The sequence below is a fragment of the Cnephaeus nilssonii genome (genome assembly GCF_951640355.1).
Source record: "Cnephaeus nilssonii genome assembly, chromosome: 18".
Lineage (NCBI taxonomy): Eukaryota > Metazoa > Chordata > Mammalia > Chiroptera > Vespertilionidae > Cnephaeus > Cnephaeus nilssonii.
The window spans coordinates 41,316,752-41,388,285 of NC_137089.1; the positions used below are offsets into that span (position 1 = coordinate 41,316,752).

The window sequence follows — 71,534 nt, forward strand, 5'->3', positions numbered from 1 at the left end:
GTTTCTACCTTTATCTCCCTTCCTCTCTGAAATAAATATATCTATTTTTTTAAAAGGGAGAAATGTGAAAGAAAAACAGAAAAATGGGAGTTGGTATTGTCAAGGGAGCAATCTAAAATGGAGCCGGAGGCCTCTAGGAAGCTGAGCTAAAATACCCCCCATCCTTAAATAATCAAGGTACTCTCCAATGAAAACCTATTCCTAAAGAGCTGAGGCCACAAAGTTACCTTAACAGGTGGAAATTTAAAAAAAATTCTAACCGTGGATCTGAGCCCGTTGTTATGCACAGGCGGAATTAATCACAAGCCTTATTTCCTGATGTAAAAGGTGGCTCTGATGAAAAGATTTTAAAGAATTCTGGTTGAGTCCTGACCCGTTTGGCTCAGTGGATAGAGCGTCGGCCTGCGGACTGAAGGGTCCCAGGTTTGATTCTGCTCGGGGGCATGTACCTTGGTTGCGGGCACATCCCCAGTGGGAGGTGTGCAGGAGGCGGCTGATCGATGTTTCTCTCTCATCAATGTTTCTGACTCTCTGTCCCTCTCCTTTCCTCTCTGAAAAATCAATAAAATATATTTAAAAAAAATTCTGGTTGAACAAAAAGTCATGAAATTAAATATTTTCTTATCCTAAGCTGTCATCTTATACATGCTTCTCTAAAGAATGAAGCAATGGATCCTATTGCAGATAAAGGTCAGCACATATATGTATCTAGGTAAATGTAATAAAACATTTTCTATTACAAATTACTGAAAGCATCTAGTACTATAAAGAGGGGGAAATCTGCCCTGACCAGTTTGGCTCAGTGGACAGAGTGTCAGCCTGCAGAGTGAAGGGTCCTAGGTTTGATTCCGGCCAAGGGCACATGCCCAGGTTAAGGCCTCAATCCCCAGTTGGGGGCGTGCAGGAGGCAGCCAATCAATGATTCTCTCATCATTGATGTTTCTCTCTCTCCCTCTCCATTCCTCTCTGAAATCAATAAAAATATATTTTTAAAAAAGGGAAAATCTGATTCTGATGCACTTATGTCCTATGGAAGAAATAACAAACACAAGATTTATAGAACAACTTTGTAAGTTCCATGCCAAAGCAACTTACAATTTTCAAATTAAAAATAACTTGGATTGGGGGTACCAACCAAGGAATGTGGAGGAGGGAAATGGAATATTCCACAGGGCATTACAAAAAAAAGTCTTCTGTTTTCAGCTAGATACATGAATTAAAGAAATTACATTGTACCTAATTCAGGGTAAGTTAACTAAATTAGAGTATGAATGAAAAATGAGTTTCGGGTTGACCTGGCATTGCATATACTGGTATGAAAACAGCACAATTTCCTTTTATATCAACAATTATCGATAACCAGAGCTAAAGCTGGATTTTCTTTATATGGCAGGCAATAGAAAACTACAAGAATCCTAAATTAATCTAACTAATAATATATTTAGTACTGATGGGTAATAGCTAATGCCTAATCAAAAGCACCAAAGTTAAGTTTATACTTAAGAGATGCAGCAAGAAAGCCATTTTCTCTTATTTATTCCAATCTAATCATCTGTAATTGTTGCAATCTTGTTTGCTTATAAAAAGAAGTGGTATCTGGCCAGCGTGGCTCAGTGGTTGAGCATTGACCTATGAACCAGGAGGTCATGGTTTCATTCCTGGTCAGGGTATATGCCCGGGTTGCAGGCTCGATCCCCAGTGTGGGGTGTGCAGGAGGCAGCCAATCAATGATTCTTTCTCATCATTGATGTTTCTCTCTCCCTCTTCCTTCCTCTCTGAAATCAATAATAGATATATTTTTAAAAAGTGGTAAACATTACCCTAGAGACGTGCAGCTTCCTAATTTTCTAGATGTGAAATTAAGGCCCAGTGACTTGTTCAAGATTACATGGCTAATTAGCACAAGATTTCAGACTTTCTAACTCTCAGTTGGTGCTCCAATATACCAAAATACTTCAGGGCAAAAAATATTTTTTTAAACCAACAAACCATTAGGTACAATATTTAAGAGTTTTGCCTAACAGGAATATAAAACTTGAGCACAAACATGACTGACTTACAAATCAATGGCATGTATTAATTTCCAGATCATGCTTTATCAAACTTAGGCATAACCAATCAAAAGCTCAACTTAGCACCAATAAGTCTGTATGAAATTTCCTCTATATAGATAATTACTAGGGATTAATTTAATCACTCTTCAATCTTTAACAGCAATTTCATAATATTTCTCAGAATATTTATACTCTTTTGAAAGAATAATTGATAACCTTAGCAAAATGACTCACTAAGATGACAGGTCCATGAATAGCAAGATATCTCTGTTTCTCTCTTGTAACATGAGCTGAATTTGCTGCTTATAGTAAATTGTATTTCTCAATATCAACAAGATTCTTCAAAAGAAAACTGTTATCTGTCAATAATAATTACATAAAAGACAAGCAATCTAGAAAGCATAATCTAGATAGTACAAAAAATTAAATGTTAACTGAATAAAACAGGATTTTGTGGGAATATTTGTGCAGAAAAAAGTTTTAAAGGAAACTTGCACATAATTTTAAAAGTAAACTAATTACCAAGTGTCAGAAAGCTGATAAAGTTTCCATGCTATATCAAATTAATTTCTTAAATTTAACCAAATAAAAATCCCTGCTGTTCAATAAGATATCCTGAAGCAAACAGTTACATGAATCCTCAGGAAGACAAAATTAAGGCTAAAAAGATCAAACACCAAGTGTTCATCAAACCTTTCAGTCAACAGAGCCTTTATTAACATGCAAGTACCATTTGCCACAAGATATACATGTTGTCCTAATCTTTCAATTCTTTTTCAGTATTTTAATTTAAGGTTACTTGTGGATCTAACATAAAAAGTAACCTATTAAAATTGGTCAAAGTAAAACTTGATTCTAGCTATTACCTTAACCTTTTATTATTTAGGTTTATAATTGACATTATTTGTCTGAAGTAGCAGAACATAATTCTTGTACTTGATAATCTTCTATACTAAAATATGTACCAGAATATCTTAAGAAGTTACTAAGTATATGGAATTAACATATATATTTAACTGCTTTCCATAAGCTGGAAAGTACAATGCTAAGTTTTCTAAGAGGAAAATCGTTTATAGATCTTTATTATTTATGGTTTTTGCAGTTTCCATAAAAACTGGTCCATATTAAACCAGTCTTGAAGAACTAAGATGAAAACTTAAAAACCCTAATGACAGCCTTGATTTACTAAGATAGAAATAATAAACCAAACTACAGTTCTCTTTTCCCAGGCCTCAGCAGAGATGCTGTCATAGCTTTTGAAATTTTTTTGTCTGCTTAGTATAAAAGTTGAATGACCTCTTTATAAGTTAGATATCAGTAGAAGACCCACAAATGATGGGCATATTTATTGGGACACATTTTAATTAATAGAAGATAATTCATATACCGTATCAAAGTGCATTATAAGATTTGCACTGTATCTGTCCACATGTTTGTCATATTTTATAACATTTCAGTTGGATGCAGGAAGACTGGAATTGTTCAGAAAAGTCTAGCTTTTAAGATGTGGGTAAAGTTCATAGTGAGTCTTTTAAAACATTTAAATAACCAGAAGTATAATCACAACAAGGGACTATGTAAGAAGAATGAATATTGCAAAGGAAGCTTTATAGTCAATGAAAATACAGTACTTTGGATTGGCCAAAATGCACAGTACACATGAAATCAAGGTCATGTACTTTACTTATTGACCATGTGGCTACAGTTCAAAAGGTCACTGTTCCAACAGCCGTACCAAGTAATCTTCCAAATTGCTTTTAAATAAAGTTCTTAAATTGTAGCAATGAACAAAAAGACAAGATACACTTAAACAATACTGCAGTTTATCAAAAGACACATAAGAAATTTCAACTCATGTCTTTGAGTTATAAAAATCAACATTTGGCTAAGTTATAAACATGTTTATAATGCAATTATTTGCATAATTCTAATAATGGTAATGATGGCTATAAGATCAGAATAGGTTAAAAAAAAAACCACTAAAAACATAAAAATACATAGCCCAATATTTACCTGTAGAATATGTTCATTTATGACTAAATTTCAGCATTTACTATATTGCCACCACTCTAATTTTAAAAATCACACCCAAAGGGTAAGGCAAAACTAGCTAGCAACTGGCATATTTGTGAAAATGTCCTTAATCTGTTGATGTAGCAAACAAATTTCAACTGTGCTATGCAAAAGAAGAGACGATAGTCTGCTTTGCAATGAACTTTAAAGTTCAATCGCACACAGGCAACATGCTATATATGAAAAAATTACTAACTGAACTACAGGTATTAAATACTGAAAAAAGTTAACAGTTTATTATAATTTACTTTATTTAACAATCTAGGAAGTTCGCAGCCATCAGCAGTTCCAGTGCAATTTCAGGTGCAATTGGGAATTCAGGAATCTCCGTGGAGCTGTTAGTGTAGCGAACCTTGTAAGTAAAATACATGCACACTTTTGATAGCACATGTGAAGGGATCTCTCTAAAATTGACTTCATTAGTTTCGTTCTCAGCAAACTGACCTATAAAAGAAAAAAAAAGGCATGTTATGTGCTGACGTGTGTTCCTCCAAAATTCTTATGTGGAAGTCCTTACCCCCCAGCACTTCAAATGTAACTGTATTTGGAGACGGGTGTTTTTTCCCCCCTCCTGTTCAGGAAGCATTTTAAATATGGAATGCTTCACAAATTAGCATTTCATCCTTGCACAGGAGCCATGCTATCGTTCCAATTTTAGTATACGTACTGCCAAAGTGAGCATGGAGACAGGGTCTTTAAAGAGGTAATTAAAGCAAAACAGGAGTTATTAGGATGGGCTCTAATCATGTGACTGGTAGCCTTAGAAGAGGGGATTAGGGCCCGGCCAGAGTGGCTCAGTGGTTGAGCGTTGACCTATGAACCAGGAGATCACAATTCGATTCCTGGTCAGGACACATGCCCGGGTTTCGGGCTCGATCCCCAGTGTGGGGCATGCAGGAGGCAGCCAATCAATGATTCTTTCTCATCACTAACATTTCTATCTCTTTCTCCCTCTCCCCTCCTCTCTGAAATCAATAAAAATATATTAAAAAAAAAGAAAATAAAAAGAGGGGATTAGGTCACAGACACGGAGGGAAGACAATGTGAACACAGAGGGAGAAGGCCATCTCAGAAGAAATCAATGCTGCTGACACCATGATCTTGAATTTCTACCCTCTAGGACAGTGGTCGGCAAACTGCGGCTTGCGAGCCACATGCGGCTCGCGAGCCGTGGTTTGCTGCTCTGTTGACTAATGAGTTTGCCGACCACTGCTCTAGGACCATGCAAAATAAATTTCTGTTGTTTACATCACCCAGTCTATGGTACCTTTTAAAATTTTTATTTATTGATTTTAGAGAGAGAAAGGGAGAGGGAGAAAAACATCAATGTGAGAATGCAACATGGATCAGCTGCCTCCTGCATGGTCCCCTATCAAGGATGAAGCCTAAAACACTAGCATGTGCCCTGACTGGGAATCAAACTGGCAATCTCTCAGTGCAGCCACACCAGCTGAGCCACACAGGCCAGGGTGGGTCTATGGCAGCCCTAGCAAAGTATTATGACATTAAATAAATCCAACTAGCATCAAGCAAGTATCTAACTCTGACTTTTGAGTATAAACATAAAAAGATCTTTATTAAGATAGCATTTGAGATTCATCAAGACTGAATTTTAAAATTGTGATTCTCTTCTGGAAGTCTGGACACCTTGGAGCTTTTCCAAAGAATCTTGATGTTGGGATTACTGAAGGGTAAGTAGGAATCAAGTCTTCATGGACCATTAGGAGCCCTGTGCTATATTGAATTGCCATGTAAAAATAAATAGGTGACATACTATTTTAAAAACCTTTTCAGGAAAGAAAATGTACTGTTTTCCCCTTTAGTTTTAAAAAATAAAATCACATTAATGAGATCTTATTTAATAACTCTTAAGAAACAATTTGTAGTGATCTCTCAAAATTTCTTTAGTCATATAAAGAAATTTATCATTTAGCTTTTATTATAGGGATAAAATATATTCTTAGCCCAGGCCAGTGTGGCTCAGTTGACTGAGTGTCGCCTGTGCACTAAAAGGTCATCGGTTTGATTCCCGGTCAGGGCACACACCTAGGTTTTGGGTTCGATCCTGTTGGAGTGCGTACGGGAGGCAATAGGTCCATGTTTCTCTTTCACTTCGACAATTCTCTCTCTCTCCCCCCCATCCTCTCTAAAATCAATAAATACATATTAAAAAAAATAACAACAACCAAAAATATTTTCTTAGCAGTCAAGCACTAGCACTAGCACTATGACCTAAATACAAAAGGCAGAAAAAATATACTTTCTGAGAATGTAGTATTTTTAAAGGATTTCTAATTGCATGTTAGTTGGGAGGTGGGAAGAAAGAAGAGCAGGATTCAGCAAAATAATTCATAGCTATAGGTAACTTGGTTTGCCAATAATAAAAACGTTTCTTTCTTGAATATATGTATGAAACATTACCAATAGGCCCTTATTTGAGACTAGACAAACATTTAGTGTGTTTTTTTGAGGTGAAATTCACATCACAAACTTAACCATTTAAAGAAAGTGTACAATTCAGTTTACATTCACAATTTTGTGTAAGCACCCTATCTTGTTTCAAAACATTTTTTATCAACCCCAAATATAATCCTGTAACCTTTAAGCAATTACTCCCCATTTCCCTACCCCAACCTCTATTTTCTATCACACCAATCTACTTTCTATCTTTATGGATTTATCTACTCTAGATATTTCATACAAATGGAATTAAAAAATATGCGACTTTGTCCCGGGTCCGGGTGAGGCCGCGGGCCCCTGGATCCGGGTGAGCCTGGGTCCCGGGTCCGGGTGAGGCCGCGGGCCCCTGGATCCGGGTGAGCCTGGGTCCCGGGTCCGGGTGAGGCCGCGGGCCCCTGGATCCGGGTGAGCCTGGGTCCCGGGTCCGGGTGAGGCCGCGGGCCCCTGGATCCGGGTGAGCCTGGGTCCCGGGTCCGGGTGAGGCCGCGGGCCCCTGGATCCGGGTGAGCCTGGGTCCCGGGTCCGGGTGAGGCCGCGGGCCCCTGGATCCGGGTGAGCCTGGCCCCGGGTCCGGGTGAGGCCGCGGGCCCCTGGATCCGGGTGAGCCTGGCCCCGGGTCCGGGTGAGGCCGTGGGCCCCTGGATCCGGGTGAGCCTGGCCCCGGGTCCGGGTGAGGCCGTGGGCCCCTGGATCCGGGTGAAGCCGTGCCCCTGGGTCCGGCCGAGAACAAACCAGAGGGAGTCGGACCTGCATTACCACCATTTGTCCACCATCCAGAGCTGAGGGGTCAGTGCCAACATGTACTCATAAGGAACTGGTGGACATTGATATTGGGTCTCAAAAGAACGGTTGGTCCAGAAAGAAACTCACTAGAGACTGATTCATTTGCCTGTCAGCATAACTATTATTGCTCGTCGCACATTCAATTCTTATAAATATATCTCTAGAGACACATGATTTCACTCATCTAGGGGAAATGATGAACAACATGGACTGATGAACAAGAACAGAACCAGAAACAAGGAGGCATCGATTGGACTGTCGGGCCTCAGAGGGAGGATAGGGGAGGGTGGGGGGAGAAGGGAGAGATCAACCAAAGGTCTTGTGTGCATGCATAAGAGCCTAACCAATGGTTAAGTTCAACAGGGGGTTGGGGCATCCATGGGGAGGGGTGTGGGATGGGAATGGGGGGATGAGGACAAATATGTGACACCTTAATCAATAAAGAAATTTAAAAAAACAAACAAAACAAAACAAAACAAAAACAAAATATGCGACCTTTTGTGACTGGCTTCTTTCACTTATCATAATGTTTAGAAGGTGCATCCATGTTATGGCATGTATCAGCACTCCATTCCTCTTTATGCAAACATTAGTTTTGGGCTGAAAGTTTGATCTTCAAGATAAAGCTCTTCTTATTAAAGTAAAGGAGTCAAGCTTACAACAAGCAAAATTCCTCTAATTTTAATTTTTAAAATTTTCTTGACATTTGTGATCTCCCCCCCAAAGTACATCCTAGCTCTGTCCAACAGAAGTCTAAAGCAATTCAAGCCAGGAGCAACGATTCCTGCTAGTGCACAGACTGGGGTCCCTAACTATCATTTCTCATTAGAAGAAATAGGGGCTCTTGGAAAAATGGCCATTCTCAGGATTAACGGAATAACATGCAAAATGAGCCTGAGAAATCTCAGTATTACAGAAAGTAGTAGCTATCCAAGACCAATGGAGCCATATCAAAAGGACACAGAAACCAATATGACGTGGGTCCTTCTGTCATAAAAATGGAGTGCTTGAGCACCAATAAGAATGACTGCCAGATGTAAAAGTACTATATATATAAAGTCAGGAGCTGATAATGATATGCAAAAACAAAAAACAAAGCCCCCAACACTCTTTGCTATTGGAGGATGCTGGAGAAGCAATTCATTACACTGCAAAATTATAAAGGGGAAAAAAATTAGGCATTTAACCTTTTCTTTCCTGTACAGACTGTATTTCAGAATAACCAGTTCTTTAAAAGAGAATTCTAACTAATAAATGCAGAAGAAACTACACAATTAGGAAATCACTGTTTTGTAATTTCAAATGAAGTATATATCTCAGCAATAATCACAATAAATGCTAAAACCATTATATGAAAGTCTGACTGGGGGGGCCTGTTCATGGATGAATTAGATTGATAACCCTAGAACCACTAATCAATCTTGACATTGCTAAAAGATGTGTTACAATAGGATACAATAGTGCTACCTATGAAGTATTCTTGCCCAGTAAAATGAACCAGATTCTAAGCAAGCCTCTGATGTTCTAATTATGAGTTTACAAGCTGAAACAGTAAGTCTAATCAGGATGTGGACATTATATAAATAACCTTGTTTCTTTGTAAAACTGATGGTCTGGAACAAAGGGGGACTATAAAGATTTTATGAGGGAAATGACAATGTCAGGGATTTGCTTGAAATACTCTTTAAAAAGTGAGAATAAGAGTTGAAACAAGATTGGCAAAATGTTGGTAAACTACTGACGCTGTGTACATGGAAGTGTATTAGTCTCTACTTCCATGTAGTTTTTAAGTTTCCATAGTAAAAAAATATAGAAAGGGAATTCCAAGGGACCCCAAATAGCCAAAACAATCTTGAAAAAAAGTTAGAGGCCTCACCTTTCTCAATTTCAAAACTTACTACAGTAAATCAAAACAGTCTGGTACTAGCCCTGAGCATGGTTAGAGCATTGGCCCCTGCACCGAAGGGTCAAGGGCGCGTACCTGAGTTGTAGGTTTGCTCCCTGCCCTCGGTTGGGCGCATGTGGGAGGCAATCAATCAATGTGTCTCTCTCACATCGATGTTTTCCTTTCTCCCCCCTCCCTCCCTTCCACTCTCTTTGAAAAGCAATGGAAAAAATATCCTCAGGTAAGGATTAGCAACAACCCCCCGAACCCCCCAAAAAACAGTTTGGTACTGAGATAAGGACAGATATATAGCACAATGGAAGAGAATTAAGAGTCCAGAAATTAAGAGTCCCGCACATCTGTGATCAACTGATTCTCAACAAGGGTGCCAAGACCATTCAATAGGGTAAAGAATAGTCTCTCTTGCCCTAGTCGGTTTGGATCAATGGATAGAGGCAGCCGATCAATTATTCTCTCATCACTGATTTTTTTCTCTCTCTCTCTCCCTCTTTCTTCCTCTCTAAAATTAATAAAAACATATTAAAAAAAAAGAATAGTCTCTTCAACAAATGGTCCTGGTACATCCACATGCAAAAGATAAAATTAAATTATTACCTCATGTCATGCACAAAAATTAACTTAAAATAAAAAAACCTAATTACAAGAGCTAAAACCACAGAACTCTTGTAAGAAAACATAGGGGTAAATCTTCATGACACTGGATTTGGCAATGGGTTTTTAGACAGGCCTCCAAAAACAGCAATGGGATAAGAGATAAATTGGGCTTCATCAACATAAAAAACTTTTGTTCATCAAAAGATACAACTAAGGACCGGCTAGCGTGGTTCAGTGGTTGAGCGTCAATCTACGAACCAGGAGGTCACGGTTTGATTCCCAGTCAGGGCACGGGCCTGGGTTGTGGGCTAGATCCCCAGTGTGGGGCGTGCAGGAGGCAGCTGATCAATGATTCTCTATCATCATTGAGGATTCTATATCTCTCTCCCTCTCTGAAATCAACAAAAATATATTTAAAGCCCTAGCTGGTTTGGCTCCATGGATAGAGCATTGGCCTGTGGACTGAAGGGTCCTGGGTTGGATTCCGGTCAGGGGCACATGCCTGGGTTGCAGGCTTGTTCCCTGGTGGTGGTGGTGGTGGGGCGTGTGCAGGAGGCAGCCAATCAATGATTCTCATCATTGATGTCTTTCTCTCTCCCTTCCTCTCTGAAATCAATAAAAAAAATACATTAAAAAAAAGTATTTCTAAGAAAACATGTATTTTTTTTTAAAGAAAAGAATAAAAGATACTACTAAGAAAAAGACAACCTACAGAATGGGAGAAAATATTAAATCATGTATCTGATAAGAATCTAGTGTCCAAAATTTATAAAGAACTCTTACAACTCAACAACAGAAAAGACAAACAACCCAATTAAAAAGTCGGCAACAGACTTGAAGAGACATTTCTCCAGAGGATACACAAATAACCAGCAAGCACATGAAGAGATAGTCAACATCATTAGTCACTAGGGAAATGCTAATCAAAACCACAATGACACACTACTGGTACCCATTAGGATGGCTAGAATAAAAAAATTGCAAATGAAGTGTCAGTGAGGATGTGGAGAAAACCACATAAGGAACCCTCATACACTGCTGGTAGGAATGTAAAGTGGTTTAGCCACTGTGCAAAGTTTGGCATTTCCTCCAAAAGTTAAACATAGAAGTCACCATATGTTCCAGAAATTCCAAACCCCAAGAAAAATTACCTCAGAGAAAATGTTAAGAATAGATATTTGGAGGTGGTACCTTCTATAGATAAAGTTTAGAAGCAGGAGCACAAATCACCAGAGGCCTATGTAGAAGAAGCTGACCATGGAAACTAACCTAGGAAAACGATCCTTCCTATTTCCAAGTAACCAACTGGCTCTTATTGAAACGAGGGTAACTAATTAAAAATAGGGTATGGCAGAAACCAACTTTTCCCCAATGCAACATAATCATGCGGTGTTCAAATAGTTAATGTCTCTTTTAAATGTTATGAGTCATTTAAAACATTCATCAAACATTAGAAGTGAAGATATATGAAGAGAAAATAAAGAAAATGTTCCTACCTGGGCCACTCAACATGGCTTTTATTGTTCCTGATGTTAATGCATGTTCTCTTTTTACAATAAATTCATGACCATCTGAAGATATCAATTTGACATACATGGCATCAGGGCCTTCACAGCCACCATAGGTTTTCTCTTCTCCATCTAAATAAAGTAGTAAGATGACTTTTGAATCACAAAATTTATGAACAATAAACAGGTTTACCAAGGTTAATATTTGAGGAACTCAGACCAGAAAGATTTCTCGTGGGTAATAGCTACCAAGATTTTAAAGATTTTAAGCTTCTTGTTTATTATCCTCTACACATTTTCCAATGTCACAATAACTACATTCCAGGATGTTACTTTGGGTGAAAATTTACCACTATTTTTCAAGGAAGTATTAATAATATTTTTGTGAACACAGCAGCAAATTCAAATTTGAAGACTAAAACAAAATATTCATATAGTAAAATTTTAGCCCTGGCTGGTGTGGCTCAGTTGGTTGTGCGTCGTCCCATGCACTGGGGACTCCATCCCCAGTAGGGGGCATGTAGGAGGCAGCCGATAGATGTGCTCTCACATTGATGTTTCTCTTTCTCCCACCTCCCCTCCTCTATTTCTAAAAATCAATTTTAAAAAAGGTAAAACTTTAATTCTATCACCTGAAATACTTATCTTAAAAATGAAATGCATAGTGTGCTAATGAATGAATGAATGTTTATATGCCATGTGAGCTCAACTGCTGACAAGCCCAAATTCTAAATGTTAGGGCTTCCTTTACTTAGGATTTTATTCTTGATCCACGAAAATAATTATCAAAATATTTTATTGCTCAGTTTAAATTATTACACAATGAAAGTAATAAATACAGACAAATTCAATCTTTAAACACTGAAAGTAGAGGTGAGGAGATAAGAGTGTGTAGATGTCACTTGCTATCATCTACCCCCACTGACGCCATACTGGCTTCAGCACAGTGGCTGGATAAATATAACTTTCTGGGAAGTATATATATTTACATATTCCTTTAATATCTTTCTCACATATATAACTCTCACATTATTATACTGACAGAATTTTAATATTTATGGTTACCAATACCTGAAAGTTTCTTATGGCTTATTCTAACAATTTAGGGAGCCCTAGAGAGAAGTACATAGGATGAGGCTGAAGTAATGTTCAGGTACTAACACACATTTATTCATTTATTTCTTTTTTTTACTCAGGTGAGGATATTTTTTCTTAGAGAGTGGAAGGAAGGAGGGGAGGGAGGGAGGGAGGGAGGGAGGGAGAGAGAAAGAGAAAGAGAGAGAAAGAGAAAGAGAGAGAGAGAGAGAGAGAGAGAGAGAGAGAGAGAGAGAGGGAAAAAAGTATCAATGTGAGACACAATGACTGGTTGCCTCCCGAACACACCTGGCCCCGGCCAGGGCTGGGGATTGAACCTGTAACCTTTGGATGAGGGCCAATGCTCTAACCACTGAACATACCAACCAGGGCCACTCATTTATTTCTTAATAGTTAATTTAGAAATCCCTAAAATTAGCATTAATAAATATCAAAATCACTTATGTACTACTGCTGCCCAAAGTGTTTACTCTGAATATAATAGGAGAAAACACTGAGACAAATCTAAATTTAAAAATGCCTTGGAAGATTTCACTCCTCACCCCAGGATAGCCAGGTAGGGAACTGTTTAAAGGAGACTAGAGGAGGGGGCTAACGGGAGTGAAATAGGAGACATCTGTAATACTATCAACAATAAAAACATATATGTATTAAAAAATTAAAAAGGAGACTAAATAGACAAATTAATGCAATAAGTGTTTCCTGATTAGATTCTGGATTTAAAATAATAAACCTGTTATAAAGAACACTATTGAAACAACTGAAAAACTTTGAATATGAACTGAACACATGCTGATGTATTTAGGTGTGTACAACTAAATCTTAAATGATAGATAAGGAAGCATTTTTATGTTTATGTGTGTATGTACTTATGTATATATGTATATATAAACACCCACACACACACAGAGAAAGCAAATGTGGCAAAACAGTAAAAACTGGTAAAGGCTAGGTGGTGTATTATTCTTACAATTTTTCATAACAAAAGGCTGGGGGACTCGTAAAGATGCAAGTAACTTCTAAGTTATGGACTATCTAAGCATACAGGTTCTCAGCAGTTTTGCCAATTTCTGAGAACAAAAATACAAATAATTATCAATTATTTAAATTTATACTTCTAGTATTTTTTTGCAAGCTAAACCATTTTATGTCTGTTGGAAAAGTTTCTAATATCTTAAGGTAAATTACTAGGAATCACAAATTTTATTGGGTACAACAACGGTACTGATCTGTCTTTCAAGATTGTACAGTAAACATAGGTCGTTGAATTAAACAACTACTTTGACCACTTTCTAACTTGCATTTGCATTCACTGACATTGAAGGCCTATCTTTGAGTGGGAAAACCAGCTTCTACTAGTTGAAATACCCGTTATTTTCTTATGAAACTTACCCATTATGTCCTTATGAAATTCTACTTCGCTTCCACAGGAAGTTTAGTAGTTTCCTGAAAATATAACAAAGCCATATTAAGACATGTTTTTCACCATTATTTAATATGTCCTTGGTGTTACAAGTTTAAGGACTCTCTCTTTCTCTCTGCTAAGCAGGAATTTTCTAGCCACCACACTGTGGAACAGTATCAAGTTTCTGAACATCTGAGAAAAGATGATCACCTCCGGGACAATAAAGTCGAAATACGGACTTGTTTCTTTCTTTCTTTTTTTTCCTTTAAGGCAACTATTCTGAAAGATTTAAAAATACAGATGCTATTCATTAGGACCTAAACTGAACTTGAAAGAGATCCTTGGCCTTAATCATCTTCATATATATATTACATCTACTTGATTCTGGTAGACACTAAAATATTTGCTGAATGAATGACAACACGATAAATCCAAGGACATGAAGCAGCTTTCATGAGAAGAAAAAAGGTAAAGCTTGCTCGCTTCTTATGTAAATGTTCACATCTATATCTGTTTTATCCCTTCTGCATATAGGCTGCCAAAAATCTGTAATTTAACAGAAGAGTGGTAAAAATTTATACTTTTTTGAGAAATCTTAAATTTTACAAATGGTGATTGCTAAATAAAAAGGGCTCATGTTTTCAGTAATTTGTATTTTAACAGCATTGCTTCAAAGAAGGATTTTATTAATACCAGTATTATTTTTATGTGACTATTAGGAAAACAGCATATCCTCATTATCCTTTCCTCTAAGAAATTTCTGGCTAATACTTTAATTCTAGCCTTAAGGGGAGGGTCAAGAAAATAAGTCACATTTTAGAGCAAGAAAGAAACTTGGAGATAACTTATGTCATCCTCACCTTAAAAAACGGTTACCCTGCTGTATAGAGAGGATAAATGACTCGTTCCAGGTAAAGATGGAGTAAAGCAGAAATCACCTGTTAGAACACTGGCTAAGCACGGAGGGAGATATTTAAAGTACCGTTTCTAATGGAGGCAATGTAGCATTACTACCAAGAATTTGAGGGCCTGGTAAGTGGTAAACATTGCATTAAATATCATATATACATTGTCTTATTTTAAACCAACATTTTCACAAAAGAATTATTGTTCCCATTTTAAAGACGAGGAAACACTCAGAGGCTGCTACTTGCTCAAGGATTCTACAGCTTCAGTGGCAGCCTCAGGATTTAAACCTAGGTAGGCAGGCTCAAGAGCCCACACTCCCTTCCACTATTCCATACTGCCATGGTAAAGCATGATGGCTCCAGTTAAAACAGCCACTACTGCTGAGAGCTGTGCTGCATTCTCTAAATTAAAATACAGTACTATGTCATTTTATTATAATAATAGTAGACAATTAAAAATTAGTCATTATTTTCTTCTGTTCATACTGCTTTGTAATCATTCTCCTAAAAAACAAACAAACAAAAAATATAAAAAAGGACAAAATGCTAGAAAAGCTAGACCAAGAATTTCAAGTGCTAACTTTGCTATCTGGAAAATTTTCAGAGAAAAATATCTAGAATGTTTACTTAACTAGCAATAGCTAGGCAACCATGTAAAGTGACATCATAGAAGCCCTTTGGGTAGCAACAGTTTCTCCAGACTTCTTAATATAGTAAATAAATTCCAGCATTTATACAAGGGTTAAAGGGGGAGGAAGGCTCCCTATCACTAACAAATAAAGGAGTATATCAACAATAAGAATTATGAGCAAATCTTAATTCTTAGCTAGGAGCTAAAAATATTTGAAGTGTGAGGAAATTTTGACTTACACCAGAAATTACCTATAGAGAATTACCTGATAAACATGTTTTGCTCAATGGTTGGGCAATCCCCTTTTTGTTATTACACATTTATTGTGAGGTCTATTTTTTGGTATAGTTTCTATTATGAATGGGGTCCTTTTCCCTATTATACTTTTGGAAAGGCTATTGCTGGTGTTTTAAAGAAAAGCGTCTAAATTCATTCAGTTGATCTTGTATCCATCTTTGCAGAACTGTCCTAATAGTTCTAATAGTTTTTCAGTTAATTTGCTTGGATTATTTAAGTAGTAATTTAAATATTATAGCAACAGCTGTTATTTATTAAACAGCTGATATTAAATCTACTGTTTATATATTTTTTCCTTTTTCTTTTTTACATTGGATATTTACTTGGAAAAATGTTAGATGTCTGTCTGCTATCACTCTCAAAATAAACTGCAGGTTAAAGTACCAAATGTAAAAACACCACGCTGGAAAAATAGCTGAAAAAACAAAAACAAATGGTTCACAGATGTGTGAAAAAATGCTCCATCTTCATGGTAAGCAGTAAAATGCAAACTTAAATATTCAAACTTGCTAAGTATGAGTGTTGAGGGGAGGGGAAATGGGTGATACCAAATAAATGACACACTAGTTTTGGAAGACAGCAGCAGAATCGTCCATCAGGAGGGTAGCAATTCTTCCCGGTATCTACTTTAGAGAAACCCAGCATCCTGTGTATAGGCTCTTTATTATAATACTAGAGGCCTGACACACAAAATTCATGCGTGGGTACGGTCCCTAGGCCTGGCCTGCGATCAGGGCCATCTTCCCCGGCTGCCCGCAGGGGGCTCCGTCCCCAACCAAACCTGGTTCCCTGTTCGCCATCTGGTGATCCAAGCCTGCCGGCCTGGGGGAGGGAGGCCTCGGGGAGGGACTGAGAGTATTACATTCCCACCCACTAGTCGACCCCACCCCCGCCGCAGGTTGCCCTCGGTGTGGGGCGACCGGCGGGGCGGGGCCTTGGCCTGGGGCTGCCCGTGTCCCCCGCCACCCATTCCTGGTTCCCTTTTGCCATTGGGTGATGGGAGCCTGCCGGTAGGGGAAAGGTACCAAAAGGTGGTCAGTGCGCTTCATCAAGTGGCTGATCTGGTTATTCCACTGTTAGGGTCAATTTGCATAGGATAGGATGTGTACAAAGGAAAAACTGAAAATACCCTTACAGGTTCACCAATTAAGGAATGAGCTAAATAAAAACAGTGTATCTATACTTATAAAATACTAGAGGGCCGGTGTATGAAAGTTAGTGTATTCTGGGGCTCCCTCAGCCCAGCCTGTGCTCTCTCCCAGCCTGCGACCCCTTGGGGGATGCCCACCTGCCGGCTTAGGTCGCTCCCTGGGGGATCGTGCCTAAGCTGGCAGTCAGACATCCCTCTGGCAGCCCAGGAGCCCTCGGGGAATGTCCGACTGACAGCTTAAGCTGCAGCTGGATAGCCTTACCATTGCCATGGAGGTGGGAGAGGCTCCTGCCACCACTGCCGTGCTTGCAGCAGTCAGCCTGGCTTGTGGCTGAGCAGTGCTCCCTCTGTGGGAGCGCACTGACCACCAGGGGCCAGCTCCTTCATTGAGTGTCTGCCCCCCTGGTGGTCAGTGCACGTCATAGTGACCGGTAATTATATAGGATTATGGGATAATAAAAAGGAAAAAGTTTAATCTATATTTGTAATGTCATAGAAATACCAAGAAAAACTTTTAAAAAATCTTATCTATCAATTACAGTTTACATTCATTATTATTATTAAACCCTCATCCAAGGACTTGCTGTGAGAGAGAGAGAGAGAGAGAGAGAGAGAGAGATAGATAGATGTAGGAGAAAAACATCAATTGGTTGCGATCCCTGACTGGGACTGAACCAACAACCTTTCAGTGCACAGGACAAAGCTCAACCAACTGAGCAACTCTGGCCAGGCTCAACATTATTTTGTACTAGAGGCCCAATGCACAAAATTCGTGCACAGATGGGGTCCCTAGGCCTAGCCAGTGAGGAGGTGATGGTAGCCAGGCCAGGTGTGGAAGGAATGGATGCCAGATGCTGATGCCACCATCATCGGCGCCCTGGCATTGCGTGGTTCCCTGCCTCCCCCTTCCTCCTTCCCTCACTGCCACTGCTGTAGGCAGCCAACTGATCGGGGCCTGCTGGCTGGGGGGAGGGACAGGGCATGGGACGTTGGTTGCCGGCCCCAAGGAGGGAGCCGGCCCTTGGCTCCTCTGGGAAAGGGGCCATGTCTGCTGCCATCCACCTCTGGTTCCCTGTCAGGAGAGGAGGCGATGGTCGCTGGGCTGGGCTTGGAAAGAATGAACACTGGATGCCGACGCTGCCATCATCAGCACTCCGCAACCACGTGCTTCCCCGCCTCCCCCCCGCCCCCCTTCCCTCGCTGCTGCGCCGCCACTGCTGCGGGTGGGTGGCAGGCCAATTGGGGCCTGCCGGCCGGGGGACGGACCGCGGGAGATTGGCTTGGGAGCGAACTGACCACCAAGGGACAGCTCCTGCATTGAGCGTCTGCCGCCTGGTGGTCAACACGCGTCATAGCAACCGGTCATTCCAGTCGCTTAGGCTTTTATATATACAGACTAGAGGTCTGGTGCACAAAATTTGTGCACTGGGGGTGTGTGTGTCCCCTCAGTCTGGCCTGTGCCCTCTTGCAGTCTGGGATCCCTCGGCAGACATCCCTCTCACAGTCCAGGACCCCTCGCTCCTTACTGCTCACTGCTCCTTACTGCTGTCACAGAGGCGGGAGAGGCTTCCGCCAATGCCACTGTGCTCGCCAGCCGTGAGCCTGGCTTCTGGCTGAGTGGTGCTCCCCCTATGGGAGCATACTGACCACCAGGGGGCAGCTCCTGTGTTGAACGTCTGCCCCCTGGTGGTCAGTGCGCATCATAGCGACCAGTCGTTCTGCCATAACGGTCACTTAGGCTTTTTTTATATAGATTAGTTTCAGAGATACAGCATAGTAGTTAGACAATCATATACTTTACAAAGTGCTCCTCCTGTATTTCCAGTACCCACCTGGCACCTTGCAGTTATTACAACATTATCAACTACATTTCCTATGCTGTACTTTATTTCCCCATGCCAAGATAAACTGTTTATTTTTTAAAAGCAGATTAGAATGATAAGTACAGTTTGATGCCATTATGTAAAATAAGTGTCTTCTTCTTGCCTATTAATCTCATTTTCTGCAGATAAATGCATAAAAATACATGTTCAAAAGTTTAAATAACTAGAAAACTAAAATTTAAAACTGATTTTTAAAAAGCAACAAATGTGTAGAACCAAGCAGTGCATGAAGGGAACAATGATCAGTCAACTTGATGATTATTAACTACTAGAAGCCCAGTGCATGATTTAATCATGCACGTGTAAGCTGTCTGTCCGCTGGTCGGCAGCTCCGAAGTCCCTGGGCCCCTAGGGCGAGGCGGGGCAGGGGCATGGTCCTCCTGCGGCTGGAGCCCAGGCCAGGGTGCCTTTGCCTCCCGCCCAGGAAGGCTGGGGCCTCCGCCACGTGCTCCTGCGGCCCAACTGCCGCCAGACTCCTCCCCGGGGAGCCGTGCCGCCCGCCCACCGCCCGCTGCCTCCAAACCTCCAAAACGCCGGCTCGGCTCGCTGCCCCAGAGGCCTGTCTGTGCCGCAGCACAGCCATGGCGCAGACGCTGAGCTCGCGTCGCCGCTGGCAACGCGAGCTCAGCGTCCTGCCGGCCCAATCACCACCCCAGCCACCCCGAGTCCCGCCCCCTGTGTCACCCGCTGGCCCAATCATGGGCGTAGCGGAGTGATGGTAATTTAAATATTACCTTTTTATTATGTAAGATGTGTAATATGATTAATTTGGAAAACAAAGTAACTAACACTAACCAAAAATTATCTAATGTTTAGGCCTATTTGAAGAGGCTTGAAAAGGCATCAGAATATCCTGCCTAGAATGAGCTTATGGTGTTAATTCATGTCTCTGAGGATGAGTTAAAATTTTCATTCTGGCCATTCAACTTATGACAATGCTTCTATATTTAACTCTTGGGCAGATAGTCTTAATACTTTCAGCCAACAGTACCCTTTCCCATCTTCTCTTACACGGGGGAATTAATAGCTTTCTTCACTATTAGACACAAATGTTGCACAGCCGCCTTTATTAGTGTGTCTTTTTAGATATATTTGTCACCCTAACTAGCTATGTTTCCATAAGGCAGGGAGGCGCTCTCTTTATGACTCACATGTCCAGTACACAATGGTAATTATGTGGTCATGTTAACAGAGTAAAGCCGTATACAACAATATACCTGCCACAGACATAAATAGTATTATCCTGAGTGTTCCAACAAAAGAGTTATTCAATGGCATTATGCTTTTGACCAAATTCTTTTTATGTTTTTCCTTGATGTTGGCCTTAAAAAACTTGGAACTTTCAGACAACCACAATAAGAATTGTTCTTTCTGGGAACATCTATTTAAGTTTACTGAAATATTTTGGTTTATACTGAGGGAAGCAAGTGACTAAGGAAGGAGACAGTATTCTATCTTTCACAATAGAATTAAGTCAATATGAATTCTAATTCTTTTTAAAAAAATATATATTTGTATTGATTTCAGAGAGGAAGGGAGAAGGGGAGGGAGATAGAAACATCAATGATGAGAATCACCCGGCTGCTTCCTGCATGTCCCCCCCTAGGAATCGAGCCCCCAACCAGGGCAGGTGCCCCGACAGGGAATCAAATCACAACCTCCTGGTTCATAGGTCAACACTCAACCACTGAGCCACACCTGCCAGGCATGAATTCTAAGTTTGAAAGAATTTAATTTTAAAGACTTCAGGGTACAGACACATTTTATTAAATTATGATAACCAAAACATTAATCTCACATTTTTTGCACACTACCATAAATTGTTAATTATAATGCAAGTGTATGAAACATGTATTCCTTCTGTATGTATATGATTTCTGGAATTTCATGTTTCCTAGAACTAATTCAGTATCTTCGCATTTCTATCTTAAGACGCAAGTAGGTTAAGTGATAAGATTTCTGTTTCTTCACTTTCTAAATGAAAAAAAAAAAAAAAAAAGGGCTAAATTTCGTCTTTAAGTTCCCTTCAGCTCTACCATTTCATGACTGAACCCATAGGAAATTCATCCTCTCTCTACTATAAATGCCTGGAACTCCCAATTTCCCATCTTTCTTAAGCAGAGGGGCTCCCACACAGCACAGAACTTTCCGGCTCCAGCCTTGTGTTTCCACTGAGTCTATTTCACCCCTGGAAACTACCTAATCTCCCTGAGAGGATGATCTCCAAATTCCTTTGTTTTGGTTTGAAAAGTATGAGCAAGTATTCGCACTATATAGTATATACTTAAATATAGATTCTTGCATTATAAAATGATTTAAAACATATTTTTTATTGATTTCAGAGAGGAAGGGAGAGGGAAAGAGAGATAGAAACATCAATGAGAGAATCATTGATCAGCTGCCTCCTGCAGGGCTCCTACTGGGGCTCAAGCCTGCAACCTGGGCGTGTGCCTTTGACTGGAATCGAACCTGGGACCCTTCAGTTCGCAGGCCAGACACTCGAGCCACTGAGCCAAACTGGCTAGGGCTCTACAAGGTCAATCTTTACCTTAACAGACCTTATTGTCTTTTTGCATCTAAGATAAGGTATCATTGAAATGTCAGGGTAACTTGTCACTTCCCTTTTTTCTGAACCCCTCAGGGCACAACCAAATGCCCTGGGCCCAGGACAGATATCACAAATTCCTTCATTGTTATTGTTATCCTATCCTGTACCCCACCTAAGTAAAAGAATTAAGTGTTTATCATTTTACTAGAGGCCTGGTGCACAAAATTCGTGCACTTGGAGGGGGGGGTGTGTGCCTCAGCCTGGCCTGTGCCCTCTCGCAGTCCAGGAGCCCTGGGGGGATGTCCGACCAACGGCTTACTGGGCCTAAGCTGTCGGTCGGACATCCTTAGCATTGCCACGGAGGCGGGAGAGGCTCCCACCACTGCCGCTGTGCTCGCCAACAGTGAGCCCAGCTTCTGGCTGAGTAGCACTCCCCCTGTGGGAGTGCACTGACCACCAGGGGGCAGCTCCTGCATTGAGTGTCTGCCCCCTGGTGGTCAGCGTGCATCACAGTGACCGGACATTCCACCATTCGGTCATTTGCATTTTAGCCTTTTATTATGTAGGCTTCTTTATCCAGTTCCAGAGGATCTCCCTCCCCCTCTCTCCCCATCGCTAATCTATCACCAATGGATGTCATATAACCCACCTCCACCTCCTCCTTTGATTGTAAGGTTTAAAAATAGATGAAAAAACTGCCATTCTCTGGAGCATTATCCCAATACATTGAGATTTTGCTTCCCAGCAATTGTCGACAGTTTGGCTCAAATAACTCACAAAAATTCTTTACAGGTTTGAATGTTCTTACTTTAACATGAATAAAAGAAAAAAGAAAAGACAAAACACTATATGTATATATTTAGAATGGTAGATAATTATATGTTTTTTTATATTTATTTGCTCATCCCATGTCTCATTATCCTTATATCCCTAACTCCCTGCCCTCCACCAAACCCAATTTTCTGCCTCGCTCAGGTCTCAACTAAATAGACAACCATTTTGGCTGGTCTTAACCCTTTGCACTCGCTTGCTCTTTTCTCGATTCCTTTATTCTACTTGGGATTTAATGCTAACCGTGTCGAGTCACACTCGACATCCGAGTGCAAAAGGTTAAGTTTAAATTCATGCCCATACCTTAAATAGGAACTTGGCATTGTATTGATCCTAGAAAAATGGCTTTTCTACTCAGAAAATTTACAGCTTCCTCGAAACCTCCAACACCCATCTCCTCCCTGGCCTGACCACTTGTTTCTTCAAGAAAATGTAAATAGCCCTGGTCGGTGTGGCTCAGTAGGTTGGAGTGTCATTCAGTGCACCAAAAGGTGGTGGGTTCGATTCCTGGTCAGGGCACACACCCAGGTTGCATGTTCAATCCCGGTTGGGGTGAGTGTAGGAGGCAACCGATGTTTCTCTCTCCCTCTGTGAAAAAAAAAAAACACAGCAAAAAACGAAAAAAATCACTTCAACTGCCTTATCTTTCCCCCTTCATCCTACCTGCATGTATACACCGTATAATCTGTCTACCCTTCTGTTTCAAAAATTAAATAGAAACCATCCTTCTATCTAAGACTAATCTTTCCACTTGAGCACATCTATCCAGGGCTTGTGGTTATCATTATTTCCAACACATGAAAATGCTGTACATCATCACTACCATCCACTTCTCCTTAACCTAATCTAATCACTTTTGGCCCACTAGTTCATTCAAAGGGCTCTTATCAAATTTCAACTACAGGCAGTCCTTGGGTTACGTTGCCATCTCCCATTTACAGTATTTATAAAAAAAGAAAAGTTCTGTCATTTTGACGTATGTACATATGTGTTTTATGTTTTTTATTAATTTACCACAAGTAAAAGTCAGGAATTGTTATCTTTCTTTAAATTTTTTTTTTTTTTTTTTTACTGTTTCACTTCATTACTGCTGTGTATGTGCTCCACGTGAGTGACGTAGGTGGGTTCTGACGGCGAAAATCGCGTTACATCGCGCCGTAGGAACGGATCTCCGATGTAACCCGAGGACCTACGGTACTTTATTTGATCACATGATCAATATATACTGGAGCAGGGTTTTACAGTTGACTGCTGCCTCCTTCCTGAAACATTTCCTTCCCTTAGTATCACAGATGCCACATTCTTTTCTGTTTCCATCACTGTTGGCTCTTCTGACTAGAGTGCTCCCACACACCTGCCCTCTTCTCCACTAACACTACTCAATGTCCTCCAGTCAGTCCAAAGGTTTAAATATCCCCTATAAAATTTGACTCCCAGATTATCTCCCTCGCCAGATATCCTCCCTGAGAAACAATTATGGAAATCCAACTTGGCTACTGCACATAGTCTGAGCTGTCTACTGGTTATCAAACTCAGTACATCCTTTACAGATCTCTTGATTTATTCCTCAGAAACCAGTGCAACCACCCAAGCCCTCATTTCAGTAAATGGCACTACTGTTCACCCAGATGCTTGGGCAAAACAGCTGACTTCTCAAAAAAGAGAAAAAAATTGGGGGTTCCTAGACACGAAGGCAAGACCCATTTGGCTCCATCTTAAAATTATATTCCAAATCAAATACTTCTCATTAACTTACAATTCTACATCTCTAGTTCAAGCCATCACTTCTCAACTGGACTACTGTTAGGGACAAAAACAGAAGATTGGGGACTAGCTATGGTTATGGGAAATATTAATCATGCTCTGTTAACCATGACTGCCTTGTGTTGGTTAGAGAGAGGACATTCTGACCTGGGAGTCAACCTTGGAACCATTCTCATTCAAGAACTACCTATTAATCATGGAAAGATGAACAACCTTGTTGCCCAAACAGGGAGTCCCACCCCAGCCTGCATAGCCTACTTCCCCATATAATCCTTGTCCTACCCCATATAAGCAGCTGGCTTATGGGGGGCTGCGGAGCAGGTTTTTGTGGATGACCTGCTGCTCTCCCATACTGCCGGCAGTATTGGAATAAGCGCTCATATATGACTCAACCCTATCTGCTTAATTGACTCAAGTAGTGACAGGCAGCAGACCCATTGATTGTCCAGTTACACTGCCACAACAAGCCTCCTTAGGAGTTGGTTTCCTCACGTTTCTCCACTCTGGTCTATTCTCCACCCAGCAACCAGTCATCAAAAGCATAAATCAGATGTTCCTTCCCTGTATAAAATCCTCTCACAGCTTCTCATTACAAACAGAAAAATGAGTATCAAGTTCCATCTTTAGTCCTTGTTAATCACTGTGACCTCATCTCCCATCACTCTTCCTTCACTATACACCAGCCACACTGGCATCCTTAGAATTTTAACAGGTCAAGTTCATTACTTCCTAAGGTCTTTGCTTTTGCAGTTATTGCTATCTTAAAATTTCTTTCCTCACATCCTCCTCATCATTGAGGTCTTCATGCAAAACATCAACTCCTCCGAGGGGTAGATTCTTTGTTCACTTGCCTATCAAAATTAGACACCCTCACCCTAGACACTCTATCTTGTTCTAACTCTGATCTTCCTATATTTTCTTCACATTTATTTATCACCACCTGAAACTGTATTTGCTTACTTATTGTATATACTCTTTCTTAAAAAAAAATTTTTTTTTAATTGACTTCAGAGAGGGAGAGGGAGAGAGAAACAATGATGATAGAGAATCATGGATCATCTGCCTCCTGCACGCCCCCCACTGGGGACTCAGCCCACAACCAAGGCATGTGCCCTGACTGGGAATCCAACCATGACCAGCCGACATCCAACCACTGAGAAACACCAGCGGAATGGGCTGGGCTTTTTCTGATCTTAAGAACAGTAAACATTTAGCACAGGTTAGCTAAAATTCATTAGCACGTATCAGTGTAACTGCAAAGACTTTCAGTTTACTTTTTAGTACTGGAAAATCTGCCAAAAAACCCCAAACAGCATTTTATAAGACATAAACTAATACTACTTTAGAACTTGATATATAAGGCTGATTCTAACTTCTGGTCACTGCCTAATTATATTACAAAACTACCATAAAGTAATGAAACTGGCATACTCGATTTGAGATAAATTTATACACAATACATATTTTTGGAGTGGTAGATAGTAAGTCTCCTACAATACATTTAAAAATTAAGTATGAACCCACTGGCAAGAAACAATAATATCCCCGATGACTGGATCATAGTTGTTGCCTTGCCATTGTTATCTCCAGAATGAATGAATCCACGTGTAAACTGTGATGTTTCAGCATCATGAGTCAGACAATGTAAAGGAGGTTAGAGATTTATCGTTTTAGTCCACTAAAGAGAACAGGAAACAACTACTGGGGGGGATTAAACAGCCAATCTGGCAGTTTGAAAATAACCAGCTATTTCGGTTGTTTTCTACTCTGAAGGCGATGCAGAACAGAAATACTGGCATTAGTGACACGGACTCCACGGCTATAGGTTACGAATGCGGTTTTAGTTTCATGGAAGAAACTCCATGGCCACTGTACTTGACACTAGACACCTCCTTTCGGACAAGACTGGGAGGTAGATGCTCGACAGCCTCACCCCACCGGGTCCGGCCGAGACCGCGCAGTGAGCTGCCCAGAAGGTAAAACTTCCCGCAGCTGGAGAGAGCGGGGGCCCTTCCCTCGGGCTAGGGGCTGCCTCCAAGAACAGGACGAGCCTCCGTGCACACGGGGAACGCCACAACAAAAAGCGACAGAGCTGCCGTGCTCCCGAGGCCACCCGCCCCGCGCTCAGCCCCGAGAAGGCCCCGTCTCCCCGGCCGCCGCCCCACCTTCGCCTTTCCCCGAGCCCACCGAACGGCGCCGGGAGAGGTCCCGCCACCCTCTTCTCCCCTCCCCCAAACCAGGGGCAGAGGAGGCCCCGGCAGGTCGGGAGCTTCCGTTCCTTCCCCGCCCAAATGGGAAGCGGTGGGCAGCGGGGCAGCGAGCGCGCCCGGGACGAGCCTCCTTCGTTCTCCACGCGGACCTGGACCTCCGTTCCCTCCCCAGCCCGCGACTCACTCGTCAGTCCCGCAGCCACCGCAGCCGCCGCGCCAGGTCCCCGCGCACCGCCACAGCCCCCACTCCAGGGCCACCCCCCCACCCCCACAAGCCTGCCGCCGTGGGTTCCGGGGCAGTTGGGGGAATCACTTCCGTCGGCTCACCGACGCTCTGTACGACGCGCGGGAGATTAGTATCCGGCGAGGCGGGGGAGTGTGCGGCCTATTTCCGCCCACAGGAAATGCACAGCGCCCCGCTTCCCTTCTCCCAGGACCACAGTACCCCAGGCTAGTGTAGGGGGGAAACAGCAATCACTGGCAAATCTCAACCCATCTGATACTAGGTCTTCGGATTCCCAGCATGCAGCGGCGATCCGGACCCATTTTCCGCAGGGATAGCGTGCTCAGAGACCTGCACGTGGTCCGAGGCCGCACACTGCATCCTGGGATTTGTAGTTTCTCCGGCGAGTCCGTGGGTGTTTGGGTGAGGCAGCAGTGCGTCCTGGGATTTGTAGTTTCTCACGCTGGCTCTTAAGATTTGGGCAGTTTTAGAGGTTGTCCCTGCCTCTCCTTTAGGGGTACGCCTGGGGGCCGGAGACTGCAGAGGAAAGATCGAAAGGTGGGAGTGTGGTTTCTAAGCTAACAAAATCGTGTTCTTTTTGAGGCCACATCTGTCTTTTGTGTCCTTGGTGCGAAGTTGCAGTGCGAGTTGGAAGAGCATCTCAACTGCTCGCGCAATAGGCTGGCCTCATTTCCTCTCTTCCCGGTACGGTTCAGTGTTTTCCGAAAAGTAAGCACATTTCCCCCCGCCCCCCGCCCCGTCCCCACCCAGCCCCAGGGTGGCTCGGCGCGTCTAGATTCTGAGATCATTCACAGAAATTCCAGGCGTCCGCCACCGGCACTCAATCCTGAGACCGTCTTTGTCACTCCACGCCCCCGCAGCCCCCGCACCCTCTCCTGCTCTCTGGTTCACCTGCTCTCTCTCGACGCGCCTATCCTTTTTATTTGCTTCCTTCGGTCAACATCAGGCACCCTTCCAGGAAGGCTGAAACAGCTCAATATTCACCCTCTGTACAGGACCGTGGCACGAAGGGCCAGGAAGCTCACCACTGCAAGTTGCTCAACTAGGCGCTGTTGTGTAACCATGCCCATAAACGGAAAGAGACGATCCAAAGTTTGTTGACCTAATTAGTGACTTTTGTGGGAAGACATTTTTAGTTAATTTGGCAGATAAAATGTATTGCTTTTTACAGAAAGACTGCCCTGGGTTAACTTATCAAACAAAGCCTTTGCAAACATTGTTAAAGTTCTTTGGTTGCAGTGGTATTCAGAGTTCGGTGGGGAGGAGACGCAACGGGGCGAGAAGAGGAGGCTGTGGGCCCATTTTCAATCAGATCTTTCCTCCTTTTCCTTCTGAAGTGTCCTTTTCTCTCCTATCTTGCCTTTTCCCCTCACTGCATTATGGAATGATAGGATTTTCCAGGTGAGGATACTGAGGCTAGCTAAAGCCAGATTTAAGGCTAGAATCTAGTCCAGGATTTTTTTCTTCTTTTGTGCAAAATTAAATTTAACACTTATTTATGTAATCAATATATTACATGCTTATTATAAAAAATGCAGAAATCGCAGATATTTTGGTTTTTTCCATGAGCTTTTACATAGATCATGCACTTGATTTTTCTGAGGTGTAGCTTGTATTGTTGATAGGAAGCCACTGTCAGGATAGAATATAGAGAGACAGAAGGGTTTCCTGTAGGCAAAGGTGTCAGACATGGGTCCGTTTGGTCTATTAGTTTAATTTGTATGCAGAACATATACAAAAAAGTTAGATAGACTCAGAGGAAGGAAGAGTGAGAATTGGTAAAAGGAATATCAATAACAAAATATGCATGTGACACCATCTTACTGGCAGAAAGTAGCAAAGATTTGAAATGTTTTTTTTATAAAAGTGAAAGAAAGTGCCAAAGCTGGACTGCATTTGAACATCAAGAAGACAAAAACCATGACTATAGAAGAAATACACAACTTTCACATAGACAGTGAAGACACTGAAATTGTCTAAGATTTTTGTTTACCTAGGTTCTCTCATCAATTCAAATAGAGACTGCAACTAAGAAACCAAGACAAGGCTGAAACTTGGAAGGGCAGCAATGGAAGAATTTGGAAAGATCTCCAATAGCAAAGATGTGTCATTAGAGACCAAGCCTAAGATCATCCACACCCTCGTATTCCCAATGCCTATGTATGGATGTGAAGATGACTGATAGGAAAAAGATGGATTTGAAGTATGGTGTTGGAGGAAAGCTGGATGGATACCATGAATTGCCAGAAAGATGAACCAGTAGATCCTAGAGCAAATTAAGCCTGAAACATTGCTGGAGGCAAATGACAAAACTGAACCTGTCCTACTTTGGGCACATCGTGAGAAGGCAGGGTTCTTTGAAAAAGATAATAATGCTGGGAAAAATGGAAGGCAGCAGGAAAAGAGGAAAACCAAATATGAGATGGATTGACTCCATAAAAGAAGCCATAGGCTGAGTCTACAGGAGGTGAGCAGGGCTGTTGAGGACAGGACATTGTGGATGTCACTTTCATGGGATAGCCAGGGGCCAGAGCTGCCTCAACGGCATGTAACGCTCACTGTATATGTGGTTCTGTATGCTATTTCCTTTCCAACTTGACAAATCTCAAAAACTCAAACGTCTGTAACCAAAATCTCCACAGCATCATTTAAAATGTCAGTATAGAATGACATTACATAAATGCACCATGATTCACTTAATTATTTCCTTAATGTTGGCTATAAGTAAAATTATTTCCATTTTAAAAAATTTTAAGAAATGCTGTGTTCAGTATCTGCAGAAATCTTTGGCCATGTTTCTGATTATTTCTTTAGAATATGAACATTTTAAAAGATCTTGATAATCTGTTGACAAATGTTTTTTTTTTTCCTAAAAAGATCCTCCCAGTATATGATTTAAACCAGTAATGTACAAAGAAGTATTTAGCCCTAACCGGTTTGACTCAGTGGATAGAGTGCCAGCCTGCGGACTGAAGGGTCCCAGGTTGGATTCCGGTCAAGGGCATGTACCTTGGTTGCGGGCACATCCCCAGTAGGAGGTATGCGGGAGGCAGCTGATCGATGTTTCTCTCTCGTCGATGTTTCTGACTCTATCCCTCTCCCTTCCTCTCTGTAAAAAATCAATTGAAAATATATTTAAAAAGAGAAGTATTTAGGGTTCTTATAAATATACTAGTTTTACCAAATTTCTTTTTTCATTTTTTCCATCATGCCATTCTGATCTTAAGCTCACCTTAAAGGATGGGAAAGGTATTGGTGAATGGGGAGGAAAGACAGCTAAAAAACCAAAAATTACATACAATAATGATGGCCAGTCTAAAAATGATAGCCATTTTCAATTTTTCCATCAGCCTCTACTTTTAAAGGGAACCTCTCAGGTGATATGAACAAGGAATCAAAGCTTATTTTTTAAATAGCAAAAACATTTTAAAAATATCACTCAAGTAGTTTACATTCAACAAATGTCTCTAAATTACTAGACTTGGGAAATTTATTTAACAATGCATAACAAGTCCCTATAATTTTATAGCACAGTCTTCAGAATATGATTTCATTTTAGCTATTTAGAAACCTTGAGAAGTAGACCAAATGTTTTACTTACTGACTATATTTGTAGGATGAAACTCAGTTTAACAGAAGATAAAAATGCAGGTTTTCTCAGAATATTGTTAAAGTAATCGAAGAGAAGGCTATAAGAGTGAGATAACTTGGTACTTGGTAGCCTGGTAAGGGAAACCAAAACCTAAGCCAGAGTCAATTCCTGTAAATGCTTCAAGGATAAGAACCACCACCAATTATAAACAGCCAACTAAGTTTTCCCAAATAATGCAACTGCTTAACTTACAGCCAATCAAATAAGTTCTTTGCTTTGCCTGTGCATCTTGTCTATAAAAGCCTTGCCTTTAGCTCTGGTCTGTTGAGCTTTCCTAACCACTTCAGTTTGGTACTGCCTGATTTGAATACATTTTTGCTCAAATAAACTCAAAATTCTTAATATTCCCTCAGTTTATCTTTTTAACAATATTAAAGAAAAAGTTAAATATATATTAGTAAAATAATGGGTAAGCGATGATGTTTGCCTACTAATTACACTGTTTAGAAGAATTTTTAAAATGTAAGTGGATAATTTTCAGAATGAAATTATTCATAAACAAGTAGTATAATTTTATCCTTCTGGGTACCCAGAAAAAGTGGACAGGAGTTGCCAAGGTGATATTATTTTAGACTATTAGCTTGTTCTTCTCTTATACAAATAACATGTTGAGTCAAAAACAGTTTCCAAATAGTAAACCGAAGTGTGCTTTTACTAGTTGGATGCTCAGCCTTCAAGACCAAGCTGGACATGAAGCTTCTAGTGTGAGGCCAAATTAATCATGATGTGATGTGATATGGGCTTCTGTAGCCTTTTGTGAATTGGTCTATTTAATTATATTTTAGCTCATTTATAAGTGTTTCCTTCGCTATGTGAGCACTGTGGATTCCCAACTGTATCCAGCATCTTTGAATCCTCTGCTCCTAACAATAGACGCTGAAGCACTTGAACAAGTAGGGAATGAGTGTTTATATGGATGTGAATGATTCCACAAGACAAACTTAACAAGTAGGTACATTCTAGGAAACGAGTTCCATTTACCTTCTAGCAACCCACTTGTTGCATTAAATTACCACTCATTTTCGTTCAAATCCTATAATGTTATTATTCCTCTGTGTCAACAGGCTAGAATCACTTTCCGCAAAGAAAATAGTTTTTTGGGCCTAGAAAATGACGCCCACGAGAATGAAAGATTTAACCTTGGCTTCCAGGCTTTGTCCTAGGAGCGTGGGTCTCCCCTCAGTCCTTCCACACTGTCGTGCGGGGCGCCAGACTCGGGGACGGGGAAGCCCCGCGCGCAGCTGGGCGTTTGCTGGTTGCGGCAGCTAGGGGCCGGTGTCGCGGCGTCATAGCTCCGCCGACAGGGAACGCGCGCGACCCGGGGGAAGGTTGCTGGCGGACCGCATATTCGGCGCACGTGCGGCGGCCAATCCGGGCCGGTGGGCTCCAGGGGGGCGGGGCCAGCGTGACCCGTTCCCGGCCGCCGTCTGTTGAGGAGCCGGCCTTCGGGGTTCCCGGCGCGCGGCGCAGCGCGGCCCGTGGCCACCTCTCACGCGCGGGATGCTGCTTTTGGCGGTGGGCGGCCCGTTGGCGGCCGGACGGCGGCTCTGCGGGAAGAGGGCGACGCCGTGGGCGGCCATCGCGTTCCGAGGCCTCAGGGCGGCCGTCTCGCGGGGGGCCGCCTGCAGCTCCTCGGGGCCGGTCGGCGTCGGGAGCGCGGGGCTGCAGCTTTTCCGGCGTCCCGTGCCAGCGCAGGTCGGCCGTCGGAGGGCTTGCGGGCCGGAGTGAGGGAGGGAAAGGGGCGCAGCGTCCTGCCTGGAGAGCCCGGCTCTCAGACGGCTTCTCCCCACGCTTGCCCTGGCTGTGGTGCGGACGGAGCCCTCTGCGGGGGCCGCAGGAGTAGCCGGACTCGGCTCGGGAACAGCCCGTGGTCCCGGGGACCACGGCTCCCGCGAGTCTCGGAGCATCCTTTGGAAAGGGGTTCTTCTCTGGGTGGTCCCGAGCACTGGACAGCAAGTCCAGCGGGTTTGTGGAGACTTACTTTCTCGTTTGCCTTTTTTGCAGAAGCTCAGAGGGTTCATTTGAATTACGAACTTGGATAACCTGACTTTGAGTTGTGTTTTTTAAAAATACTAGAGGCCCAATGCACAAAATTTGTGCCGCAGTAGGCCTTCCTTCTCCCGGCTGCCGGCACCAGTTTCCCTCCGCCACCCAGGACCCAGGCTTCCTTCCCAGAGGGAGGCCCTGCCCACCCACCACAGCCTGCAGGTCAGTGGCCTGGGCCTCTTTGGGGTGATCGTGGATCAATTGATTACCCCGTTGGCTGGTGGCCTGGGCCTCCCTCTGCGGGGTGATTATGGGGCGATGGCTGGGCCCCGGACCAATTGCATCACACCCACCTTGGCTGGCTTGGCACCAGTGGGTGTCATAGCATGGTCCGGGATGGTCGTTCTGTCCCCACTGGGGGTCGAGCCTGCAATCTGGGGCATGTGCCCTGACCGGGAATTGAACCGTGACCTTCCAGTTCTTAGGTCCGTGCACAACCACTGAGCCACACCCGTGGGGCTGAGTTCGGTTTTTTATTAGGTGGAGCTATTTTTAGGAATTCGTTTGCTCCCTGGAAAAAAAGGGGATGGAGATGCTAATCCTCTCATTTTAATCTGGGTCATTGTCTTCTAATCCTGCCCAGTGAAATATCAGGATTAGCAGACTGGTTGAAATTGGAAACTAATTATATTTCAGCAGAAAGGAATTAGGCATGCCCTTTGAAGTTTGTGTGCTGTGAAATTCATTTTCCAATGTTCTGGGGACTCCTGTTCCCATGAAATTCGAGGTTGGATTTCAAGTAATAGGATTTCCTTAAAAGGAACAAGGGATGCCAGGGGATAGATACAAAGCCTTCAAGATTTACTCTCTATCTTTTTTTGTACTAGCTATAGTATAAATAAATATTTTAGAAGTAATAAAAACATTCTGGAATTTACACAATCTGATTTTTCAGTGTTTTACTTACATTAATAAAATTTTTTGTCTTTGAAGAGCAAGTGCATGTATCTTGGACAAATGAGAGTGATGTTCTCATTAACAGTGGAATAGAAGAAACTATTCTAGTAAAGTTTTTATATGTTCAGGGTCACACTATTTAAAAAGCTTGAAGCTGGGATGCAAATCTAGGCCTTCAAACTCAACATTCATCTACTTATGACTGGAATTAAGGAAAGCCATTCTATTAGCAAGTTTGGTTTCTTTAGCTCTAAATTATTTGGAGAATTCCTTATATCCTCATGTGACAAGTTCTCTTTTCATTATCTTAATTTTTTAAAAATTTAAAAGTTGTTCTAAATACAATTTATTATCTATTTATAAAGGTCTCTGTTTCAATAGGTACCCATTTGTTGGGAAAGATGTGTTCGATGCTTACACAAACAAGTTGAAAAATCAGAAGACGGAAGACTGATTTATACTGGGAATTTGGCCCGAACAGTATTTGGTGGGTAATCAGAAATGATTGGTATTGTCTTTTCCTTTTAATTGTAAAAAAAAAAAAATGCTCTTAGTATGTGCTACTTTAGCACCTCTTAATTGCAAGACATAAGGAAAAATTAAACTATAATTTTTTTTCTTGTGGCTTGTTGATACAAGATTTAGAGGTTGAGACCTTTGCATTTTTAGATTTAAATAGATTTTTGAAGTCTATTATGCCTTTGTTATCTTACAGCTAGGTATTAAAGCTTCCTTCCTTTGGTCACCTCTTGGGATGTTTAACAACAAAACAGCAAAAAGTGTATATTCAGGTAATGTTTGAATATACAGAAAAAAAGGGAAGAATACCTCTGAAGAGGTTATTTTTGGGGAATAAATATTTCATATATTTTAAAATTTGGCAGTTAAAATGAGCATGTAATACTTTTTTAGATTTTTTTAGGTCATCTTAGAACTTTCAACAAACATGCTTATTGTGGCTTTTCCAGGTGGTTGAGAATTATGGAGAAGGAAAAGATGGTGTGCTAAATTGCTACAAATTTAAAACTCCTTAGATCATAATTTAGAATTTAGTATGGAATAATTTAGTAGGGAAGATCAGGAGAACTTAGGTATCTCACTATATAATCTTTAAAATAAGTATAACCTGAACTATATGGAGGATTGTTTTTATAACCAAGTCCGACATTTCAACACTCACATTTGCATTTGTGTTTTTGATCATGCTGGTATCAATCAATCATTAAATTTTCTCTGGAAATCTGTATGTTCTCTAGTGTTTGACATTAAAATAGAGTACATTTAAAGTACATTTTTAGCTATTTAAAATATTAGGTGTAAGGACAGGTTATTATTGCTATTGAGTGAAGCCCTGAAGTTATTAATCAATTTAGAAATTTCTTCAGAAGTCAGTACATGACTAGGCCATTGAGCCTGTGCTTTGTCACATCTCTGGCCTGGGATACCTGGATTGATGCCACTGAGTTGTATTAAGTCATCCCCATCGTACCCTTCCTCTGAACACAGACACTGTTACTGCAAATGCAGGAAAGTCATCAATTTATCTAATGTTCCCACTTGAAACCCATTCTAGAAAGACGAGAATATTAATAGGAATTGATTTTGGTGTGAGTAGGATGTAATATTTGTGTAAGAAAAAAGCTATCCAGGGTATTCAAAGTTCTAGAATTGTAACTTGAAGAGGAATTTAATATTTGATTTCTTTCAGTATTATGATAATAGAAAGTCACTCTGTACTTATCAGGGATTAATATTTTTCTATGTAGAAACTGAGGGAGAAACATTTTTTCTATGTAAAATTAAGAGACATTAGGATACAGATGCACCATTCTTGAAGGTTCTTTTTAACTACCAAGTGGGTCCTAGTTTAAAGACATTTGCAGACGTTTTGTTAATTCAGCAATAAGTAATTACTTATGTCATAATATTCTCATTTAAGATGAGTAGACTAAACATGAAGAGGTGTGAAAGAAAGGCATCCCAAGCATGGAAGTAGTATGAGCAAAGGAAGATGGGAAAGCCTAGAATGTTTCTTCTTTTTTTTTTTAGAGAGAGAGGGAAAGACAGAAACATCAATGTGAGAGAAACACATCCATTGGTTGCCTCCTGCACACCCCTGACCAGGGCCTGGGCTGGGGAGGAGCCTGCAACTGAGGTATGTGCCCTTGATCAGAATCGAACCTGAGACCCTTTGGTCCATAGGCTGATGCTCTGTCCACTGAGCCAAACCGGCAAACAGCTAGGGCTATGTTTGTTTATTTTTGAAAATTTTAAGAGTTTATTTGAGCCAAACTGATGACATATGCCAAGGAGCAAGACCTCAAATGCTCTTAGAATATGTTTAAAAAATAGTAATTACTTCAATCCAGGCAAAATTAAGTATATGTGTGTATTAGTTTTCTAGGGCTCTTGTAATAAATTTCCACGAACTTGGTGGCTTAAAACAACAAATTTATTCTCACAGTTTTGGAGGCTGGAAGTCTGAAGTCAAGGTGTTGGCAGGACATACTCTCTGAAGGCTCTGGGGAAGAATTCTTCCTTGCCTCTTCCAGCTTCTGGTAGCTCTCAGCACTACTTTTGTAGCTGCATAACTCATCTCTGCGTTCTACTTCACAGGGCCTTCTCTCTGTCTGTCTGTCCTGCTCTATCCTTATAAGGATACTGTCATTGGAATTAGGGCCCACCCTAATCCAGTATGATCTCATCTCAATATTTATTTGTCTGCACAGACCCTATTTCCAAATAAGTTGACATTCTGAAATTCAGGGTAGACATAATTTTGGGGGGATGCTATTCAACCCACCACACTGTGACAGTGGGGAAAAAAGAGGTAGATGGAAGGGCTGACGAGGCTTTAATATAGGAGGCAACTTGGTCCACATTGTATCCCATGTGTACCAGTGTCATGGCAACTACTGTGAGAGGAAGGAATTATTTTTAAATTACTGATGCAAGGTAACTAAGCCTTCAACCAACAGTAATGGATGAGAGTGTACTCTGTTACAACCTCACCAATAGAGTATGCTGTCAAACTTTTGGTTTTTGCCAGTTTGGGGGGAAAAAAGTATCATTGTGGTTTTTATTGCATGTTTCATGACTGAGGTTTGGCATCATTTCATCTGTTTAAGGACTATGTGCATTTTTGTTTCAGTGAACTGCCTGCTTGTATTTCTTGCATGTTTGTGTACAGTGTTGGGGTTTTTCTTCTCATATATTAGAAACATTTTATATATTGGGAGTATTAACTCTGCGATAGAAGTTGCAAATGTTTTTCTCATTTGTCTATACTTGTTTATGGTATTTATATCTATGTACATTTTAATGTTTTCAGATTTACCAGCCTTTCCCCCTGATTGCTTCACTATTTTGAGTCATAATTAGAAAAATTTTCCTATTCTCAGATTACAAAGGACTTCATGGATATTTTCTTCCGAGACCTCTATGATTTTAGTTTTTTACATTTACATACCTCTGAATTATTTGGAATTTTCCTCATATATGGTATGAGGGATGGATTGAATTTTATCTTTTTCTGTATGGCTATCTAGCTGTCCCAGTACCACTTTTGCCCATTTATTTTAGATTAATCTTTATTCTGTACTAAATATCCATATACAATGAAGTTTATTTCTTGATCTTTCCTTTTGTTCCACTGATCTGTCTGCTTTTTTTTTTTTTTACTCCTTGCCTGAGGATATGTTTATTGATTTTTTTTTTTTTAGAGAGAGAGGAAGGGAGAAAGGGAGACACACACACACACACACACACACACACACACACACACACACATCAATGTGAGAGAAACATTCATTGGTCAGTTGCCTCTCAAACGTACCCCAAGCAGGGACCAAACTCAAGCTAGGTGTGTGCTCTGACAGGGAATCGAACCCTGGACCTTTCAGTGTACAGGACGACACTCCAATCAATTACACCAGCCAGGGCAGTATCATGCTATCTTAATTATAGTCTTACGTTTCAGTATCTAACATTCCTCCCCCCCTTTTATTTTTGTTTTTCCAAATTAACTTTATAATCAGTTTGTCTAAGATGTCAACTTGTCTATTTTCCAAACAGATGGTATTTTATTGGGATTATGTTAAAAGTATACATTCAAAGAAATTTACATTTAAAGTCATTTGTTTACTTATTGTGGTAAAACACATAACAAAATTTATCATTGTAACTATTATTAAGTATACAGTTCAGAAGTCATTGATGTTGAATCTTTCTAATATGATATGTTGAATACCTTTCCCATATATTTCTATCCACTGGTATTATTTTTATTTTTGGTAATTTATTGTTTTAAGCTTGGGCTCTTAGCTAGATAAAGTTAGCCCCCATTTGAAGATTTTATATTGTGTATGTGCAGGTGCTTGTTAATAGAGAGTTTTATTTGATAATGTGCTGACTGAATTGATTGTTATAGTATTCATAAGGATCTTGGAGTATTGTTAAATCTTCTATTGGGGAACTGAGGTAGAGGCCAAGTTAATCCTAAAGCAGATTTCCCATCCGGAGAGGCAATGCATTGGAATGGCCAATGGCTTGGACTTGAGTCACATGGCCTGGGTTTGAATCTCAGCACTGCAACTTGGTAGCTATGTGACATTGAACAAGGGCCTTATTTTTCTCATCTCAAATTACCTCATGTTAATAATTGTGCATGTGTGTTATAGGGCTGTCTATAGATTTCATGAATAAAATATGTAGAGTGCTTTAGACAGAGCCTGGAATGTTGTAACACTTATATGTGTTTGTTGTAGTTTTAATGATGCTATAGAAAGAAGAAATGTGGAAAATAAATTGGATAGATTGATTCTTTTATAAAATTTAAAATTATTAATCCTCTCCCTTTTTTCCCCTGTTTAGGTGTGAAATGTTTCTCTTATTCTACAAGTGTGCTCAGCCTTGCATTTCTACCATACATTTTTGCCCAAAGTAATGTTGTATTTGGAAGTCTGCCTTTGCAAATCTTATTTTATGGCATCTTAGGAAGCTTTACACTGATCACTCCGGTCCTGCTTCACTTAGTTACAAAAGGCTATGTCATTCGCTTGTATCATGAGGCCACGACAGACACTTACAAAGCCATCACTTACAATGTTTTGCTTTCAGAAACCAGTACTGTGTTTCACCAGAATGACGTGAAGATTCCAAGCAGCGCACATCTGTTTACCACATTTTTCGCTAAAACAAAATCACTGTTAGTTAATCCAGGTCTCTTTCCAAACCCCAAAGACTATGACCATCTAATGGGTTATGACAAACCATTCACTTTTGATATGGAAGAAACTAGTGAAAAGAAACAGCTTGAAGATGAGAAATGAGTCTATTGTTTTTATGTTTGTGCTTAAATGTGATTTATTTTCCTGTGTATAATAATAAAATTGCCTTGCCCTAACCGGTTTGGCTCAGTGGATAGAGCGTCGGCCTGTGGACTCAAGGGTCCCAGGTTCGATTCTGGTCAAGGGCATGTACCTTGGTTGCAGGCACATCCCCAGTAGGGAGTGTGTAGGAGGCAGCTGATTGATGTTTCTCTCTCTTCGATGTTTCTAGCTCTCTATATCTCTCCCTTCCTCTCTGTAAAAAATCAATAAAATATATTTTAAAAATAATAATAATAATAATAATAAAATTGCCTTTACTTGTGTTTTCTGTTAGTGACTGTTAACAAATTGAAACTGTAACAAACAACTTTTAATTTTCAGAGAATTCTATTCCTTTATGATAAGCTATGCTTGAAAAACAAAACATAATACTCCACCATTTGTGTTTTAAAAAAGGTGTGAAAATACATGTACATGCTAGCATATGCATGGGTAATTAAGTGTGGTTGTCTCTCAGCTGGGAATTGGATATCAGGCACATAAGGGGAGTTATTTTTCCTTTGTGTTTGGATTTTTCTAAGGGTATAGACACAATCTTTCCTCATTAAAAACTATTTTTAAAAATTAATATATTCTGGAAAGCAGTGTTAATCTGCTTCCTTTGGTAACAGCTTGTTACCTCGGTTCTCTGATACGGTGCCTGTCATAAGGGTCTCCCTGTGGTGAGCTGTGGGGAAATGGTGACCTCAGCAGTGTCTTCTGTGGTCCTTCACGCACTCCCCCTGGTGCATCCTATCAGTAGGAGAAGAACATGTACTAAGGTGGATAGTATGTTTTATAAAATAGCGATCTCTATGCTAACTATTGGCGTTTTAAGATTTTACCTCTAATTGTAAAACAAAAGTTGGTTCCTGTGAAGGATTTTCAGCCTGGAGCAAAAGGGCTCAAACCATTTAGATCTGTAGTGCCTAGTGTATGCTAGGTATTGTCCTAATTGCCAGTCACAGTTAACACCCAGACTGCATGGAGCTACCTAATGTCTTGCTGCCTGCCAAGATGGTGAGTCTAATCTTCACGCCTTGCCTCTGTAAGGGAGGTTGATGGGGAAGCAGCCAGGCCATCACTAGTTCATAGGGATGAGCATGCAAGTCTGAAACTGCTAGAAGCTTATAGCTTCAGGTAGAAAAGAGCTCATTTTTGTGACACCCAGAGTCTGCCTTCTGCTAGGATCTGCCAGCTTGCCTAGCAGCGGGCTCTAGGGTCTCAGAAAGATAAGCTGGTTACACCTCCGTTCTCAAGTTGGGTCTCTGCCTGCCTGTTCTGACAGTGTTACTTAGGTATATACTTAATGTGATGTATATCTTTTTGTTGTTAATTCTCACCCAAGGATATTTTCCCATTGCTTTTAGAGTGGAGGGGAGTGGGGGTGGGGGCTGGGGAGGGAGGGGGAGAGAAACATGGATATGAGAAACACTAGAGGCCTGGTGCATGAAATTCGTGCATGGGCAGGTGTGTCCCTCAGCTCAGCCTACACCTTCTCCAATCTGGGACCACTCGAGGATTGTCCAACCACGGATTGGGCCTAAACGGGCAGTCGGACATCTCTCTCACAATCCAGGACTGCTGGCTCCCAACTGCTCACCTGCCTGCCTTCCTGATTGCCCCTAACCACTTCTGCCTGCCAGCCTGATCACCCCCAAACCACTCTCCTGACAGCCTGATTGATGCCTAACTGCTTCCCTGCCAGCCTGTTTGCCCTTAACTGCCCTCCTCTGCAGGCCTGGTCACCCCTAACTGCCCTCCCCTGCAGGCCTGCCCCCCCTCCCCCCCAACTGCCCTTCCCTGCAGGCCCAGTCACCCCCAACTTCCCTCATCTGCCAGCCTGGTCATCCCTAACTGCCCTCCCCTGCAGGCTTCATCGCCCCCAACTCCCCTGCTGGCCTGATCACCTATAACTGCCTTCCCTTGCAGGCCTGGTCCCTCCCAACTGCCCTCCCCTGCTGGCCATCTTGTGGCAGCCATCTTTGACCACATGGGGGCAGCCATCTTTTGTGTTGGAGTGATGGTCAATTTGCATATTAATCTTTTATTAGATAGGATTGGCTGCCTCCTGCATGCCTCCTACTAGGGATCAAGCCTGCAACCCAGGCATGTGCCCTGACCCAGGATATAACCAGAGACCTTTTGGTGCATGGGGCGATTCTCAATCAACTGAGCCACACTGACCAGGGCTAAACACATTTTAAAATTATGGTAAAATGTATAACAAAAATTTACCATCTTAACCAATGTTAAGTGTGCAGTTTGTACAATTCAGTATAGTGTTAACTATATTTACATTGTTGTGCAACAGATCTCTAGAACGTTTTTATCTTGCAAACCTGAAAATATCTATTGAACAACTCCCCATATCTTCCTCTCCCGTGGATTTGTGCCTTTAAAAAAATGGAAGCCCAGCCAGCGTGGCTCAGTGGTTGAGCATCGACCTATGAACCAGGAGATCACGGTTCGATTCCCTGTCAGGGCACATGCCCGGGTTGTGGGCTCGATCCCCAAGATGGGACATGCAGGAGGCAGCTGATCAATGATTCTCTCTCATTGATGTTTCTATTTCTCCCTCTTACTCTCTGAAATCAATAAAAAAATATTTTAAAAAATAATTAAAAAAAAAAAGGGAAAGTCACACAGTTCTTGAAACCTTTCACCAACATGTGCTTATTTCCACCTAAACTTTTAGATTTTTAGGCCCCAACTCCATGCCATTGTAATCCCAAACTATATCCTATAAATGATTTCAAATAGCAAAGAATCTAAAGGATCACATTTTTCTGGAATGGAATAAAGAGTTTTGAAATGAAATAAATTCATGCCATACATGAAATGGTGATCATTTTATTATTAGGGCTCAAAATACTTCCTGGAGCTGCAGTTTGCTTAAGGAAGTGCATTCTCAAGTCTGACGGGGCCCCAGCTCACAAGGCAGACCTACAGCTGATGGACTGTCTAGGGTTTTGTCCAGCCCAGCTCTGCCCCATGGCTGAACTGTTGCTGAGCAGAAACAGTTTGCACAGGGCTGTTCAGTTCGGATCTATTTGCCCAGTGCTCTGGGCCATGAGAAACTGTGTAAAGAGCCTCTGTGGGAGAATACCAGTGTAGATGGAAAAGGGGTGTCCTCTGTTGGGATCCTAAAGGAGACCTACAGGCTGGCTTTGTTACTGTTGACTGGGAAATACCTTGTTTTGTGTGTAAAACTCTGCGCTCTAATTTGCATCAAGTGTTGGAAAAGAGTACATATATTCTAAATCATTTTCTTTTCTCCCCTTGCAGGAAGTGCTCAAATCTCTCTCTCTCTCTCTCTCTCTCTCTCTCTCTCTCTCTCTCTCTCTCACACACACACACACACACACACACACAGAAAGAGGAAACAGTTGGATTGGAACTTAGAAGTCATGTGACTGATGACTAAGTTGACTCTTTCCTACGTACTGAAAGGGAAGAAGAGCCTGAGGATGAGTTGCTGGTTCTCCTTGCATTTGTCAAGTTTGGGAGCTATTAAATCATGTTCCCACTTATGCTTTTTTCCACCCTGTTTTCTTCCACGTTGCCTGAATCCGGGGAGCAGCACTGGATCTGCAACTCCTCTGATGTGAGCCTTTGGTACACCTACTGCGGTAAGTGCACAGCAACCAGTAGTTGTAGTGCCAACTATTTCGAGGGTGTGTTTTCACAAGAACCTCATTCTGCTGTGGCGGGGACTCAGGAAGCGTCGTGTGTTCCAGCTGCTGCCGGCAGCAGGAGTGATGGCTGATGATTTCCCTGTGTGGGTTATCCCGATCCTTCACAGGCCTCACCAGTCTCTCAACTGTTGTTCTTGACCTCCAAGTGCTTCTGTGGTTAACTTTCTCCACCTTGAGCCTCGCTTCAGATTCCTCCCCGTTTTGGCAGAACTGTCTGCTTCTGAGCTTTTGCGTCCAGCCCCCAAGACTAGTTCCTCTTGACAAGGAAGCACAGTCCCAGGTGCCTCCTGGAACGGATTATTGTGGCCAGCGATTTTCAACCGCTGCACCACAATAATTTTTAAAACATGCAACACCTGGCTATTTAGTCAGGGGCACGGACGGACCTCTTTTCCCTTACTGTCAAATAAAGTGACACCAGCCAACACAACAATAGCCTTTTGGTGTGAATGAATAAAAATTATACCTTTTCTTTCTTGTCGGATCAGCAAACAATATATTTCTTGATGGGCTGCAGCATTTTAATCTGTAAAATGAAAGTGATTTTAGAACCTATCTGAGGTAAAATTTTTTAACACAGAGCCACGTAGAAACAGTCTTGACTACTTTTTAAAAAAACCAGCCATACCCTAATGCTGTGCACTGGTCTAATCACTGCCCTACCCAGACCGCTTTGTCTGAAAGCACACCTTCAGGGCTTGGCCACTGTCTTTCTTCGGTGCTTTCCACTGCCTTGCTCGCCACGGGTTGGATATAATATCAGGAAGGTTGAAAGAGAGGCTTGCCAAAATATTAGTTCTTTGAGATTCTTTTGGGAAAGGGGGTTTATGGTTTAATCATTTGGGAGACAATTACAAATGTCTGTTGAGTTCCAAGAAGTTCTGCGAAGAAGAAACCTATTTAATCTCCAGGTTTCCAGTTTTATTTTATTTCACTTTTTGAGTGTGTTGACTATCCTGAGAAATACACTCTGGCAAACTCTAATAGACGTTACTTCCGGGGAGTTAGCATAATTGACAGGTGTAAGAGCAAGACCAATCACCTTCGTGGGTTGTGCTGAATTCCCTCTCAACTTGGCTCTGGAATTTCTCCATCCTACAAGATCAGTGTCCATTCCCCCTTCCAAAAAGGCTCCTCCGTCCACTAGGCCCTACATGTTGACATGCCACCTTCTCTGTGCTAAGTTTCAGGGGGCCTTTGTTTATATACCATTTCATATTATAATTAGCTTTTAAGCTCCTAGTATCAATAATTTGATTTGTCTTTTAAAAAATATTTTTATTGCCCTAACCGGTTTGGTTCAGTGGATAGAGCATTGGCCTGCAGCCTGAAGGGTCCCAGGTTCGATTCCAGTCAAGGGCATGTACTTTGGTTTCGGGCACATCCCCAGTAGGGGGTGTGCAGGAGGCAGCTGATTGATGTTTCTCTCTTATCGATGTTTCTAACTCTATCCCTCTCCCTTCCTCTCTGTAAAAAAATCAATAAAATATATTTTAAAATATTTTTATTGATTTTTAGAGAAAGGGAGAGGGAGAGAGAGAGAAACATCAATATGAGAGTGAATCAATGGACTGTGTCCTGCACATCCCCTATTGGGAATCTAGCCAATAACCCAGGCACATACCCTGACTGAGAATCAACCCGCAACCTTTTGGTGCATGGATGACACCCAACCAATTGAGCTGATTTGTCTTTTGATTTTTTTTTTTTTTTTCAGAGAGGAAGGGAGAGGGAGAGGGCGAAGTAGAAACATCAATGATGAGAGAATCACTGATCAGCTGCATCCTGCACATCCCCTACTGGGGATCGAGCCCACAACCCAGACATGTGCCCTTAACCGGAATTGAACCCGGAATCCTTCTGTCCACAGGCCAACGCTCTATGCACTGAGCCAAACCAGGTAGGGCTGTCTTTTGATTTAAAAAAAAAAAAGTTTGTATTGATTTTTAGAGCATGAGGAAGGGAGTGACAGCAAGAAAGAAACATTGATTGAGGATCCAGCCTGAAATCCGGCCATGTGCCCTGATTGGTAATCGAACTGTGATCTCCTGGTTCATAGATGGACCGAAGCTCAACCTCTGAGCCACGCCAGCTGGGCTAAGCAGATGGTTGTACAAATGATTACTTATTCACGTCCCATACTAGTTTTAGGTCTGCTCCAACTTCCTATTTCTTCAGTCCTTTTGGGACCCTCCCCCCCTTGGAAAATTTGGGCATCTGGACGCATGAATTAACCTCTTCCCTCCCGAGTGAAGCTGGAGGCAACGGGATTCTTCTCCTGTCTTCGCTGTGCCAGGCTCAGGATCTCTGTTGAGGGGGTGTCCCCAGTCTCCCTACCAACTTCAGTGAGTCTGGATTGGAGTTCTCCTGGGTCACAGGAAACTTCTGATTAGTTTCTGATTTCTCACAAAGGGAACTTGCCCACGAACTGTTGCTGAATTCGAAGTTTGTGGGGGAAAGAAGGGTCTTGGAATTCCTACTCCGCCATCGGGCGATGCCCCTCCTCTGGAGAGGGAGATATTTCTAACCACCATTAGTTTTTCTCATTATACAATTTTAATACTAAAGGCATCATTTGGGGGGTGAATTTCAGAATATTTTACTTTGTTGGAAATAATGTATTGACATTATCTTCATTCCATTTAGATAACGTGAAATATCCCATTTCAGTAAGAATTGAACCCTGTGTAGAATTGAAGGGAAGCAAAGGATATTTGCATATTTCCTACATTCCAAGTAAGTCCAAAGTTTTGTTAATGTACATCAGTTAAAAGAACCCAAGCGATATCAATGACAAATGATGGTGTTCCAAATGTACATGTTTTAGTTTTCTGTTATTATGTAACAAATGACCACATCTTAATATCTCAAAACAGTACCCATTTACTGTCTCACAGTCTTGGTGTGGCAGTAACCTGGGTGTGGCTTTGCCGTGCCTGCTTCAGGATCTCGCACCAGGTTGCAGTCAAGCTATCTGCCAGGACTGGGGTCTCTTCTGAAGGCTCAATTAGGGAAGGATTATCTGCAGTTCTCATGTGATTTTTGACAGGATTCAGTTCCTGTCTGACTGCTGGCTTTTTCACTATGGCTTCTTGCTTCATCAAAACCAGCAAAGGGGACAGTCAGCTAACAAGATAGAAGTCACAATCCTGTGTAGCCTAATCATGGTAGTGCCACTCTATCAACTTGGCTTTATCTATTTGTTAGAAGCAAGTCACTAGGCTCACACTCATGGGGAAGAGATTACATAATGGTAGGGAGGGGAAAAGTGGAAATAATATGAGACTTCTAACAATCTATTAGGCACTCGTATATCAGTCATTAGCTATTCAACTGATAAATAAAGTTAGGTTTCCACTAATTAAAGATCTGTGTATGAGTAAGCCAGGACATTTTTTTCCTAAAGGTGACCCTTCTAAAAACAATATGATGATGGGATAAAAAAAAGACAATGTTTTTTGTTTGTGTTGTCTTGTTTTTCCTCTCTATAATTTTACTTGTCATCAGCTTAGTAAAAAATAAATTGGGTGATGGTTATAGCATCAGGCTGGATCCAAGTGTTTGGGAAAACACAAAAACCTTTATCCTCTCTCACCAGGCAGCTTCGTTGTGTGAAGCCCTAGAATCCCAGGACACTTCAGTTCTCGTCATCATCCTCACCATTACTGTTTATCATCACCAACATTCTAGCTTGTGTTTGGAGCTTATTGTTTACTAAGTTCTTTTACATATGTAAGCTTAAATAAAGATTTCCCTGGTTTTAGTTCTCCAGCATATAAGAAAGAGGTAGCTGAGAACCCAGAAATAATAGACAATAAACTTGTGCTTTACTATTTCTGAAATTAATTGTTCAACCTGCACTTGGACACTTGGTTTCTGTATTCATTTAGTCATTGAAAAATGCATAGTATATTTCAAGTATTGTGATAGGTACTGTGAATTCATTGATAAATAAAACATTCACTTGACCTTCAAGAATCTTCCTGGGCAATAGGAGGGGCATACCTATAGATAATATGGCATGGTAAGTGAAGTGACAGTAAAGAGGCCGAGTGATAACACAGAGCAAAGAGCAATCAACTCTATTCACTACATGGTCTTGGCCAAGAGTAAAAAATATTTTTTACCCCTAAATTTTTGCCTGGCTAAGGCTCTACAATTTTTTCTTCTTTTCTCAGGTTTTGTTTTCTGGTCTATGTGATGTGTGCTCACCCCTAGATGTTTGGCAGAAGTGATTATATATGACATAATGAGTGACCTAATTTTCAAGCAAACCTCTTGTCCTTACACACAGGAAACGAGCTCTTCAATTTCTGCCCACATCCATGTTTTTGGAGAGGTTCAGGCTAATGTCCATGGACTGGACCATGGGACCACAGTTAGAAGCAGACCCTGTTATGTTCTTTATACTCTACCCCGTAGTAGAGAAGTAGAGACAAATTAGGAAGTTTGGTGGTACCTTAGGCTTAGAGTAATGAGGGCCTTCATTAAAACTGTGGCAATGGAGCTGAAATGGAGACTAGTAAAATTACTGGGATTAGGAATTCTAGTGCTGATTTGCTGATGAAGATGAGGAAATCAATTTAGGATCTATAGGGTGAGATGGTGAGCAACATTTGACTAGAGATATCGAATGCATATATGAGACAGTGTTTAGGAGAAAGGTTGAGACTAAAGAGGATGATTTAGGAATTATTATCCTACTAGAGGCCCGGTGCATGAAATTCATGCACTGGGTGGGGGAATCCCTTAGCCCTCAGCCCGGCCTGGGCTCTCTTGCAGTCCGGGAGCCCTTGGGGGTTGTTCGACTGCCAGTTTAGGCCCGCTCCCCATGGGTGTCTGCCCCCTGCTGGTCAGTGTGTCATAGCAACCGGTCGTTCTGCTGTTCAGTCGATTTGCATATTAGCCTTTTGTTATATAGGATGTGGCACTTAAAGCCAAGGAGAGTGTGCAGAGTAAATATTGAGGAAAACTGAGGATAGAAACCTTAGGTAGGAGAATAAATGAACTAGACTGAGGAGTCAGAGAGGCTGAAGGACAACCAGAAGAGAGTGGGAGCACTGATACCAAACCAAGGAGAGAGCTTTGAGGAGGAGCTGGCAGCTCTGTTACCCATAGTCCAATTCAAGTTAAGGTTGGAAAACTTTTCCTCTGGTTATGGCTACAATGAACCCTGGTGACCTTATTAGGAAAATATTTTCAATGAGATGGTGGCTACAATAAACTATTTTCATTATAAAAAAATTGTACATCTTTTCCAGTTGGGCCAACTGAATAATATAAAAATTGAGCAAAATGCATTGTTTACTGGCTTTTCTCAGGTTAATTGATAATAGGGATACCATGAGGAAATAATAAATGGCTCATACACCTAATTTTTAATCAAAAGGTTTAATTTTATCCTCTAAGAAATCTGTCATCAAAATTACTAAAAAGTGGGCATGAGTTGATTATCATTATTTCCTTTCTTTTCTTTGAACTTCTAGCAGAATTGTAACTAGAACAGAAAATTTTATATCTTCATTTGATAGTTTTCTAAAAAAATAATTTTCTCTAGTTTTAGGCATAGCATATAATTCTTACTGTGGAATAGTCTATTTGATTACAATCCACTAGTTACCCTCTCAAAACTACAGTTTTCTCATCTACAGAATAAGGATCACAATACCCACATTATAGGTAGTTGTGATGATTAAATGAAATAATGTTGCAAAAGCACAGGACATATTTTAAGTATATAATAAATATTAATTACTAGTGGCCCGGTGCATGAAATTCGTGCACATTAAAGGGGATTAATTAGAGGAAATAATTTAATATTGCTATTTGCCCTTTCCCTATATAATAGAAGTGTCAGAGATGAAAGAAAATTAGTAAAATGTATATGAAAACCTTCCTCCTGTCAGAATCTGGGGCGCACCATGGGACCCAGAGTCAAGTCCCTGCCCACCCACATGCACCTCAAAATTGCATGAGACCCAGACCTGGCTGGCCCCCGTCCCCATTGGGCTAGATCCAGACCTGGCCAGTCCCACCTTGTCAAGCCCCGCCAGGCAGGGGATGTAGCCTCAGGTCCCCTGGCCCGGCGCCAGGATGGGGGGCGTGGCCTGAGGTCCCCCAGCCCAGACCGGGGCAGGGGGCATGCCTTGAGGTCCCCCGTCAAGTCCCGCCAGGTGGGGAGCATGGCCTGAGGTCCCCTGTCAAGCCCCGCCAGGCAGGAGGGCGCAGCCTCTGGTCCCCTGGCCTGGCACTGGGAGGGGGGCACAGCCTCAGGTCCCCAATAAAGCTCCGCTGGGCAGGGGGTGCGGCCTGAGTTCCCCCGACCCAGCACTGGGGGTGCATCTTGAGGTCTCCCGTCAAGCCCTGCTGGGTGGGGAGCATGGCCTGAGGTCCCCTGTCAAGCCCCGCCAGGCAGGGGGGTGCAGCCTCAGGTCCCCTGGCCCGGTGCTGGGGCAGGGGGCATGGCCTGAGGTCCCCCGTCAAGCCCCACCTGGTGGGGGGCGCGGCCTGAGGTCCCCCAGCCTGGTGCTGGGGCGGAGGGAGCAGCCTGAGGAACCCTAGCCCAGCATCAGGACGGGAAGCGCACCTTGAGGTCCCCCATCAAGCCCCACCGGGCGGGGGGGCATGGCCTCAGGTCACCTGGCCTGCCTCCAGGGTCGGGGGCGTGGCCTGAGGTCCCCTGTCAAGCCCTGCCGGGTGGGGGATGCAGCCTGAGGTTCCCTGTCAAGCCCTGCTGGGTGGGGTGTGTGGCCTGAGGTCCCCCAGCCTGACCTCAGGGCAGGGGGCGTGGCCTGAGGTCCCCTGTCAAGCCCCACAGGGGTGGGGGAGGGCGTAGCCTCAGGTCCCTGCTGATTGCTCGTTAAGGCTCCTTATGGGAACTTGGCCTCAGTTGTGGGTGCACCCATCTTTGTGACAGAGTGATGGTCAATTAGCATATTCCCTCTTTATTAGATAGGATTATTTATAAAATAATCTCTTATTTGAGGGACTAATGGGATTTTTTTTTTCTTTTAAAGGAAGAGACATGAAAAATTTATATTTCAATCTGTATTTATCTTTTAACACCATGAATTTTCCGATGCGCAAAGAAGTCATTTGCCGAGGATCTGATGATGATTATTCTTTTTGTAGAGCTCTAAAGGGAGGTAAGCATTTAATCTATATTACTCTCAGAATAAAATATAAGAGTTTATGAGAATGTTATGAAAATTAAATACACTGAAAATGTGAAGTTCCTTTTCTGATAATAACTCTTTATTCCCATTAAAAATTTTTACTTTTAGCAGTTTGAACAACATTTTATAATTATGTTATTGAGTTATTATTAAGATGACACTTGCGTGTGTTTGCAAGGATATTAGAATTTTTTCCTTGTTCAGATAGTATTTGTATATTTACCCTCGGTTATGGTTCTCTTTTTCTAAACATTACATTTTTCATGGAATCTTACTCGATTTTGCTGCAGAGCTACCTTCAGTGTTCTTTATACTCTACCTCAGAAGAAGGGAAGTGGAGACAAATTAGGAAGTTTGGTGGTACCTTAGGCTCAGAGTAATGAGGGCCTGCATTAATATTGTGGTAATGGAGATGAAATGGAGACTAGTAAGATTTATTGGGATTGGGAATTCTAGTGCTAAAGAAGGGGCAAATTTTTAAAGATAATGAGTTCTGATCTGGGTATGTTGAGCTTTAAGGTAATTTTGGGACATTCAAATAAACATGTCCATTTGGCAGCTGATATATGGGCCCAGAACTGAGGACATTCTGATTTAAGAAACACAGATGCTGCCTGACTGGTGTGGCTAAGTTGGTTGAGTGTCGACCCATGCACCAAGAGGTCGCCGGTTCGATTCCCCATCCGAGCACATGCCTAGGGTTACAGGCTTGATTCCTACCAGGGGGTGTGCAGGAGGCAGCCGATCCTTATGCTATTTCTCTCATCAATGTTTCTATCTCTCTCTCTCTCTACCTTCCTCTCTCTTTAAAATCAATTAAAAATATTTTTAAAAATCTTCATAAATTAAAAAAAGAAAAAAAAAAAAGAAACATCATGAGACCCTTGAAAGTTTGGGACTCGAATTAATATCAGATATATCTACTTTTAAAATAACTGTCCTTCTCTATTATACCCTGCTAAAGGAGCAGTAGTATTAAATATGCGCATATATTACTAGGAATGAAGCATAGTAGCACTCGCTTGTTCCTCACTCATTCACCATTGAGACCAGTGGGCCTTAAAAGTTTGCATCTACTCATGCTGGTCCTGAGAGAGGCTTGTGCGGGCAGAGGGGCCACAGGAGAAGGGGAGCCAGGGGATAAGACTTACTGTTTCTCTACAATTTTGTTTGGACTACGGCTGCTGCCAGTAGTAGAAGTGTCAAAGGAGAATGCTGTACTACCAAAAAAGTCACTTAGTGATGTCCCCGTTTTTTGTGTTTTGTTTGCAGAGACTGTGAATACATCAGTGCCATTCTCCTTCAAGGGCATCCTGTTCTCTAAGGTATTGTCCAAGAGTCATTTTGTCCTTTCTTCATTTTTGGCAGTAACAGATGTGTGAAGAATTTAAACAAGCAGTTTGCAACTTCTAAAAATCGATATTCAAAATTTTTCCTCTACTTTTATTTGCTGTTGGGTATTTTGCCATTTCTTCTTTCTGAAGAATATGGAAATATAAAAAAAAAGTTACATGAAAGAAAGCTCGTTTTCACATCATGTTTTTTCCTCTAACATACACGGCTAGAAGTAATGCAAATGCTCACTATTAATATGTTGAATGACTTCTGGGTGAAAGCATTGTAAGAATTCTGTAGCTGCCTCTATGAAGAATAACCATGTGCTTTTATTTTTTTATTTTTTAATATATATTTTATTGATTTTTTACAGAGAGGAAGGGAGAGGGATAGAGAGTTAGAAACATCGATGAGGGAGAAACATCGACCAGCTGCCTCCTGCACACCCCCCACTGGGGATGTGCCCGCAACCAAGGTACATGCCCTTGACCGGAATCGAACCCGGGACCCTTCAGTCCACAGGTCAACGCTGTATCCACAGAGCCACACCGGCCAGGGCACCATGTGCTTTTAGATGTTTGCATTAGATACCTAGCAATGAAAATTTTGCACATTCCACTTTGGGTGAATATTTAAAAATAAACTTTAACAATGCATATTCTTTACTGATTACAAATGACATTTAATGTTTGAAAATCTCATAGGTTAGTCTCAAAAGTTGTTAAAAAACATTCTCATACTTGGGAAATAAATTAGTTTTATTTGAGTCTGCTGAATTAAAAAACATAAAATTTCATCTCATTAGAAAACTGAGAAAGTGATAACCAATCCAATTTAAATGACTTCCTCCTAGTAATAAAAAAAGTCTTCCAAAATAGAAGCACATAACATTTATATTACTTGTGTTTCTTATTCCTCATTTTAGGGAAAATACAGATGTGTTGTGGAAGCCATCACTGGGAATACTGAAGAAATGCTCTTTTGTTTGAATTTTACCATCATACACCACCCTGCTTTCAATTAGAATAAATCTAATGTGCCAGGACTGACTGCAGACCCCGAGTGATGGATGAATGGATTAGTCGGACACTCGTTTCTGTGAAAGAGAGGCTAAGGGACTGCTTGGCTATAGGCACCAAACAGCCCCACTTGCCTGCCTCCTTAGGCTTTTATTGTAACAACAGCTTGAACTCAAATTAACCTCTAGATACAATCAGCAGGGTGAGTATCCTTGAGAAAGCATATGCTTCTACAAGGTCGTGTCTTTAAAGACTAAATATAGAGATTCCAGTAAAACACCCAGGGGCTCGGACTTATTTGGAAAAGTCAAGGTAGGGGCTGCCGTCTTCAGCAAGGTCCCCCTAGAGGCTCCTGACCTTTCTGAGAACCCTCCTTACAGACTTTCCAACCAAGTCTTGTGCTTTCCCACATAGTATATATTTTTTTCAAGGATTTTATTCTTCACTTATTTATTTATTTTTTGCACAGTGTATTAGTTTGCTAGGGCTGCCATAACAAATACCACAGAGTGGGTAGCCTAAACAATAGAGATTGATTTTCTCATGGTTCTGGAGGCCAGAAATCTGAAGTCCGTGTTGGTGGATTTGGTTCCTTCTGAGGCCTCTCTCTTTATTTTTTAAAATTTAAATTCTTTATTGTTAAAAGCATTACATACTAGTATGTCTCCTTTTTCCCCCATTGACCTCTCCTCAGTCACTCCCACCCCCCAGTACATGCCCTCACCCCCCTACTATCTGTGTCCATTGGTTATGCTTATATGCATGCATACACGTCCTCTGGTTGATCTCTTACGCCACCCTTTTTAACCTCCCCTGCTTTTCCTCTGAGGTTTGACAGACTGTTCGATGCTTCTGTGTCTCTGAATCTATTTTTGTTCATCGGTTTATGTTGTTTATTATATTCCACAAATGAGTGAGATCTTGTGATATTTATCTTTCTCCGACTGGCTTATTTAGCTTAACATAATGCTCTCCAGGTCCATCCATGCTGATGCAAATGGTAGAAGTTCCTTCCTTTTTACAGCAGCGTAGTATTCCATTGTGTAGATGTACCACAGTTTTTTAATCCACTCATCTGCTGATGGGCACTTAGGCTATTCCAAATCTTAGCTATTGTAAATTGTGCTGCTATGAACACAGGGGAGCATATATCCTTTCTGATTTCTTGGGATATATTCTTAGAAGTGGGATTATTGGGTCAAATGGGAGTTCCATTTTTAAATTTTTGGGGAAACTCCATACTGTTCTCCACAGTGGCTGCACCAGTGAGGCCTCTCTCTTTAGATTGTAGATAATCTTCTCCCTGTGTCTTTACACGGTGTCCCTCTGTGTGTGTGTCTTAATCTCCTCTTCTTTTAAGGACACCAAGTCATATCAGATTAGGGTCCACCTGTATGACCTTAGTCACCTTTTTAAGACCCTATCTCCAAATCCAGACACATTTTGAGGTACTGGGGGATAGGGCTTCAGCATATGATTTGGGGGGCGGGGGCATGATTCAGCCCATAAAACACAGGTAATGAAATCTCTTGAATTGGCCGACCTTTCTCCATTTCCTGCCTCTGCTCTGGGGCAGGTGACAGCATCGCCCCCTGGCTGATCTTCCCGCAGCTGGCCAGGGGCCTCAGGCCAAGTATTCTCCACAAAGGCAGTTATGGCTTTCAAATACAGGCCCAGTCACGTCACAAGGCCAATGGGACAGAAGGAAACAAGAACAAATAAGGGCCTTCCTGGGGCTTCTGATTCCTTTGGGATAATGCTGGGATCCTTGGAAGCCCTGCTGGGCCTTATCCATCCTTTCCCTCTCTAGCTGCATCTCCCACCACCCTCTTCTTGCCGTCTGTGTTCCAGAATATGCCACCGTCCCTCCCACTCCAGAGCCTTCGTCCACAGTTTTTTTTTATTGATTTATTTTTATTAAACTTATCGGGGGTAACTGCTTAATAGGCTCATATAGGTTTAAGGTGTGGATCTGTTACAAGATCTGTATATTGCACTGCACACCCACCACCCAAAGTCAAATCATCTTCAGAGACCATATATTAGGCCTCCTTCATCCCCCGGACATCACTCTTTCAATTCTTGTTTATTCCTGGTCTTTCATTGCTCAGAAAGAGTTAATGACTTAAAAAAAAAGAGTTAATAACTTGTAAAAATATTCCTTAGATATTAGCCTTGTGTTCTCTCTGTTGGAGTCGATTAGGGCTTTTAGCATAATTGCTTTTTGAATGTCTTCCCTGTCCTAACTGGCTTTGTGGATCTCAGATTTCAGTTCAGCCCCTACGTCCCACTATTAAGAAAACAGAAGTATATGGAGCCAAACTTTTCCCTGCACCCGAACAATTTCATGATCTCATGTTTCTCCTCTCAGCTCTCCCTGCCCTGTTCAAATAATTGGTTTCACCCTCCATTGAGCTTTACAAGAATTGTTCCTGGGGATTTCCATGCTGCCTGTGGAAGAGTAAATTTCATTTGTGAAGTTATCAAGTAATTGGCAGCTATTACATTGTGCTACCTCTCAGAAGTTATTTTATCCACTGAGCCAAACTAACTAGGGCTAGAAGTTATTTTAAAATGACACCCTTGGTTCTTTGTAGTTCTCACCTCTCCTCTAGTAAGTAAATGTAATTGTTTTTAGGAACCTCTTGAGCTACAATTTAAAGAAGTCCTGAAAATGGCACTTCTTTTAGAGTAGTTTGCAGCACCATCATAAGCCTATTATGGGAAACCCCACGGTGTGTGGACATAGCTGTTTGCCTCCCATTGACTGTTTCAGGAATGAAGAAAAGGGCCTGATTGTAAAGGTTCTCTTGGCGGCCCTGGGCAGCTGAGGCTGAGATCCCTGGACTGCAGAGCTGCACAGAGAGCTGCGGGGCCAGTTTCCGGATGAGCCCGAGGCCCCGATTCCCCAAAGCCGGGGCTGTTCTCCCTGAGACTGACCCTGGAGGCCAGAGGTGCAGGTCAGCCTCCCGCTTCCTCCCGCAGAGCTGTTAACATACGCCTGTCCTGATACCACTTTGAGATGAACACACTGAAAGCTTTTAGGTGACTTATTTGCTTTTGCTCTTTTTAATTTGAAATTGTTCTTCCTAGGGTGTCGACAAATTAAAAAACAACAACAGGTGGAAGGGTCTGCTAGCAGCTCTCTAAGTAAAACTTCTTTTCTTCATTTTAAAATGAGATTTGCTCCTTAGATTAATAAAAATCTTTGCTGGCCTGGCCAGCGTGGCTCAGTGGTTGAGCATCGACCTATGAACCAGGAGGTCAGGGTTTGATTCCAGGTCGGGGCACATGCCTGGGTTGGGGCCTCAATCCCCAGTGTGGGGTGTGCAGGAGGCAGCCAATCAATGATTCTTTCTCATCATTGATGTTTCTATCTCTTTCTCCCTCTCTGAATCAATAAAAATATATATTAAAAAAATCTTTGCTGGCCTCTTTAACAAAAATTAATGCATTTCATTGTATCAAGTTCACACAAGTGCATGAAATAACAAATAAAATTCCCCTTTTCATTTCTTTATACTGTTTCCTTAAAACCATTTTAATAATTTGGTATATGAATTTTCAGATTTTTGCTTCATATGTATATCATACTACATGTGCTATCTTTATATTCATGTATCTGCATATGTGTATTTCTAAATATGAAGTTGCTGTATACTGTTTTTAATTTGAATTTGGGAAATTCAAATCCAAGTCACTACATATATACTTCATTTTAAAAATGGCTGCATAATTTTCTTTTGTTTGGCTATACTGTAATTTAGTAACTAATTTTTTTATAGACTCTATAGTATAGGTTATAGTATAGATGTAGAACATAGTACTGACACAGGAACCGGTGAGCAGGAATTTTCCCCAGGGTCTTGTCTAACGGAATCTAAGAAAGAAGCCGAGGACCAGAGGCCTTCAAACAAGGCAGGAGTTTACTGCAAACAAACACAGGATTCCCGCTGGGGAGGGACATTCCAATGGGTTGCCCCAAGTATTCTGCTCTTCCCCTTATATCTGATAAGGGCCTGCTCTTTGTCTATCTGCGCCACTCTCTGATTGGTTCCTGGCCTTTTTGCAACATTGTTCTCTTTCATGTCCAAGAAAAAACATCCTGTTTCCTGCAAAACACATTCTTTGTTTGTTTCAGCTAGCAGCACAATTCCTCATTCTTCCACCCCTCACCCTAACTACCTAATCTACTTTAACTCCTTTCAGTACCTAACACTAGCTGTGATAAGATAGAAGTTTAATTTTTGATCACAGTACAGTGTGTGCCTAAGCAGCCCAGGGCTTGTCTGGAAGCTGGGATGTTGGGAGCCCAGAGTCCCCCTACCTTGGTTCCCCACCCCCTCATGCTGAGATGACCCTCTACCATATTCACATTCCAGCCAGTGGGAAGGAGAGAGAGGAAAAGTGGCACACCCACTCCTTTTAAGGGCATGACAGGAATTGCACTTAGTACTTTTACTAACCCTCTGACCAATCAGAACTTGTTCACATGGCCACACCTCCCTGTAAGGGAAGCTGGGAAAAGTAGGCTTTATTTTGGCCGACATATACCTAGCAATGAACCTGCAGATGTTACTATAGATAGAGTGAATGACACAGGGACCCCTAGTGGTCTATAGCAGAACACCTAACCTGGTTTGCAACAATGCACTAAGTAGTGTTATTATTTGACTAGAGGCCCGGTGCATGAAATTTGTGCATGGGTAGGGTCTCTAGACCTGGCTGGTGATCAGGGACTATCGGGGCCTTCCAACTGCCAGCCAGGGCCTTCCTTCCCTGGCTGCCGGCTGCCAGCTGGGGCCTTCCTTTGTTCTGCACCGCCCCCTTGTGGTCAGCACACATCATAGTGAGTGATCGAACTCCCAGTCGAACTCCCAAAGGGACAATTTGCATATTAGGCTTTTATATATATAGATTAGTATCTATCTACCCCACTACATCGTCATCTCTACAAGAGCAGGGACCATATCTGGTTTTGCTCACCGGTGTATCCTCATCATCTATCCCGGTGCCTGGTACATAGTAGGACCTTAATACAGGGGTGGGAAAAGTAGGTTAATAATAATAAGAAATAATACAATAATAAATGAATAAATCACAATAAGAATAAACTGTTTTGTGTACTCATAACTAAACCTACTTTTGCCAACCCCTGGAATACATATATTGGGTCTCTATTTTCGTTGTCTCACACTTGACACTCCGGCTAGACCAAACCACTTGTGCTTGCCTAGTAATGTATTAATTATCCATTAAAAAACATCTTGGCTAATATGGTAAGCAAACACAGTCATCGCACTGTTTTAATTTTTTTGATGACTTTTGAGATGATACATATTTCCATTTATATTTCTTGTTTTGAGATTTGATGTGACCAATTCTATCAACATCCCTTGAGGTGCATGAACAGTTCAGTCGCTGCCATAGATCGGAGTCAGGGGGTTCACTCAGGGCCTCGCTAGATGAGGAGTAGAATGGAGAGTGATGCTCGAAGGAGGGCATTCGTGGATTCTACCTGAGAGCAGTGTCTCACCCCTGAGTTTGCCACAGGGGTTGGGAATACAGTGTTAACGGTTACATTCTCTGTGTAGAATTTGTAGGGATGGAGTGATATTGTGACTTATAATAAGAAATATATATTTGTTCCTCATCACCCTTTCTGGCACCCTTTTAGAGCTTCTAAAATCCTTGGCACTTCTTAAATGATAAGAGCTATGATGATGTCTTGATTCTCATAACGAACACTTTGCAACTGAAAGGGTTAAAGAGAACAAAACGGGGCAGAGGAAACTTACTGTGCTTAGCAGAAAGCTTGCAGCCTTGAGCTCGGCATAGCCTAGATAACCACTAGACATCTGGCGCCGGGAGAAACCAAGGGCGTACGGGACAAGTCAAGCTCTGTACGTCAGCAGAACTGTGTGCAGCCAGCAGAGTTAATGAAACCCTGCCTCCCCCTTCAGTCACCGCTGATTCCTTTCTCGGACTCAGCCCACCTGTACCAGGTGCCTGAAATAAAAGTTCTTTTGGTACATTATGGCCTCATGTCATATGTGTGCGACCCCGGCCCACTCCGAACTTTCATCAACCACCCTTGAGTTTATGTTAGTGTGGTGGCTTTTGGAAAGCCCCTAAGTCCAGCAAACCAGTCATATGATTAGATTGGAACTTAAAAAAAATTATTTTTTAAATTTTATTTTATTAATTTCAGAGAGGAAGGCGGGGGGAGAGAGAAACATCAATGATGAGAGAGAATCACTGATTGGCTGCCTCCTTCAAACCCCCCACTGGGGATTGAGCCCGCAACCCAGGCATGTGCCCTGACCGGGAATCGAACCATGACCTCCTGGGTCATAGGTAGACGCTCAACCAAGGGAGAGGGTCTGGAGGTTGAATTGATCACTAAAGGCCAATGATTTAATCAGTTGTGCCTATGTAATGAAGCCTCTATAGAGCCACAAAAAGACAGGGTCTGGAGAGCTTCCAGGTTGGTGAGCCAGCATGTGCCACATGCTGGGCCCCCAGTTCCATGGGACAGAAGAAGCTCCTTTGTTTATCCCCTGCCCCATGTATCTCCGCTGGCTGTTGATTCGTATCCTTTTATTTTTATTTTATTATCATTTTTAATCCTCACCCGAGGATATTTTTCCATTGATTTTCAGAGAGAGTGGAAGAGAGAGCGAAAGACAGAGAGAAACATCGATGTGAGAGAAACACGTCGATTGATTGCCTCCTGCACGTGCCTTGACTAGGGCCCGGGCCGGGGAGGAGCCGATTTGTATCCTTTTATATCCTTTGTAATGAACTGGTCATGTAGTAAGAAAACTGGTTTCCTGAGTTTTGTGAACCACGCTAACAGATAAATTGAACCTAAGGAAGGGGTCATGGGAACTCTGATTTTTAGGCAGTGCGTCAGAAGCACCTGAACTTGTAATTGGCATCTGGAGTGGGGGCAGTCTCGGGGACTGAGCCCTTAATCTGTGGAATCTGATGCTGTCTCTAGGTGGATAGTGTCAGATTTGAGTTAAATTTGTGGGGCACTGGGTCCATGCCCTCAGAGAATTGAGTTAATTGCTTGGTTGTATAGGAAAACACACATATCATAGGTGGTATTTTACATTTCTATTTACGGAAATATCTAAGAGTTTTAGCACTCAGTAAAGATTAGTGTTGTATTGATAAGTGAATTAGTTTAATTAAGATGGTGTTAATGATGGCCAGCCTACCCATAATCACCCAACCACACCAACTACCACTGGGTACAGATGTTTTGCTTATCATATGTTAAGTGATAATAAGAACATAAAAACATAAAATATATTTAATAAGGATGCACTGAATGAAGCTATATGAAAAAATTAAAATATGTGAGGGTGGTGGGATTTAGATATTATACTCTTTTTAACATTATTATTTAAAAAATATGTTTTATTGATTTTTTTAGAGAGAGAAGGGAGAAGGTGAGATAGAAACATTGATGCCAGAGAAACATTGATCAGCTCCCTCCTGCACACCCCCTACTGGGTATCAAGCCTGCAACCGGGACATGTGCTCCAACTGGGAATCGAACCGGTGACCTCTTGGTTCAAAGGTTGGTGCTCAACCACTGAGCCACACTGTCCGGGCCTAACATTATTTTCTTAATATTGTTGTCGTATTGTTGCTAATGAAGCTAAATCATATTACCATTACTTCCACCAAACCATAACTACCAAAACCAATCCTGTTAGCAATGCCCTTTTAAAACTACATACGCCCTATAAGATATTATTGGTAAAAGAGAAAAGAAGAGGGGGCTGTCCTAAATATAAGCAAGTATGTGGCCACTGTGCGGAAGACACCTTTTCCTGTATAAGACTCACTTGTAATTCCCAAAGCCCAGAGAGGAAGCAATCATTCAAGGCAAAGGAAGTGAAGAGCTTCTATTTCCTTAGCGTTCACGAGCAGCCTGGTATGGACATTAGTGCTAATGAGAACAGCGTGCTTTCAGACAAAAGGTGCACGCCAGGCGTCCACGTGGAGATAACCTCGGGTCAGCACAGATGCGGCAACGGGGACTCCGCGGTTTTGCGCCGGGTGTGAGTTGGGTATGACCGGGAGTAGCCTGCTGACAAACTGTTCAGTGGCTGCTCAGAAATGCCTGTGACTGCAGATGCCCCAATGGGCACACGGTTCCTATTAATGTAGTCTGGGAAGCCTCTCTCTCACAATGACCGAGTCCTTAGCAGGGTCCAATGTGACTCCCTTCTCAGTTTAAATGACTGAGTTTTCAAGTTCAAGCACTCTCTGAGTAAAGTTGACTCATACACCTACTTAGAGAGGGTGAACCCACCAACAAGGAAAAGGAAATACCTGGTAGTATGGTTGGCGAGATGAGGTTATTTTGGAGAAAAGGAGGAGATTTTGGTGGAAGGGTAATATTGGTCAGTAGGAGGGTACCATGTGAGCGTGTGAGCGTGTGAGTGTGTGTGTGTGTGTGTGTGTGTGTGTGTGTGTGTGTGTGTGATGTATGAACACCAGGTTTGGGGTGCAGGAGGTGGCAGACAACAGGGGCTAAGAAAAGAAAGTAGAAGTATGACATGACTGCCTCCATTACAATTTCAGTTAAAGAACTGGTGGCAGCCCTGGGTAAGTAGGTGAACCCGAGGCTGAAACCTTTAGCTTCACCCAAGTTAGCCCGGTTTGCCCTGACCAGGTGGGCCCATTTCTGACCCTTTCCTGGTCTGATAGAAACCACTCTGGGAGTGGAAGAGAGCAGGGCTAAAAAGACAAGCAAGGGGAAGTGCTGGATGGAAGCTCAGAGCTTACAGTATATCTACCTGGAAACCAGGCACCCTTCTGAGACAGGGTGTAGCAGAAAGCCTGAATACAGAAGAAGGAAGGTGGCCAGGTAGGCGGTGGAGCATGGTGACCAGAGAGTTGGGTGGTGGCCGGGGCTCTAGAAGGTACTAGGAATGCAGGGACATGGGAGTGATGGGCACTCAATTCAGGGGGTGATACTCACTCCCAGGACATCCATTGCATCAATCTGAGGGGTTGCAAATTCAGACTGCTAAAGGGCCAGACAGAGCAGGCCGGGTGTAAGATAATAGGGAGGTATGTGATTATGGTGAATAAAAAGGCATCTGCAAATTTAAGTGTACCCTATGGGAATACTGGTCCATAGAGCTTCTGATTTTTTCAAGAGAAGGGGTACGTTTGGATATTTATGCCTCCCAAAATGTAATCACACAATGTTGGCAATTGATTTAAAAAATTTAGAAAACATCATTGTGGGACCTGCCAAAACACACATGTACATTCCACAGCCCCTGAAACTCAGCATGGCAAAATGGAACTCAGTCTGTATTCCCTCTGTCAGCAAGGAACTCAGCTGGGAAGCTGGCCATCACCCCCGACTCCGCCCTTCCTTTCTGCCTCACATCCCATAGGCCCCTTAACCACGTGGAGTCAGCCTTCTGGAATCACGGTCTCTTACATTCGGTATCTAATCTACATCTCTATGCTCACTGTCTTTGTTCTTTCCTGGCCTGACCCATTTCTCAGTCTTTTTTTTTTTTAAAGCGATTTAGCTTTTTAAAAAAAGATACTTTTATTGATATTTTACAGAGAGGAAGGGAGAGAAATAGAGAGAAACATCGATGAGAGAGAAACATTGATGAGCTGCCTCTGCACGCCCCCTATTGGGTGTTGAGCCCGCAACCAAGGTACCAGAATCGAACCCAGGATCCTTCAGTCTGAGGGCCAACGCTCTAGCCACTGAGCCAAACCGGTCAGGGCATTTCTCAGTCTTTAGTGCCACTCAGGTCTAATCCTCTAGCGACCCGTCTAAAATAAAAACTGGAACAAGGCATTGCCTTGCCCCCCAAATCCTATTCCCAATATGTTTTTAAAATTGAAGTATAGTTGGAATGCAATATTAGACGAGTTTCAGGTGTACAATACAGTGATCCGACATTTGTGAGCCTTACAATGCGCTCACCACCCTGAATCTAGTAACCATCCATCACCGTCCAGACTTACTGCAATTTTATTGACTATACACACACATTCAACTCCATATTCTGGACCCTGACTCCAGCTTCAGCTCATTGCTCGTGAGCCTCCGTCCTAGTCTATGAGCAGACACCAACCCAGGACCAGCACAAATGCAGCAGCTTTTCTCTAAGTCACGCTGCGTCTGTCCTCTCTATCCTTGCTCTCCCAGCATCTCTTACCTAGAACGAATGAACTTGCCTTGCTGTACCAGAATGTGTTCAACTCTAAGTGATGCAAAATCCTACTCACACCGGCTTAAATAATAAAGCAGATTTGTTGACTTATGTCAGCAGGAGGGCAGGCTTCAGGGTGGGTCTGATACAGTGGCTCAGTGATGTCACCGAGGACCCAGATTCCTCCTTTTCTGTCTTACGGTGCCACCTTCATCCCGAGGCTGACATCACAAGACAGCTGCTGACAACCCCGGGCTACCTGCCTCCTGTCTACATCCGGGACAGGTGGTGTGCGGTGGGAGAGGAGAAATGATGTCCAGAGAGTGCCCCAGACGAGTAAGAAAACCTCGCTTCAGCCTGGCCAGTGTGGCTCAGTTGGTTGAGTGTTGTCCCATGCACCGAAGGGTCACTGGTTCCCTGGTCCAGGTGCAAGTGGAAGGCAACCTATCAATGTTTTTTTCTCTCTCCCACATCTGTGTGGATGTCAGAATAGTGGTTTTTTGGGGAGGGTGTTAACTGGAGTGTCTGAAGAAGCCTTTGGGGTGCTGGAAATTTCCTGTATTTTGATCTGGGTGGGGGCTATAAAATCTTTTGAGCTGTACAATGAAGATACGTGCACTTTACGATACCTATGTTAGAACAATAAAGCATTACAAACAATTCTACATTACTCATCTGTGCATTCTTAACTGGACTGGTGCCTGTGTTTTTGATTAGGTTCTTCTGAGACTGAGCAGATGCAGTCCACTAAGGCGCAGTCACATGTGGGTTTATGTGTAAATAATTATAATAAAATTACCTTTCCAGGCTTACCTCCAACTTCCCAGCATACGCTGGACACTCCTGCCAAATTGGATTACTCATTCTTCTTCAAACACCCGATCCTTCTCACTTCTTTGTCCTTACTCAAGCTCTCTGTATATTAACTTTTCCTAAGTTAAATCACTTCTAAATGGACCCAAAGAGTTTTCTTTGCAAAGAAATCAGACCTTATTAAGACCGTTTGTAAAATGAAGGATCTCGAAATCTTACTATAGCATTTATTTTTTGGTAAAACCCAGATCTTCATATGTTGAGCTTGCATAAAATGAAATTTCATGTGATCTAAAATATTCACTAATAATAGCTAATAAAAGTTAATAGCAGTAATAAAAACAACTGAAAACAATAATTCTGAGAGGCAGTAAGGCAGAGAAGGGAGCATAGACTTTGATGTCAGAGGGACATGATTTTGATGTGTTTTCATCACTTATCAGATGTGAACTCCCCTGGGTTAATTATGTACTTTTTGGATAAATAGCAAAAATTACAGATGAGTGGATAAACAAGATGTGGTATACACATACAATAAAATTTTATGCTATTATGAAGGAGAATTAAGTTCTGATACATGATATGACATAAATGAACTTTAGATATATTGTGCTAAGTGAAATAAAACAGACACAAAAAGACAAATATTGCATGATTTCACTTATATAAGGTACCTAGAGCTGTCAAATTTATAGAGAAAAAGCAGAACAGAGGTTCCCAGAGGCTGGGGGCGTGGGGAGAGAGAATCATTGTTTAATGGTTATTGTGTAAGAGTTTCTGTTTGGGGTGATAAAAGTAGTTTTGGAAATAGTGATGATGGTTGCACAACATTGTGAGTGTAATTAATGCTGCTGAACTGTACACTTAAAAATAGTTAAAATGGCAAAATTTATGTTATATATATTTTACCAGTGTAAAATATATATTTACATATATTTTATTGATTTTTTACAGAGAGGAAGGGAGAGGGATAGAGAGTTAGAAACATTGATGAGAGAGAAACATCGATCAGCTGCCTCCTGCCCACTCCCTACTGGGAATGTGCCCACAACCAAGGTATATGCCTTTGACCAGAATTGAACCTGGGACCCTTCAGTTCGCAGGCTCTATCCACTGAGCCAAACCGGACAGGGCACAATAAAATATTTTTTAAAAGTACTGGATTAATTATAAGACAGTCCCCTCTCCCATTCTCTTTGCTGCCCCTAATGTAACTCATTCTTAGTTCCTGTTCAGGTTTTGAGGCCTTCTGCTTCCCCCCAAGTCCTAATGACCGTTTTATCTGGGAATTCTCCTTTTCAGAGGAACAGAGTGCTCAGCGTGCAGGCATGTTGCACACGCTGTCTCAGAGGCTGTAACAGAACCATCATTTCTGTCTGTTAAGTTAGACTTCTCAAGAATATAAAGGTGTCCAGGGTCACAGTTTTAGAGCTGTCATTGAATGCTTCCCCTCTTTCCACCTCAACATCTTACTAGCAACGAGAGTTTAAGGAGGGTATAGAAAAATGGGTAGTGAAAGACTTGTCTTTAAAAAAAGTATTTATTGACTTCAGAGAGAGGAAGGGAGAGATATAAACATTAGTGATAAGGGAGAATCATCAATCTGCTGCCTCCTGCACACCCCACACTGTGGATCGAACCTGAAACCTGGGCATGTGCCCTGACTGGGAATTGAAACCATGACCTCCTGGTTCATAGGTTGACACTCAACCACTGAGCCACGCCAGCTGGATCTTGCAGAAGCTGAGAGCCTTCCATAAAGTCTAACAATGTGGGAGGGGGTCCCGGGAGAGTTTTGTCACAAGACAGCAGTGAATTCTTAAAGGTAGAGCCTAAAGACGGTATGTTGTGGGGACGGAGGGGGAGCAGACCCTTCCCCACATCCAGGCTGTGGGACATGGCAGTGAGGGCCGCGGGACAGAGAGAAGGCAGGGAGGGCGAGTCTCTTCCTCAAGTTCACATCCAACACCATTTGCAGTGAGGAGGGGGGTAAGGGGGGGGGGGCGGGAGCTATGCACCTGAGCGGAAGGGGAAGCGCATCTCTGAAGATGACGTCAGACCTGGTGTTCAATAAACAAACCGACAGAAAGAAACAGACTCACAGACACAGAACAGACTGAGTTGCCAGAGGGGCGGAGGGGTCGGGGGTGGGGTGGGGTGGGGGCTCGGTGAAGAGGTGAAGGGATTAAGAAGTACTAATTGGTAATTACAAAATAGTCATGGGGATGTAAAGCACAGCATAGGGAATCTAGTCAACAATATTATAATAACTATGTGTGGTGCTGGGTGGGTCCTGGAAATATTGGAGGGAACACTTTGTAAAGTATGTGATTGCCTAACCGCTATGCGTACACCTGAAACTAATACACAATAATGTTGAATGCAAAAAAAAAAAAAAAAAAAAAGGAAAGAAAGAAAAGAAAAGACTGGGAAAGAAAACACACACCTCGAACACGTTGTTCGAGACCCCTTTGCCTGTGTGAACACAGACCTCTGGAAGGCAGCCAAGCCGCTCCCCAGCTAAAAGGTGGCCGGGGTGAAAGGGATCCCTAGGTTGTCTGCCTTTTTGCTATAATGCCAGGCCTCCTGAGCAGCAGGGGAGGGGCTGGGGGAGAGGATGGCCTCCCAAGCTTGGAATCATCTGCCTGAAGACGCAGTGACTCATTGTGGGTGCAGAAGGCGGAGCCTGGTGACTGCCCCCCAAACCCCGCTCTGCCACCAGGAGCGTGCATTGTTCTCGGCCACGGTAGCCATAGCGATGGCTTTGCCGGTCAGGATGCTGTTCTGTTCACTTTTCCAACTCCTCCTCCCTGTTGTTCAGCAGCGACAGCCACACTGGCGTGTTCCCCGCTCCTCAGACATGCAGGCTCCTCCGTCTCAGGGGTTTGCACCTGTTGCTCTTCCCCGGGACTGGCCACGCCTGGCTCCCCCTGGCCGTGCAGGCCTCTGCTGAAGTGTCCCTCTCCCAGAGAGGTTCTGCGGCCCCCGGAAACAGCCACTCCCTACCTCCTCTCACACTCCGTCCTAATGCTCATGTTCTAGCTTTTTACCATCCTGAAGTATGCCATCTCTCCCTGCTGCAATGTGGGGGACCCAGCCAGTGCGGCTCAGGGCTGGGCCGCTGCAGCCTGGTACCCGGTAGGCACTTGTTGGCTGAGTGGGGCCGTTCAGGCGTCTTTTGCTCACGGCACCCTCCACGGAGGCCTGTCTCCACCCCACGCCCATCACTGCTCGTTCCAATGAGCCCCGGGACCTACCACAGCTGGAGGCAATCTGCGCTTCCATTAAAGTCAAGGGTCCCCCCTGTTGTATTTATAAAGCAAAACTTAACGAACACACTCAGATTTAGGCCCAGTTACGAATGAGGCAGAGGGCCAAGATGATTCATGTTTTAAGGAAAACCTGTTTGCTCGAGCTTCGTGTGTTTCCTCTGATGTAAGATCTGTTGTGATGGGAGAGGGAAGGGGTGGGGGACGTGTGTACACGCCGCGTTCACATCAGCGCCAGGTGAGGCGCCTCAGGCTTGACAAGCGGCACCTGTGCTGGGCGGCGTGGGCTGCTGCAGCCAATACCGCAGGCGGGTGGCTTGAATAACAGACGTTCACGCCTCACTGTTCAGTAGGCTGAGAAGTCCAAGGTCAAGGTGCTGGCAGATTTGGCTCCTGGTGTAAGGTCATCTTGCTGATGACTGCCACCTTGCTGTGTCCTCACATGGCAGAGAAGAGAGAGAGCGCGCGCGAGCGAGCGAACTCTGGACTGTTTTCCTTTTTTTTTTTTTTTAAATTTATAATATGTTCTTATTGATTTCAAGAGAGAGTAAGGGAGGGGAAGAGACAGAAACATCAATGGTGAGAAAGAATCATTGATCGGTTGCCTCTTGCAGCTCCACACGAGGGATCGAGCCTACAATCTAAGCATGTGTCCTGACCAGGAATCAAACTGTGACCTGCTGGTTCATAGGTCGACGCTCAACCACTGAGCCACCCCAGCCGGCTGTCTTCCTCTTTTATAAGGTAAGTCATCCCATCATGGGAACCTGCCTTCACGCCCTCATCACAACCGAATCGCCTCTAAACACCATCACATTAGGGGCAAGGGCTTCACCATATGCATTGGCGAGGGCACACACACTCTGTTGGTAAGAGTGTCTCTCAGACAGTTGTACCATATTGTTTAGTATTGTTCTCGCCATGGTATACCTTTGAAGCCAAAGGGCCTGACTGTTACTTTTGCTGAGTACCTGGTGCGTATCTGACAAGTTCAAATGATTGATTGTTGGTGGGATTGTGGGTGAACCCAGCAGAAGAATTGGGGCGAATCCAGCCGATTACAATCACTACAGCTCACCAAGGGCAAAGGCGTTACAAGGGTTCTAGTGTCTATCTGTTGGGGGCAGGGTGGATTTTTGGCAGCGGTAGTCTTGTTAGTCTACCCAATATTCAAAACCAGACATGTAAATTGTCCCAGCCACATCAATCTTTATGCCTTTATTTCCTCGAGTTTTGCCGTGAGGCAATACTAGTCTGAATTTATGAAACTGTTTATTAGACGCTAAAGGAAACACGAGAAACATTCTTCAAGGCTTCTTGGGAAACTTTAGGAAGGAAATAACAATGGATTCCTGTATCATCGACAAGGTTATATAAATGTTCCTGCTCCGTCCTAAGGCATTTTAAACACGTTTCTGCAAAATTCTGTCCAGATAAATTGCTTTGGATCTAATGAAAACGAAATCTAATTTTCACCCGTGTGTAATGTTGCAGAGGGATGCCTGGAGAATTGACCGGTAACGACTTGGAATGTAAAAAGTGGCCTTTTGTCTGCCTGCTCTCAGGGAGACAGGAAGAGAGCAAACTGAGAGGCAGAGTAAACATCGAACCCGTTTCATGTGTTTCTGTCCCATGATGGCAGCCTTCTGTCCCTCCTTAGGGTCTCAGCGTGGACGCTGTCTGAGGGAGGGCATTCTAGCCCCTCTCTGGACACGTGACCTGCTCTGTTCCCCTTGGCTTCCACATGGGTCACCAAATATTTACTCTGCTAAAAGAAACAGGCTTGAGAGTGTTCCACACCCACGTCCTGCCACTTCCCTACTCCTAGGAATCTTGCTTATTTTGTGTGTATTCATCATTCTGGAAAAACCCCCGGGAGGAAAAAGTCCAGCACGGAGCACAGGGACATTTCCTTCAAGAGCCAGCAGGGGTCAGCCAGGTACACCCTCTGCTCTGGCTTGTCCCTGGGCCACTGCTCTCGCCAAGCCCCGGGCAGCACAAGGAGCCATTTGCTGGTTCCCGGAGCTGGGCCAGGGCAGTTGCTAAGCCCTCAGAGGTGTTTGTGTTCCCTCCCTACCTTTTCGCACCGCTCCCTGCTTTACACTCACCCTCTCCTGGGCTCCGTCCCTGTCCTTCTCTCCCATCAACATCTCAGCTAGAACCACAAACCATCTTTTTCCTACTGAAATGGAGCTCTAGTGTCTATTTAAAAAAATATATATTTTTATTGATTTCAGAGAAGAAGGGAGAGGGAGAGAGACAGCAACATCAGTGATGAGAGAGAATCATTGATTAGCTGCCTCCTGCACGCCCCCTACTGGGGATTGAGCCTGCAACCTGGGCATATGGCCTGACCATGGAGTTGAACTGTGACCTCCTGGTTCATAGGTCAATGCTTAACCACTGAGCCACACCGGCCAGGCCTCTAGTGTCTATTTTATTTTATTATTATTTTTTCAATTTTTATTAAGGTATTATATGTGTACATATCTTACCATTGGGCCTCCCCCCCTCCCAAACATGCCCTCACCCCCCGGAATTTTGTGTCTATTGGTTATGCTTATATGTATGCATACAAGTCCTTCGGTCGATCTCTAGTGTCTATTTTAAATTGAAGCTCTACAGTAGTTAATGTTACAGTTTTATCATGTTAACATGCCTCTCTTGCCATTCGCTGACATTGACCCTGGTGGGGAATTCCAGCTGTGGTCTGCTGGGAGGGGGAGTTGGGGGTGAGAAAGGTGCAGAGGAGAGAGTTGCTGAGAACAGTTCCATGGCTCACAGAAGGGTTGGCTGTTTTCGTCTGAGAGCGAAAATCCCATCTGCTCAGGGGCCGAGCTCCCCTCCTGGATTAGTAGTGATGGACTAGCTGGTGGCTCTGACTGGCCAAAAGGTGCACGCACTGTGAGAACTCTTCAACTTCCGGAGGTTCTCAGTGGGCTCTCTTACCCACACATCTCTTACCCACCCCTCCCCCCCAATCCTCAAAACAGGACCAGCTGCACGATACGTGGGGTCTAGTGCGAGATGAAAAATGCAGTTCTCTTTATTCGAAAACTATGAAGAACTCCCAGTCAGTGACGACAGAGCATTAAGCCACGCACAGGCCCTCTGAGCGTGGAGCCCTGTGTACACCCATGAAGCCCACTTGCCCCCCCCCCCCCAAACACAGGGGACAAGCTCTTTGTCCTGGACCGGGGGATAGTGTGAGGGTCTCCCATACGTGGCTCCTTTCCTGTCCTCAGGGACCTGGAGAGTGAGAAAGGTACTCGGGAGGTGAGTGAGATTTTACTCAATGAACGTACAAGCTACACTATTGTGGGCTCTGGGCATTCTGTCGTCCACAAAACAAAGTCCCTGCCCTCACAGATCTCAAACTCTAGTGGGGAAGACAACAACAGACACAACACCTTAACCCTCACCCTAACACACTATCGGTGCCCAATATGTGTGTACTTAAAGAGCCAGTGCGTGAATCAAGTATTTAATAAGATTTCTGTAATGAAGATGGAAGATGTAACATAAAAAGAAGGAAGTGAGGCAGAATGCTTTGCCAGTGTTATATAGTTTATTCCTACTTTGCTTCTATTAAATCTGCAAGAAATGTTAAGAGATCAGTTCACAGGAAATAGATGATGTGTTTCAGAGCGAGCCATGGAGCTATCAGCCTGAAGATGCTACAATGGGCCTTAAGACTGTATTTTTAGTGTGTGGTCAGTAGGTGGTGCTGTACCTTGTTAGGGCTTCATCGCCACCAGGTCCTGCGTGCGGAAGCCTGTTCATACTGATCCAAGTATTAAATGCGGTTTTAACCGGGTTATGTACTTGTCTATCATTGACAATTAGATTCGCTTCTCCAGTAATTTGGTAAGACACTCTTGGAATTATACGTATAAAACTCAACATTTAAAATGTCATTCCTCCTTAAGTGGAACATTTAGATGTCATGTAAATGATATAAAATATATCTCAAATTTGAAATGGAGCAGGGCCCACATGCTGCAGATATCTGCCTTCAACGCTTGATGACGATTGAATTTGGTTTCCTTCTCCATGTGATTCCGACATGTGTATGTATTTTGTGTAATTTGCATAATGTTATAGATACTGCGCTTTGTAGAAAGACCACATAAGGTGTCATTAGATTTACTTTCCTTATTGAACTTGTTCAGGGAGGTAGAAGTAAAGGAGGGAGTAGTGTAGGGAGGGGTATCCACGGGGAGACGGGGCTGCAGTAAAATCCAGAAGGCTGGGCGGTCTGTGGGAATTCTATGAACACTTTTCAGATGGCAAGTTTCCTCCAACCTCGGGCCTTCTCCGGCTGCCCGGCCGTCTTTCTCCTGAAGCAGCAGCACCTCGCCAGGCTGCTTCCCCTGGCACCGGCAGCTGGCTAGTGCTTGTCCAACACCCGCCTTCCTGCCATTGGATTGGTCCTCCCGGATGCAATCTAGCTATCGTCAGGCATCCTGAGGCGCTGGTATGGCCAGGCCTAAAGAATCAGGTGATCCGAGAGTCTGGTGGATCCCTGGCTCTCCTCTGAGGCAGGCTGAATAAACATCACTTGCAGATGACCTGTGTCCCCTGAAGAGTCCCCGGTAGATTAGAGCTGTGGGCTCCCAGGGTGAGACTGTTCACACTGCTAAGAACATAAGCTCCCGAAAGGGAAGGCCTTCAGAGCGCCTTGGCCGGTGGGCCGGTCACAAGTGCCCATGTCAACATGGTGCCTCAGGTTACTTTCACTCCAAGCCACACCCCTGGCTCCCCTGGAATCTGGGGCCCGGAACTGCAGAGAGCAGTTAGGCCCTCCTCCCTTTCAGCCAGCACCCCCTCTTTCCTCGCTGTCATCAGAGACCCCTGTCCAAGGGACAAAGGAGGTGACCAGTCTACCATGTCCCCATCTTGCTCAGCTCTTTTCTTTTCTTTTATTTACTTGAAAAATATTTTTATTGCTTCCAGAGAAAAAGGGAGAGGGAGAGAGAGAGAGTTAGAAACATCAATGAGGAGAGAGAATCATGATCGGCGGCCTCCTGCATGCTCCATACTAGGGATCGAGCCCACAACCCGGGCATGTGCCCTGACTGGGAACTGAACCGTCGCCTCCTGGTTCATAGGTCGATGCTCAACCACTGAGCCACGCCGGCCGGGCTAGCATTCAGCTCTTTGCTTTTAGGGACCCCCTGGCTCCGCTGGCTCTTTTTGAGACTTCCACTCTGCCATCCACTCACTGCTCATCGAGTCAGCTAACGGGCGGCGTGTGCTGACTGCGCCCAGGCGCTGGGCTGGGGAGGCAGCAGGGCACAGTTCCTGCCCTCAGCTTCTCCTTAGCACGCAGTTCCCTGCTCCGTGATTCATTGGAAGCCGGGTTTCCTCCGATGATACAGTTTTTCTGTGGCCCTTGACGGAAAGTTCTCTATAGCCCTCCTTACATGGAGCTTTCTATCTTTTTACCATCAGTAATGTATTGGCTTTTTGTCACCTCACGGGGACATAGCTGGCTCCGAGAACCTCTAGGCATCAATTTCTCATTCCAGGCAGACCAATCATGTCTGTGTTTCTTAATCAGAAAAGGGAGAGTTTTCATAGGCTCCCAGCTGAGTCCCCGTATCACTGCATGGCCCCCTCTCACTGAAACGCTGCAATGGAGGGTCTGCCTTTAGGAAGAAGAGGTTGGAGATTGGCGCCTGAGTCATCCAATGAAAGCATCGC

General features: G+C 42.8%; 3 protein-coding genes across 4 annotated transcripts; 2 read left to right on the top strand and 1 right to left on the bottom strand.

Annotated features, from left to right (window-relative positions):
* Positions 1 to 3,855: 3,855 nt before the first annotated feature.
* Positions 3,856 to 26,387, bottom strand: ELOC (elongin C). Its single transcript, XM_079796102.1, has 4 exons — positions 26,285 to 26,387; positions 13,866 to 13,919; positions 11,367 to 11,510; positions 3,856 to 4,571 (listed from the first exon to the last, which is right to left on the bottom strand). Exons 2-4 carry the CDS (start codon positions 13,867 to 13,869, stop codon positions 4,381 to 4,383), a joined length of 339 nt encoding a protein of 112 aa, XP_079652228.1. The 5' UTR covers positions 13,870 to 13,919; positions 26,285 to 26,387; the 3' UTR covers positions 3,856 to 4,380.
* Positions 26,388 to 31,404: 5,017 nt separating this feature from the next.
* TMEM70 (transmembrane protein 70) lies at positions 31,405 to 38,592 on the top strand. Of its 2 annotated transcripts, XM_079796401.1 has the most exons (4): positions 31,405 to 31,691; positions 32,073 to 32,204; positions 33,321 to 33,426; positions 37,812 to 38,592. In XM_079796401.1, exons 1-4 carry the CDS (start codon positions 31,497 to 31,499, stop codon positions 38,267 to 38,269), a joined length of 891 nt encoding a protein of 296 aa, XP_079652527.1. In that variant the 5' UTR covers positions 31,405 to 31,496; the 3' UTR covers positions 38,270 to 38,592. The 2 variants fall into 2 exon arrangements, with proteins under 2 accessions (XP_079652527.1, XP_079652528.1); XM_079796402.1 differs by lacking the exon at positions 32,073 to 32,204.
* Positions 38,593 to 39,739: 1,147 nt separating this feature from the next.
* Positions 39,740 to 55,035, top strand: LY96 (lymphocyte antigen 96). Its single transcript, XM_079796498.1, has 5 exons — positions 39,740 to 41,940; positions 44,653 to 44,742; positions 49,023 to 49,151; positions 50,454 to 50,506; positions 51,442 to 55,035. Exons 1-5 carry the CDS (start codon positions 41,829 to 41,831, stop codon positions 51,538 to 51,540), a joined length of 483 nt encoding a protein of 160 aa, XP_079652624.1. The 5' UTR covers positions 39,740 to 41,828; the 3' UTR covers positions 51,541 to 55,035.
* Positions 55,036 to 71,534: the final 16,499 nt, after the last annotated feature.

What these genes read in the sequence shown, in the direction of transcription:
- ELOC (XM_079796102.1), bottom strand. An exon ending in AGCCATGTTGAGTGGCCCAG is followed by an intron (nt 4,572 to 11,366) that starts GTAGGAACATTT and finishes TTTCTTTTATAG; the next exon opens with GTCAGTTTGCTGAGAACGAA.
- TMEM70 (XM_079796401.1), top strand. Translation starts at nt 31,497, where the DNA reads ATGCTGCTTTTGGCGGTGGGCGGCCCGTTGGCGGCCGGACGGCGGCTC. An exon ending in CCACCCACCACAGCCTGCAG is followed by an intron (nt 32,205 to 33,320) that starts GTCAGTGGCCTG and finishes CTGTTTCAATAG; the next exon opens with GTACCCATTTGTTGGGAAAG. An exon ending in TTTGGCCCGAACAGTATTTG is followed by an intron (nt 33,427 to 37,811) that starts GTGGGTAATCAG and finishes TCCCCTGTTTAG; the next exon opens with GTGTGAAATGTTTCTCTTAT.
- LY96 (XM_079796498.1), top strand. Translation starts at nt 41,829, where the DNA reads ATGTTCCCACTTATGCTTTTTTCCACCCTGTTTTCTTCCACGTTGCCT. An exon ending in GCATATTTCCTACATTCCAA is followed by an intron (nt 44,743 to 49,022) that starts GTAAGTCCAAAG and finishes TTTCTTTTAAAG; the next exon opens with GAAGAGACATGAAAAATTTA. An exon ending in TTGTAGAGCTCTAAAGGGAG is followed by an intron (nt 49,152 to 50,453) that starts GTAAGCATTTAA and finishes TTTTGTTTGCAG; the next exon opens with AGACTGTGAATACATCAGTG.